Source organism: Ovis canadensis, chromosome 12 (genome assembly GCF_042477335.2).
Source record: "Ovis canadensis isolate MfBH-ARS-UI-01 breed Bighorn chromosome 12, ARS-UI_OviCan_v2, whole genome shotgun sequence".
Classification (NCBI taxonomy): domain Eukaryota; kingdom Metazoa; phylum Chordata; class Mammalia; order Artiodactyla; family Bovidae; genus Ovis; species Ovis canadensis.
In genome coordinates this window covers 39,705,582-39,777,670 of record NC_091256.1, presented here as the reverse complement: position 1 = coordinate 39,777,670, position 72,089 = coordinate 39,705,582, and the positions used below count along the sequence as shown (strand labels likewise).

The 72,089-nt window shown below is 40.7% G+C and overlaps 1 protein-coding gene across 1 annotated transcript; it reads left to right on the top strand.

Moving 5' to 3' along the window:
• The first annotated feature begins 22,484 nt into the window (after positions 1 to 22,484).
• On the top strand, positions 22,485 to 61,093 carry ACBD3 (acyl-CoA binding domain containing 3). Its single transcript, XM_069545482.1, has 8 exons — positions 22,485 to 23,233; positions 42,732 to 42,873; positions 43,590 to 43,730; positions 46,567 to 46,725; positions 48,441 to 48,615; positions 52,966 to 53,152; positions 55,246 to 55,530; positions 59,208 to 61,093. Exons 1-8 carry the CDS (start codon positions 22,948 to 22,950, stop codon positions 59,417 to 59,419), a joined length of 1,587 nt encoding a protein of 528 aa, XP_069401583.1. The 5' UTR covers positions 22,485 to 22,947; the 3' UTR covers positions 59,420 to 61,093.
• Positions 61,094 to 72,089: the final 10,996 nt, after the last annotated feature.

The following is a 72,089-nucleotide window of genomic DNA, read 5'->3' as shown; positions in this document are numbered from 1 at the left end:
ATACTAAAGAAGATCAACCCTGAATATTCATTGGAAGGACTAATGCTGAAGCTGAAGCTCCAATACTTTGGCCACCTGATGCGAAGAGCTGACTTAAAAAAAGAAAAGACCTTGACACTGAGAAAGATTGTGGGCAAGAGGAGAAGCAGGCGACAGAGGATGAGATGGTTGAATGGCATCACTGACTCAATGGACATGAGTTTGAGCAAGCTCTGGGAGACAGTGAAGGACAGGGAAACCTGGCGTGCTGCAGTTAATGGGGTCGTAAAAGGTCCACAGGACTTAGCAACTGAACAACAACAACAAAGATGTTCTGCAAGCCTTTAAATTAGGAGAGCATCAGAAAATTGAGCACACCTCTCCTTCTTCTGTGACCAGAAAGGAATGAGGGTGAGTAGAGAGCGTGGCTGAGTGTGTATCTCTTACTTGGGGTCCATGAGCCACCTTAAGTCTGTGGGCTGAAGGGGTGGAGTCTGCAGGGACTTGGATGAGGAGGGGCTGACTGAACTGTTTGCGGAGCACCATCTTAGACTCTCAAAGGTCACTCCCTGTGTTAGCCCCAGCTTTTCCTCAAAGCAAGAGTCAGTTCGGGAATATTGCTGTCTGTGTTTGAGTGTATTTGACATCCTGGAGCCAGATAGGGATGACACTCTGGCCTGCAGTCCATCTTCATGACTGCTCCCTCCTTCCCACGGAGTCACTAAATTTCCTAATCTGAGCTGGATGGCCTTGGGTTCTGTCCCAGGTAGAAGTGTGGTGTGAACACCCAAAAGGAGAGCTGAGCCCAAGACCAAAGCCCCTGCTCCCAGCCCTCCTGTCTGCATGTTGCCTGGGATGCCTGAGTAAACATCCACCTGCCTTGGGAGACTAGCAGAGCTGAATCTGACTTACTCTCCACTCCCTCAACTCCAGCCTGATATCCAGCACATAGCAGAGACTCAGTGCACTTTTCATTGTGATAAACACCTAGCAGGTCAGGGCACCTTGGGGGCTGGCACACTGCACAAGCGTAGGGGTCCTGCCTGCTCTGGGTCAGGTTACCAAGCCCAGGAAGGGTGCAGATTCTTGCGTTTGTTTTCACTTTAGTCTTGATTAGTCATTGGACCTTGGGCAAGGGCTTTAATGTCTCCAGGCTTTGGTTTTCTCCTCTGCAAAATGTGCCCGCGGAGAGTAGAGGCCCTTCCCTCCCCGCCATCCCCTCCCCACCTCCCAAAAAGGCTCTTCTTTTTTTTTTTTTTAATATTTATTTATTTGGCTGCACCGAGGTCATAGTTGCAGCGTGTGGGATCTAGTTCCCTGACCAGGGATTGAACCTAGGTTCCCTGCACTGGGAGCCTGGAGTCAACCACTGGACTACCAGGGAAGCCCCCTGAGAAGGCTTTTGAAGCTGGGTAGCCCAGGCCTGTGCACGCCTCGGCTGACATGGCAACGAACACTCTAAGACTGCCCATGGAGCCTCTGGCTGGTCCTTAGGACATTACTGGTGGTGGGTGAGGCAGAGGGACCCTGTGCACTCACTTTGGCTCTGCCCACACGCCCTCCCACCACCCATGACCTCCACTGCTGGGTCCCTCACATCTCACATGCTGCTTTGCAGTGTTTCTTCAGGTGTTCTCATCTCGGCTCCCATCTGGCCTATGAGCTCCCGGAGGGCAGGTCCCCTGGTGTCCGCTGAGCTCCGGGGCTAGCTCCAATGTGGCTGCATGGGCAGTGGTTGTACGAGGCTGGGGCCTTCGGCTCCTGAGGGTACAAAAGTAAGGGGGCGCAGCACCCACCCCAGTTGCCGAGACACAAGACGACACAGGAGGCTCTCCAAGCCAAAGCCGCTGTCTGGTCCACTGGCTCTTTCTGGAAGACTCAGTGGGGTTTCTTTCAGCTCCTGCAGGTTTCTGTCAAATGATTTATCTCAAGAGGCACTAGAGAGCTGGGGGACAAGGAGAGGGCGGCAACTGACAGCTTCTTCCAGAGCCTCAGTTTTGCCAGCAGTGAAATGGGGAAAATGGTACCTGCCTCCTACCTTCTTCCTGGGGGTTCTTTGATAGATGCAACTTTTCACTTTTAAAAGGCTCAGATGAAAGGCTCTGATGGGATGAAAGGATCTTGGGGCCATATTAAGTTTCTCCACAGTTTTTGAAGCCTGAGAGAAGCTGCTGGAGGAAGTGGTCAGCTGACAGGTACTTGTGAAGCCGCCCAGAAGGTGATGCTGGGCAGAATTAGCATGCCAATCAGCCACACCTAGGGCGTGAGGGCAGCGGGGAGCGGAGTCCTTATCTGGGGCAAAACCTGTCATTTCCCTGAAGAGGGGGGTTGGGCAATGTTCTGAGGGAGATGGACAAAGCCCAGACAGGCAAAGCCTCAGGCAAGCCCTCCCCTCCCTGGGCCTCAGTTTCCTAAGGTACAAAAGGAGGAAACTGAGGAGAGAAGTTGTCCCCAAACTGGGCCGTACTCACACTGTGATATCATCTCCTGGGGACATCTTTAAAACCCTGTCTCCAGATTGTACTTCAGATGGAATAAACCTGAGCCTCTGGGGTGGGAACCCTGGCATCAGAAGTTTTTAAAGCTACCGGGTGATTCCAGCGTGCAGCCCAGTTCAAGCTCTGGGATAAAGGATTTCCAGGATTCTAAGGTTTGCTGAGCATAACTTTCCCCCCACTCAAGGAGTCTCTGAGGGATTCTGTGAGGGATTTGAAAATTTAACTCACATATCTGAGTCTTTCGGAGCTCTCTCTGTGTGCGGAACTCAGTTATTAATTTATTTCAAACCACTTCGCAAATATAAAATTTTTCTAGTGTTCTTTTTAGTCAGGTTTAGTTTTCTTCCTCCAAATTATTTTTTATTTATTTATTTTTTTTTCTCCAAATTATTTTTTTTGAAAAAGAGGACCTCCCTGGTGGTCCATTGGTTAAGACTCTGTGCTTCCAATGCAAGGGAGCATGGATTTGATCCCTGGTGGGGAGCTAAGATTCCCCATGCCTTGTGGTGTAACCAAAAAATTTTTAATTTAAATTAAAAAAAAAAAGAATAGTTGCAAGGGGGGAGGAGCAATATAGGGGTACAGGAATGAGAAATACAAACAGGTGTAAAATATGCTACAAAGTAGATAACCAATGGGCTTCCCTGGTAGCTTAGCTGGTAAAGAATCTGCCTGAAATGCAGGAGACCCCACTTCAATTCCTGGGTTGAGAAGATCCACTGGTGAAGGTTTAGGCTAGCCACTCCAGTATTCTTGCCTGAAGAATTCCATAGACAAAGGAGCCTGGCAGGCTACAGTCCACGGGGGCGCAAAGAATCAGACATGATTGAGCAACTAAGCACAGCACAGCACAGATCACTAATAAGAACCTACTGTGCGGCCCAGGGAACTCTACTCAGTACTCTGTAGTGACCTATATATATATAGGAATAGAATCTGAAAAAGACTGGATATATGTAAACATATAACCGATTCACTCTGCTGTACAGCAGAAACTAACACAACACTATAAATCGACTATACTGAATAAAAATTAATTTAAAAAATAAAGTGGAGTGACCTACTTTGAACCTTGGAAAAAAATAAACAAGCTACAAGGTTATATTATACAACATGGGGAATAGAGCCAATATTTTATAGTAATTAAATGGAGTATAACCTTTTAAAAATTGTAAATCATTCTATTGTACTTCTTTAAAATATATTATACAACTATACTTCAATTTAAAAGAAAAAGTTTAATCATTAATTAATTTTGAAAACCAGAGTTGCAACCCCACTAGACTATTTGAGTTTTCAATCTCCTGTCATTTTTCCTGACCCTCTTTGGCGGAAACCTCAGTGAGCAGTGAGATGGGCTCCAAACGTCAGCAGCCAGGAGATGGGGCGCAAGAACGACAGGCTCTCCAGGCATCACCAGTAGGAGGGCTTTCCTCCTGATGCCAGCTCCTCTCCCTCTCTCTGCCACAGGGACTCCATCCCCACCCAGCAGAAACTTGCCGTGGCAGGGACTGGTTTCAGGGTCTCACTGAGTCCCTTGGCTCTGGACCTACACCAGGGTCGTAGGTACAGAGAGCGAAACTGTAGTACCTGAAGGTGATGAGGATCCTTTGGCCTAACTTTAGTCAGGTTCCTGAAACTTCTCCTGGGCTCATCTGTGCACTGGAATCGAGTTTTAGCAAGAACCCTGGGCTTCCCTTGTAGCTTAGTCGGTCAAGAATCTGCCTGCAGCCCCGGAGACCCGGGTTTGATCCCTGGGTTGGGAAGATCCCCTGGAAAAGGAAATGGCAACCCACTCCAGTATCCTTGCCTGGAAAAATCTCATGGACACAGGAGTCTGGTGGGCTGCAGTCCATGGGGTCGCAAAGAATCGGGCATGACTGGGCAACACACTTACTTAGCAGGAACCCCCCCACCCTCCATGTCTGATCAGGTTCCTCATCCTTCACTAGCCCCAGGTGATGTCTGGTCACCCTGGCCTGTCTTCAGCAAGAATCTTGTTAGCTTGATTAGCCAGAATACCCTTTCCCCTGATGTAATTTTAGCAATTACCTCTTAGTAATTTTCGGTCCACTGATTCCCATCCTGTTCCTTGCCTAAGCTGTATTTGGAGCTGAGACCAATCTCTCTCCCTCCCTTGCAAAATTCGGTGATTGTGGTCCCTATATCTATCAAGATGTTCCTGAATAGAGTTGACTCTAGCATCTTTAACAAGTAGCATGAATACATTTTTTTTTCTTTAACATACAGGCTGTTCAGAGGGGTAAGGACCTTGGAGAAGTGCCCATGACTGCACACTGTGCAGGGACCTCCAGACTCACAGCAGCCAGCAGGCTGTCACCCCAGACATCACGGGAAACAAACAAAGAGCTAGTGCTGTGTTTGGAGTTGCAGGGACCAGAGGGGACAGACAGAGGTGGCCAAATATCCAGTGGATTTTTCATCTGTACCAAGTTCTCTGGCCCTTGGTCCCTCGTATGCTAGGATCACTGCCTGCCCCCTCTGCTGACCCAGACACTCCCCCACCCCACTGTCTGCAGCTCTGCAGCAGTCCCTGAGTCTCATCCTGATTGTGCATCATGTCCACCACAAGGCCTGGCAGAGAGGCGGCAGCAGCCCTCAGCCCCACCCTTCTTGGGAGATGCAGCCGTGGTTTTATTATACTGCTGAGAACAACCCGTGGGACACAGTATGTTGTTGTTGCTTAGTTGCTAAGTCGTATCCAACTCTTTGCAACCCCATGGACTGTAGTCTGCCAGGCTCCTCTGTCCTTGGATTCTCCAGGCAAGAATACTGGAGTGGGTTGCATGCCCTCCTCCAGAGGATCTTCGCGATCCAGGGACTGAATCCACGTCTCTTACGTACTCCAGGTAGACCCACATTAAACCCTCTTATGAGACTTCGCTCTCATACGTTATCTACTTAGAAACAGAGACTCAGCACAATCCAGTTAGGCCCTCTTCAGCCCCACTGAAAGGAGAAAGGAGTGAGTATCCATGCTAGGCCAGCACCTTTTCTAGCTGCCATGCACCTATTACCTTAATCCATTCCTCAATAATCCATTCTTCTTGTGCCTTTTCTCCCATTTTTTTTTTTCCTGTTGCCTTTTCTCTCATTTTACAAGTGAGGAAACCGAGGCCCCAAGAATGTAGATGACGATCCCAAGATCCCACAGCTTGTATGTGGTGGGGATGGATCTACCTACACCTCCAAGCCCCACGCAGTTCCCACTACCATCCTGCAGCTGGTACTTCCCTGGAGACGATGGGAAAGCCAGCACCTTCTTCCTCAGCTGCCCTGCCCTCTTTCATCCATCCAGGAACAGCTAGGTGTCAAGCAGTTCTCTCTCAGGAACTCGAAACGGACTGAGGCTTGGGATGACAGCCTTGTCTTTTGGACAACCAGTCAGGACAAAACAGATGTTCCCTGACTTTTCTGGAGCCTGTCCTCTGCTCGGTGTGCTCTCGCTCCAGTTCTTTCTCAGCACACTCACCTCAGAAGTTTAGGATTTCTGAACCCCCGACGTCCCTTGTGAACCTCAGATAGTTTCTGGCCCTGGGCCCCCAACCCTGACACAAATTTCAGGGGAGGCATGCTGGCCTTCTGCCCTGACTCATTCAGAAGTGTTCCAGGGGTACCTACCATCAGCCCAGCACTGTCCCAGGCACTGGGACCACAGCAGTGCACCAAACAGCAAAACTCCTGGCCCCCATGGGTTTCTAACTGAGAGAGACAGACAATGAGCAAAAGAAGTGATTGATAAGATATGACTTTGGGATGGTGTAACTACATAGTTTGGTAGAATTGGTATAAAGAGTAGGGAAGGAAAATCAGGTGGGATATCTCTGGTGGTCCAGTGGCTAAGGCTCCATGCTCCCAATGCAGGGGGCCCAGGTTCGATCCGTGGTCAGGGAAATAGATTCCACATGCTGCAACTAAGATCTGCTGCAGCCAAACAAATTTTTTTTTTTTTTAAGAAGGAAGACACTGTGAAGCAGACTAATCAGGGAAGTCTGAAACAAACACTGAAGGTGATGGCTCTAGGTGTCTGGAAGGTAAACGCTAATGCAAAGGCCGCAGGGAGGCAGTGTGGCTGGTGGGTTGCAGGAACCTCAAGTCCAGTGTATGCAGTAGGGGAAGAAGTAGGAAACAGGCCAGGGAGGGGATGGGCCCACATTAGGTCGTAGATGGAGTAATGACTTTGGCTTTTCCTGGGAATCCAAGCCCTGGAAGGCTTTGTTCAAAAGAGGGGCTTTGTAACCATAGCTGACACTGAGTTTTCTGTGCTCAATTCTGCACTCAGTGCTTTCTATTCTTTATCTCACTTCACTTTCACAGCCTCCCTATGTGGTAAGTACAGTTACTGTGACCATTTATTTTAAGCAGTGAAATTCACATAACCTAAAATTAACCACTTCAAAGTATACAGTACAGTGGCATTTAGTATATATACAATATTGTGCAACTATTGCTTCTATTTCCAAGGGATTTCATCACTCCTCGGGGGAGATGTTGTATCCACTAAGCAGTTACTCCTCCTCCTCTCCTCCCCCAGCCTCTGGTAGCCATCAGTCTACTTTCTTTCTCTATGCGTTTGGTTATTCTGGATATTTTATAAAAGCCAAATCATTCAGTATGTGGTCTTTTGAATCTGACTTCTTTCACTTCACTGTAATACTTTAGAGGTTTGTCTAATGTTGTGGCGTGTATCAGCACTACATTCCTTTCTCATGCCTGGAAAATATCCCATTGTATGGTTATCACTAGTTATTTCATAGATGAAGAGACTGAGGTTTGGGCACAGGACCAAATAACTTACTCAAGACCTCCTTACCCAAGCTGCTTAAGTGGCCCGGCCTGACCCAAGCCCAGGTCTGCCCGACACCACAGTCTAACCTCCTCACCATGGCAACGCTCCATCACTCCCTTCTCTCAACTCGGGCACATTTATAACCTCCAGCAAAACGATGCATGGTCTCCGGTCATTCTCCCCACCCCACACACCACCCCTGCCAGCCACACAATGCAGCATTCAGGATCTTAGTTCCCCCACCAGGGATGGAGCCCACGCTCGCAGAGTCTTAACTGCTGGACTGCTGGGGAAGAGCCTCCTCTCATTCTTGATCAGAGTTTGCGGATGTCTGGCTTCCGGAGGACAGGAGCTGTGACCAGCATTCTGCCCTTCCCTCAGCACATGCTGGACTCAGGTGCAGGAAATATGGACTGGGTGATAACTTAACCCCTTTACAGTTGATCTGATTACAAACCAGCACTAGCAGAAGGTTGGCTGGATAAATTATGGTACATTCATAATATAGAACATGATGTAACCATTGAAAACTGTGTTGTGATATAACATTTATTATCATGAGAAAATGATATATAGCCCCCTCCACCACAAAGGGGAAAAGCAAGCTGTGTGACAAAACTTTGGAAAATATATCATTTTCTGAAGATAAAAAGCACACATACACATATAAATTCACAGAAAAATTTCTGGTGGGACAATCTTTGAAAATATTAATGCTGCTTCTTTTAAGATAATGAGATCATAGGTTGTATTCACTTATTAAATATGGGGGGAAATACTCCAATAAATCCATTATTTTAAAAAAACATCAGTCAGATGGATTCACTCCCCAAAGAAGCTACATCAAAAACCGCTTGCTGCCCTGACCCCTAGTTCTTGGTAAGGCACAGAAAGGCCCCTCTCAGCAGTTTGCAAAGCTCTTCCCAGACCGAGAGGAAGAAGAGGCCAGGGTGGTGGAATGTGAGGGCAGGGGGATTGAGTCCATAGGGAGGAGTGGTGAGTCAGCTGCACTGGGGGCCTTTGGGTCAAGTACAGGCTTCCCTGGTAGCTCAGCTGGTAAAGAATCCATATGCATTGCAGGAGACACCAATTTGATTCCTGCGTCGGGAAGATCCGCTGGCTACCCACTTCAGTATTCTTGGGCTTCCCTGGTGGCTCAGCTGGTAAAGAATCTGCCTACAATGCAGAGACCTTGGTTTGATCCCTGGGTTGGGAAGATCCTCTGGAGAAGGAAAAGGCTACTCCCTCCAGTATTCTGGTCTGGAGAATTCCATGGACTATACAGTCCGTGGGGTGGCAAAGAGTCAGACATGACTCAGCAACTTTGCGACTTTCACTTTTACTTCTCAGGCTCCTCCACCAGCTGGTGGTGACCTGGGTCAACACAACCCCTCAAGTTTCTCATCCATATGATCTGTGCACTGGACTCTTTGTTGTTGATGTTTAGTTGCCAAGTCACGTCCAGCTGTTTTGTGACCCCATGGACTGTAGCCCACCAGGCTCCTATGAAATCCCACCAGGGATTTCATATGCAAGAATACTGGAGTGGGTTGCCATTTTCTTCTCCAGGGGAACTGGAGTCTAAGGTCCCTTGCAATTCCAGGACTCGAACCTTTCCCCGGCCTGCAATGGGAGAAGAGATAACGACACACAACAGTCACCTTCTAGAAGGCGGCCCCTCTGCCCCACCCTTCCCCAGGTGTGCCTGAGAGGCTGCAGGGCTGATTGCATCTTGTCAGGTTTGCTGTGCTCTCCACCCCTCAAGTTTTCAGATGGTGCCCATACTCCCTGCTTAAATAAACTGGGGTACATTGGTTCAAAGGCGATCTAGACCCAAGAATAAAGAATTTGTATTGAGTTGGCCAAAAAGGTTGTTCAGGTTTTCCCATAAGATGGTTTGGAAAAACCCAAATGAACTTTTTGGTCAACCCAGTAGCTCTAAATGTACTGTCTGGAAAGAACTGTGAAATGAAAAAAAAGAAATTGCCAAAGAAGACTATATGTGCTGTGTGTGCTGTGCTGAGTTACTCAGTCATGTCCGACTCTTTGAGACCCCATGGACTGTAGCCCACCAGGCTCCTCTGTCCATGAGCATTCTCCAAGCAAGAATGTTGGAGTGAGTTGCCATGTCCTCCTCCGGGGGATCTTCCCAACCCAGGGATCCAACCCAGGTCTCCCACATTGCAGGAGGATTCTTTACCGTTTAAGCCACCAGGGAAGCCCAATGCCGCTTTAAGCACATGTGTGTGTTTCTAAAGAGGTTCTAGACTATATATACGTGAATATATTGCATATGCGTAGAAAAATTTTCAGGGAAGGATACTGGAGAAACTCTAACCTCTAGAAGGTGGGACTGGGGAATTTAGGGGTAGGAGAAGGGAATTTAACTTTTCACTTCATATCCTGCAGTGTTGTGTGAATATATTTTACCACAAATCTGTGTTATTTTGTGATGAATTTAAAAGTAAATATATTAGAAAGAAGTCAAGAGAAATAATATTTCTCTAAGAATTAATTACTATTGGTATTTATATAATTATTTTAATGATGATATTATAGCAATAGGATGTATTTGGGCTTCCCTGGTGGCTCAGTGGTAAAGAATCTGCTTGCAATGCAGGAGATGCAGGAGATGCAGGTTTGATCCCTGGGTCGTGAAGATCCCCTGGAGGAAGGTATAACAACCCACTCCAGTATTCTTGCCTGGGAAATCCCATGGACAGAGGAGCCTGATGGGCTACAGTCCATGGGGTCGCAAAGAGTTGGCCACGACTGAAGTGACTGAATATGCACAAATGCACATGATGTATTTATCTTTTTTTTAAAATGCACCATATATTAAAGTTTATAAATTAGAATTAAGTATTAATACATAAACCTCATAAGAAATAAAAATAATAAAAATATTGCCTGATACCACTGTCTGTTTTTTGACCACTGGAATGTTCTCTAGGGCTCTCAAGAGCTGCCATCATCACTCTGCTTCTCAGGCAACTTAAAAAAGTTTGCTTTTTTAAATAAATAGATGTAGGCTGGCACACAACCCTGTGCCATGGGGGAGGGTGTACGTATACGTAGCTGGCATACTCCTGGTACTTATTTTAAAGCCCTTTGTGGTGGGGGTTTTATTTGATTATCACCTTTACATCTGCCTCAGCCAGAATCCTGCTGTCTGGCACCTGGAAAGCCTACACCGGGTCCTAGCACTGGGGCTTGCACACCACATTTCTCCTGGGTGTCGGGACTTCCTGCAGTTTGAAGATATGCAGTGTGACTGGGCTGGTTCTCTGCACCCTCCTGTGGCAGCCTCTGGACCGGCTGTTTTTAGTGTCTTCCCTCGAGCATTTTTGCTTTTGTCACCCAAGCAGACAATGAACCCGGCAACTGGTGGGCAGGGCGGGGACACTCCATGTCCTTCAACTCTCAGGTCAGGTCACTCAACTCCCATGTCCCACTGGGTGGTCATGGAGACAAAAAGCCAGTCTGCATTTATCCAAGCACAGACCCTGACTTTCACAAAGAAACACCGTGAATTTTTGCACCAAAATTTCCAGGGTAGTATCTATGCATAATTTCTTTTCAAGAGTCGTTCATAATTTCAAAAAGCTTATTGCCAACAGCAACAATGTCATCCATCTGTATTTATAGCAGATTGTTATAGCACCTTGTTTTCAAGGTGTTACTATGTATGCATGCAAGTATCTGACCACTTCATTACTGTTCTGGAAGTCATGCTTAAACAAACAGCAACACTTTTATTATTAATCGCTTTCCCTGCATTTCTCCTTTATATTAAATTTAGGACACAAAAAATGACTTTATAGATACGCCATTTTATCAACGGATTTTCTCCAGATAAGAAGAATGATACTAAAAATGATTTGTTTTAAGAAGAGGCGTGGGGTCTGATAGAGTTGAGATTCATGGCCTTTGACCTCCGGGTCCTTTAGCGCAGAAACCACGTCTGTTTTGCCCCTGCATCTGGAATACATGATAGATCCTCAGTAAATATTTGTTGACTAAATAATAAATTATCAAAGTAACTGGGGGAAACTAATACCAGCCCCTTCCTCTGCCTTGTACATACAATAAGTGACCAATAAATAGTTCCTAAGTGAAGGTGTGAAAATGTACTTTTGGGTAGAACACCAAGGCCGCAAAGGTTACATTTAAGATAACTTGCTCTGGGACTTCCCCAGTGGCCCAGTGGTTAAGACTCCATGCTTCCAATGCAGAGGGTATGGGTTCAATTCCCGGTTGGAAAACTAAGATCCCATTCACTGAGAGAAATGCACTCCCCGCCAAAAAAAATGAATAAAATAAAAAAGATAACCTGCTCTTCAGAGACTATGGGAGAGCTTGAGGGGCTGAGCTCCATAAGTGCAGGAATTTAACCCAGGAAATGTTCTCTGAAGGTAAACAAAAGTCAGAAAGCTATGCCTCCAACCTATTCATGAAAGTATTCATCCAATGAATAGTTTACTCAGCAACTACTATGCGCCAAGCACGAGGAGGGGTGGTAGTCGTGCCAGCAATAATGGCTATCACTTAAAAAATTCCTAAAATAGTCTTTGAATAAATGTTAATTTTTATGAATTTTATTTTATTGAAGTATAGTTGACTTACAATGTTGTGTTAATTTCTGCTGTACAGCAAAGTGATTCAGTCAAACATATATGTATGTAAAAATGTTAATTTTTAATATACAAGAATAGATTATTTGTAAGAGTAGAAGAGCCATGTATTTTAACACAAGAATACACAACAGATAGGTTTTAAAAATAAGCCATTATTTTCCTTCCCAGATAATCCTCAGTGGTATTTTAAAGTAAAGCCCATATAAGATTAGAACATTCAAACAGTATAGAAAGGTAGAAAATGAAAGGTTAAAAACCTCCCTCATATATCCCATATATATCAATTTCTTTAGCCACATAAATATTTTAACCTAAAAGAACCATGCTATAAACATGGCTCTTAACACAGTAATATATTTTTGAGAGCTTTCCATATTGGAACATTTTTTTTAATAGTTACTAGAACTCTACTGAATGGATGTACCCTTATGTATGTTGCTTGTCCCTTATTGCTGGACACTTTGGTTGCTATTAATTTTATTCTACTATAAATGCTGTTGTAATAAACATTCCTGTGCCTGTGATTTGGTACTCTTTCAAGGGACTCTGCACCTCTTGTCAAGAGGCCAGACTCACCCTGTATTCAAACAACCCTAACTGTACCTTATGTCTTCTAATATTGAAAGATAAGGAAGGTTGAACCTGGTTAATACCTGCATGGGAAGCCAGCTTCAAATCTTGTCTCGCTTGGCCTGCCCCAAGCAAAATAAGGGCACTGGGAAGGGGATTTTTGCCCTGGAGGGAGGATGTGCCAAAAAACTTTGCTGATTCCTTTTTTAAAAAATAATTTATTTTTATGGAGGTAGGGCTTTCCCAGTGACTCAGCGGATGTGAGTTCATTCCCCGGATCTGGAAGATCCCCTGGAGGAGGACATGGCAAACCACTCCAGTATTCTTGCCTGGAAAATCCCATGGACAGAGGAGCTTGGAGGGCTACAGTCCGTGGAGTCACAAAGAGTTGGACACAACTAAGCACCTAGCCATCCATAGGTGATTTACAATATTATACTAGTTTAAAGTGTACAACATAGTGATCCAAAATTTGTATAGATTATACTCTATTTAAAATCACTATATTCCCTATGCTGTACAGTATATCCTTGCAGCTTATCTATTTTATACACCGTAGTTTGTATCTCTTAACACCCTACCCCTATCTTGCCCTTCCTTGCTTTCCTCTCCCCTCTCTACTGGTAATAAGCCACTAGTTCATTCTCCGTATCTGTGAGTCTGTTTTGTTATATTCACTCATCTGCTTTATTTTTTAGATTCCACATGTAAGCGACGACATACAGTATTTGTCTTTCCCTATATGGCATTTCACTAAGCCTAATATCCTCTAGATCCATCTGTTTTGTTGCAAAATTTTTTATTCTTTATGTTTGAGTAGTATTCGTGTGTGTGTGCGCGCACGTTTGTATCTTCTTTATCCATTCATCTGGTGATGGACACTTAAATTGCTTCCATATCTTGGCTATTGTAACTAATCCTGCTATGAGCATTGGGGTGCATACATCTTTCTGAATTAGTGTTTTCATTTTTTAAACACATACCTAGCAGTAGAATTGCTGGCTCATATGGCAGTTCTATTTTTAAGTTTTTAAGGACCCTCCACGCTGTTTTCTTTGGTGTTTGCACCAATGTACATGTCCACCAACAGTGCACAAGGATTTCCTTTTCTCCACATCCTCACCAACGTGTTCCTTTTTATTTATTTTTATTTTGGCCATGAGGCTCGGGTGGCAGGATCTCACTTCCCTGACCAGAGACTGAACCCAGGCCAGGATAGTAAAGTGCTCAATCCTAACCACTAGACCACCAGGGAATCCCCAACATTTGTTATTTCTTGACTTTTTGATGATAGTCATTCTTGCAGGTGTGAGGTGGTATCTTGTCGTGGTTTTGATTTGCAAAACCCTGATAGTTAGTGATGTTGAGCACCTTTTCCTGTACCTGTTGGTAGTTGGTAGATCTTACCAGACAGAGCCTCTTCAGGGGAAAGGCTGTGCCTATTCTGCATATGAAATGCAAGAGCCAATGGGCCAGCAAGATGCGGGAGATACTGGCAAACAGGGCCGGAGGAACTGGCAAACCTCCAGGGTGGGGTCGGCTGTGGCTTTGGTGTCAGACAGCTTTGGTGCAAATCAAGGCTCCTCCACTTGCTCTGAACAAGGGTTTGTGACCCTATGCACGTGACTTAACCTCTGTGACTTCGTTTCCTCGTTTTAAAATGAGGACAATGATGCCTATTTCAAACAGCTACTGTAAGGCTTCAATGGGAAATGTACATCAAAAGTTTAGCCTAGTCCACAGCACATACAACATGTTCAGTAGCTATTATTGGTGTTCTTCAGCTGTCAGTTCTAATTTTTAGCAAGTCCTTCCTCTTATTGAGCTGAAATTGGTCTCCTGTAACTTCCTTGCGTTGCCATGAAATCTGTAAGTATGCCCTTTCTTTTTTTTAAAAAATTTATTTATAATGTTTTTTATTGTGGTATGTTCTTTCAGTCACTCAGCAAACATGGTTTGGATGTTTCTTGCCTGCCAGGGACTGGGCCAGGCCTGGGAGCACCAATGAGAAAAAGGACGGGTCCCTGTATGTGGGAGAAGTACCCCTCCTCCAAATGAGAGTCACTGGAATATGTAAGGAGAACCATCACTTTTTCCTTGACATACCTTTTTCCCAGACTCAGCCTCTCTCTCCCACATCTATTTAGCTGTACTTCTTGCCCTTGTTGCTTGCTGATTTCAATCAAGGCTCAAAATCATCCCTTCTCCAGGAAGTCTTCCCAAACCGCACTCAGCGCTCAGCAACCATATCCTCCTGCCCCAGTTATCCTATCAGCACGTGAGGACCCCGTTTCCATTCTCCCTGTTTGTTTGCACTTGCCAATTTTCTGGTGGATTCCCACTTCTTTGGAGAGCAAGCCAAGGCTCGCAGGCACCATGAAAGGAAAGGGAAGACAGCAGTCCCAAGTCACAGCCGGTGCCCCTCAGGAAACCTCAGGTCAGTCTTCAGCTTGGCCACCAGGGAGCTGAAGTGCACGTGCAGGTAAAGTAAGTTTTCGCTGCCCCGAGTGTGTTGTGAAGCTGGACGGAAGCACAGGCTGTATCCGAGATACAGGACAAGTGACCAAACCATCCCGGAAGTTGTGTCTCCAGCTTCAGTTCTATGCTCTTTGGAGAGCAGCCCTGCAGTGCAACCAAGCAAGGGCACATCCTGGCCTGAACCTTATTCAACTTTGGGGGGACAGGGAACTCTTAAAGAAAAAAGATAAACAATTAGGTACAAAAATGAATGCTTAATTAAACTGAGAAATGAAATCACAATGAATCATGAATTTAAAAAGCTGACTAGCAATGACAAAATTCAAAGGACACATCTACAACAACAGTCAACAACAGCTATTACTATTATTACTACTAATACTGTTATTTGATTCCCTGACACATCCTACATTTTTTTGGCTGTCCTCCATTTGATAACAGTTTCATAATTTAATTTTTTACTGAGAGCACAGAAAGATAATTTAGTCTTTTCCTCTAGCATGGCTGATCAAATTTTAGGTTTTACATTCATCATTTTGAAGTGTCATCATCTAGGCAAACCTGCCCAGGGCCCCAGGCTTCATCCTGGCTCTGCAGCTCCCAGGTGGGGCCCTAGCAGCTGCTCCCCTGTGTGTGTTAGTTGCTCAGTTGTGTCTGACTCTTTGTGACCTCATGGTCTGTCCATGGAATTCTCTAGGCAAGAATACTGGAGTGCGTGGCCATTCCCTTTTCCAGGGGATCTTCCTGACACAGGGATTGAACCCGCATCTCCTGCATTGCAGGCAGATTCTTTGCCGTCTGAGGTACAAGGGAAGCCCAGCTCCTCCCCATGGCTGCCCGCATCTCTCTCCCAACCCAGGAGATGGTTACAGGGCGGCGGCTGAGGAGCCAAGCCTGGCAATCCCAAGAACACCAGTGAGCCCTGCTCAGGCAGCGCTACCTCCTCCCGCCAGCAGGTGGGGCTGAGGGGCCCCGAAGCTTAAGCATTAGTCTCGCATTTTTTGAATAGATCCCTTGCAATCAGGGCATCTCTCTTCCTGAAAGTTTCACCTCTTCTTACTATAAGTGGAGAATATTACTTTATAATCATCATTATTATATGAATATTATTATTTGCAAGACAATGAAATAATGTACCCCACATTGCTAATACTGGTTAGATCTCAGTAATGGGATTATGGAAGAGGTATATTTTTTGATACAAATATCTATGTCTTTGACTTTTTTTAAACATAATGAAACAAAAAATACTCTTTTATTAATCTGATGTCCATTGAATATCTTTGCAGCTGTTCATGAACATTAAGTATCTGGCACATAAATATATACACACTTCCACAATTGAAAGATTCGTGCTGTACACCAGTCATCCCTGTCTTTGACTTCTTTTATTAGGCTCACTTTTACTTTTGAATCTGAAGAAATATACATAATTTCATAATGGAAAGTGGCCTTAAAGTGTTTTGGATGTGGAGGCCTGGGAGGAATGGTAACAGCAGCCATGCTAATCATATCTTATCTGTTCAGGAATTTTACAGTTTCTAAAGCACTTTCACAGTATAATTGAGGCCTTTTCACATCTTGATGGATTTTGAAAGGCCAGGGCAGAAACAATTTCTACTTTTTATAGATAAAGAGACGGACATCCAGAAAATGGCCCTAAGTTCACAACACCTAAAAAAGGATTCAGTCCCTTGCCCTTACTGACTCTGGCTGGCTCTGTTGTACATCTCTTTGGAATCTGTCTCTTCCTTGTCATCTCCTTAAGTTGCTCCTCTTCAGGATCGCCTGGTCTTCACCTGGGCTAACAGCAGCTTCTTTCTGAGCTCCCTACAGCCTGCCTCCCCTCCAGGTTCTCCTTCCACCACTGCCTAAGTTATTTGTGAAACTCCCTTGCATAAAATCCTTCAGTGACCCCCCCACCAGCTTCAAGACTGCCTCTGACCTACCCTTCTAGGCTCTGCACATCTGACCCCTCCTATCTGTTCAGGCTTTTCTCCTTCACTTCTCTAAGGCTAACCAAACCTGCCAGCTCTCTTAACCCTCAGGAAGTTAGCAAATGGTATCCCCTCTGCCTAGAAAGTTGTTTCTACTTTCCTTTAATGTAAGCGTGCACAATGATCATACTTATCTCCTCTCTGAGGCCATCTCTAAACCCTCCTGGCAATATGCCATTCTCTTCCTTCTGCATTAGGAAGTTCCAAACACACATGCTTACAATAGCCAGGCAAGTAGCAGTATAGACAGAGTCAATATAAAATGGGCACTAGCCCGAGCTGCAGGCCCACGCTAAACACCAAGAACGGTGTCTGTCCCAGTGGGCTGGGGGGATTGTTGCGAACCTCAGAGCTTGTGTCCCTTCTTAAGAAGGCAGTCTCTACAAAGTTCTAGCTCATGGTTGTCTAGCACCAGTGCCAGGCCAGTGCCGCCAATTTCTTAATTTTTTAGGGTAACTCAGATATCTGAATTTTTAATTTAAAATTCCAGATTTTTAGGGGGAACTCTCTGACAGGCCAATAGTTAGGACTCAGCTCTTTCACTGTCGTGGGCCCAGGCTCGATCCCTGGTTGGGGAACTAAGATCCCATAAGCAGTGCACTGAGGCCAAAAAATAAATAAATAAAGTAAAAATTCTGTCTAAAAAATTCCAAATTTTAAAATGCTGGCAACTGATTCAGATTTAAAGCACTGCAGGGACCAACTTTTGCAAGCCAGGTAGAAGACGTTAGTGGGCAGGCTCCATTTGATGGGCCTCCAGTGTGCAATATTTCTTATACCTTTTTTGTCTGCATGGCCTGTAGCATCTTAGTTCCCCATCAAGGACTGAACCTGTGCCCATGGTAGTGAAAACACAGAGTCCTAACCGGTGGACCACCAGGGAACTCCTCTCTTCTACATTTTAATAAAACATTCTACATAATAGTGGCCAAATTTACTACACGCTTACTAGATGCCTGACAGGTCCTTTTCTAAGTGCTTTACACATATTCATGCATGCAGTCTTCCCAACAGTCTGAGAGGTGGATACTATTATCATCCCGATTTTATAAAAAGCCACCGAATTACTGAGTTCATTCCAGTACTGGCAGCCTGATCGTAATATAAGCACTTCTTTCATGTTCTTAACTACTGGACTGTGATCCTTTTGTTACAGACACCAGAACCTCTCATCTGTGTATTTCCTACAATAGCATATGGGGCACTCCTTAAATGTATGCTGAGCTGAACTGCATGTATCAGATGCAATTATACCTTCATTCATTCACTCAGTAAAACATCTGGAGTGACTGCCATGTTTCCTGTCCTGTGTTACAGGCTATGGGACATAGTTTTTGGTCTCCAGGTGGTTCCAATCAAGGAGAACAAAATAATTATCACTGGTGGCTCAGATGGTAAAGAATCTGCCTGCAATGTGGGAGACTCAGGTTCAATCCTTGGGTCAGGAAGATCCCTTGGAAAAGGGAATAGCAACCCGCTCCAGTATTCTTACCTGGAGAATCCCATGGACAGTGGAGTCTGGTGGGCTATAGTCCATGAGGTTGCAAAGAGCTGGATACAACTGAGTGACTCAGCAGCAGCACAAAAGAATAGTATTGATCATTAACAATTTGTTATTATTTTTATTTTTTTGCACTGGGTCTTTGTTGCTGCTTGCGGGCTCTCTCTAGTTGTGGCGAGCAGGGGCTATTCTTCATTACAATGTGCAAGACTGTCTCTGACCTATGGGAGACAGGATTCTCATTGCAGTGGTTTCTTTTGTTACAGAGCACATGGGCTTCAGCAGGTGCAGCATTGGGCTCAGTAGTTGCAAGCGTGCAGCTCTGAGGCATGCGGCCTTCCATACTTGCAGCTCTTAGTCCCTAGAGCACAGGCTCAGTAGCTGTGGTGCACAGGCTTATTTGCTGTGGTATCTTCCCAGACCAGGGATCAAACCCATGTGCCCTGGATTGGCAGGTGGATTCTTACCCACAGGGCCACCAGGGAAGTCCATAATTATCATTACTAAATAAGACTAACTGCAAAATTTTACCAAGGACCAATAATGAATTCACCAGATGAAGCAGGAAACATACAATTCAACCTAGTCTCTGTCTGGTGATCTAATTGGTCTACAGAGAAGATGAAAATATGTGGAGAGAACAAAGGGAAAGGTTGATTTTAGGGAAGATATTTCAAAAGCATTTGAAATTTTTGGTAAATTTCAAATGGTAATACTTCATCTGACTGTGATGGTGCTTAACTGAAATCCACACAACAAAGTTGTTTGGTTAAAAAGCACTCTTTAGTATAGAAACAGACTTAGGGAAGATATTCGAAAGGTTTCAGAAAATATACCTTTTTGCTAACTCTGTGTCTCCTCACATATAAAAGAAAGGAGTGTGGTAATAGAGGTAGTTTCCTTGAACTTTTTATAGCGATCAGATTCTACTGTGACAAGCACATTCTAACAACTATTTACTGAGATGTCTTGGGGGAGGGAGGCATTAAAGAAAGGGTGATGGACATGTTTGTCATCTTCATTGTGGTAATGGGTCTGACAGGTATTTGCGTATGTTGAAACTCATCAAATTGTGAACTTGGAATATTTGCAGTTTATTTGGTGTTAATTATACCTCAATAAAGCTATGAGAAAAAGTTTCCTAAACACTTGAAATGTAGTCTGTAGACAGCAGCCATCAGCCCAGAAAGCTTAAGAGAAATGCAGACTCTTGGGCCTCCCTCCTAAGTCAGAATCTGCAGTTTAACATGACCCGTGCGTGATTCTCATACACATTAACTTTGACCTCTTATAATGATTGAAAGGAACTCATTTCCCACCATGAGTTGTTAACGGAAAATTATATTCCCTACTCTGTTTTAGTCACTAAGAGCAACTCCCTACTGGGCATTCTTTGATGGTTACATTAGAAAGAGGTTTACATGTTTGCTCTAGAGGATGAGCAGATTTTCAAGAATTTTCAATATGTTAAAGTCCAAACCAATTTTAAAAAGTCAATAATTACTAGTGTATCATATTTTACCTGTCCATCTTTCTAGGTGTGTTCTTTAGGCTTTAATATTTACAGTGCTTTGGAAAAAATTATTTTCTGATTACAAAAGAAATGCTTATTATAGTGAACTTGGGAAACAGAATCTGTAATTCTAGGAAGTAGAGTTATATTTAACCATCTCATTATCACCCTCAAAAGTTACTAAAGGTAGACCACAAAAAGGTAATGTATACATGACTTCTTGGAGGCAGCGCCTTGTATTCTAACATGCATATTTTTTAAATAATTAAAGCTAAATCTGAAGATCCCAGCTAAGTGGAAAAACTCACTGGGCTTGGAATAGCAGAATTCATTTTGAGACATGGGTTTACCATAGATTAATGAAACTTAAGCTTCAGGGTGCCTCACTTTCTCGGGTCACTTCCAAAGCCCTTGGAGAGACCCTGGCAATATATTCACCAGGTCAAATGTTTCCATAAAAGTTTCTAAATTAAGATATTTAAGACCATCGTCACATTGTATTCAAACTTCCATCATTTCTCTTCTGCAGTAAATGGGGCAGGAATAGCTACTGGCTTTTTTGAGACCTGACTAAGGGAACAATGATTGACTTAGGGATACATTTCATTTGGGTTTAGTGGCATGCATTTATGGTTTGCAGTCATTTCCGTCTACTGTTAAATTATTATTCACCGTGGGTGTAGGAATGGCTTTCTGGAATTCACCTACTGCCCATTATGCCAACTCAGCCAGCACCATGTCACAGAGGTACAGGGCTAGAGGCAAAAGAGTTCTGTGATGCCAGGCACAGGAAATACATGGGCGACAGAGAAACAAGGTTTGAAAGAAAAGGAGAAACTAGCCCATTAAAAAATCCTTCCCACTCTCAAAAGTAAAAAACTCTTAAGTGGAGGGATCAATTTTCTCAATGCCTAACCTAAAATGAAGGTTCTCTTTCATCAGGAATCTAAGTGATGTCATATATTCAATTGTAAGTGCACCTTACTTATTTTTGTTTTTGTGTGAAGCATACAAAATGGAATATATTGCATTTCTTATATCTATAGAAAACAAACTTGCAGTTGTTTTACCGAAAGGTATGCGTGGGGAGTCCAGCTGCTTGCCACTCAAAAGCCAGTAAATAGGCCAGGTTGGTAGAAAAGAAAGTTCGCTTTATTTCAGATGCTGGCAATTGGGGGGGGGGGGGGAGGAGGGTGGCAGACATCTGTCCAAAGACTGACTCCCCCGCTGACAAGCAGGGGGTGAGAGCATTATAGACAGAGTAGGGTGGGGTGGGGGCTGGAGGGCTGCATGAAGAAACAGCACAGTCATCTTCAAATTGGTCATCAGTGGTCTGACTAGCATCATCTTGGTTTTAGGTACAGTTAATCTTGAGTTCTGGGGTGCACTTGTTCCCATTTCTTTGGGGTCAATTCTCAGAATTGTGGCAGCTCAAGCCCTAGGCACAGTCTGGTCATCACGTAGTTAACGTCTCCTCCTGGTTTTTTAGTATCTATAAGACAGCTCACAGGCTATGGCTCAGAATATTATCTATAGCCCTTGAGAAAGAACTAAAGGTCCTTGAGTGTGCCTGATGACTGCATTATTAGTCTCCTTATACTGTTTTCCTTTGTTTCAGCATTTCTCACTTCTCAGATTAAACTTACTCTTTGACTAGTTTTCCACAGACAATAACAGGCAGGCATATTGCCCTGCTCCACTGCAGCTGTACTACAGTAAGTCTGTATGTGAAGTCACATGTTTTATTCATCTTGATTAATGAGACCCTGTCTTAACATAGATAAATCTTGCCCTGAAGAGTACTAGAGATCCAAGAAAAACTAAGCAATAAATTGCCATTGAAACAGCCAAACAGTCCTGAAATATTATAGCTCATATGAGAGAAGCTTCATACATGTTTTCCCAAATTTGACAATAATCCTAAAAAAGTGGTAAGTGAAGCTAAAATTTATAAACAATAACAAATTGTGATCAACATGTTAAAAAGATAATACTGATTTTTCTATTCATAGAAAACATTAAAAAATAACTGTCATAGGAAAGTGATCAAAAGTATACAAAAACGGGGGGGGGGGGGGAATGACCGTAAATGGTGCCCCAACAGTCTAGAGACAGAGACAAATAAATATATATAGTTGTCAAAAGCATTATTAATCTTAAAAAAAAATTACGTTTCTGGATTTTTTGACACTCTAGAAGTGCGTCAGGCAGTTACTAAAATTTTTACAGTTTATCTGTGTGACGTTTGTGAATTTTGCTAACCTTTCAAATGTCATTTGTAAATTCTTTCTCATTTTATATATTCACTTCCCTAACTCTCTGCTTCTAACTTTTTGCTTTTTAACTAAATAGGGACCCCACAAATTGTATGCGCTTCAGTTCCCGCAAAACCAGGATGTGCTCTTCTACGAGTCTCAGAAACCGCGGGATTTCTCTGCAGCCTCAGTTTCTTTCTCAGGAAAAAAAAAAAAAGTCATTTGCTCGGCATCTCCTTAAGAGTTACCAACAGTTACTCCAACCACACAACTCTCTACACCTGGGGAGGGCCTGACCAGAAGGGTAGGGCGCCCGCCAGGAGTCACCCTCTCCGCACAGACTGTACGCGGGTCCCGCCCGACCCCGCCCCTGCCGGACACCGAGAGTTGCAGGAAAAAACTGCAGGGCCAGGGCCGCTGGGCTTAGCACCCGCTCCGGGAGGAACGAGGGCCGGAAGGGAACTGGGTGAGGGTGGGGGTGGGGCGTTCGAAAGCCGCCGGGGTGGTGGGCGGGGCGGGTGGTGGAGGGGCGCAGCCCACCGACGACCCCCGGGGTGGGGGCGGGGCACCAGGCCGCAGCCCCTCTCCGGGAACTCTAGCGCCTAGTCAGCGGCGGAAGTTCCGGTGTTGGTGAGCGGAGGTCAGAGGTCAGCAGGAAGTCGATACGTGGCCGCCGCCTGTCCCCGCCGAGGAGGCGCAGCAGGCGGAGATGGCGGCGGTGTTAAGCGCAGAGCGACTCGAGGTCTCTGTCGACGGCCTCACGCTAAGCCCGGACCCGGAAGAACGACCCGGCGCGGAGGGCGCCCCGCTGCTGCCGCCGCCGCTGCCGCCGCCCTCGCCTCCAGGGTCCGTCAGGGGCCCGGGCACCGCAGGGGAGCAGCCGGAGCCTGGGGAGGCGGTGGCTGGGGGCGCGGCGGAGGAGGCGCGGCGGCTGGAGCAGCGGTGGGGCTTCGGCCTGGAGGAGCTATACGGCCTGGCGCTGCGCTTCTTCAAAGGTGAGCCTGACAGGCCCCACCCCCGCCGCCTCTGCCGGGCCTTCCTTGGGGAGACTGGACCCGAGTAGCCCTGACCTACCCGTGCGGGACCGCGGCGACTGGAGCTGGGCTCTGTCCTTGGGGGTACTCGAAGTTTGTCACTATCCGCTTGGTCACTAGGTCACACCCCTAGGGGCCTGGAACCTTGGTTTAGCTTTCCGGGTCCGGCCTCCCGGAGGTTACCAGGCATCTTACCTAGATTTAGCTTCTCGGTTTTCCAGAATCCTGGATGGAAGAATGAGTTCTCTTTCCCAGAGGTTCCCAATCTGGGATTTTTTGTTTTTTAACCGTCGCATTCTTTTTCTTGTTTCTTGTGATTGGCACTTAAGAACCACCGATTTTTGCCCTTCTATAGTGAAAGATTTTCATGGGTTCCATTCTTTACGCTTTCCATTCATTCTGGGGATCCATAAACTCGAATAGGGCTTAATCACCTGATAGTATTGATATGGCAGAGAGAAAGAAGTTAAGTATTAAGCTAATCCCTTCTAGCTTGTCAAACTCTAAATAAGAGAAGGGATAGCTGCTGTGTTCTAGCGACTTCTAGATGGTTAAAATTTTTCCAGTGTCAAAGAGTGGATTCTCAGATAAAGGCCTAAAAGTAGCCTCTGTATTTCTCACAGAATTAGTTGTAGTAAATCTTGTCATAGAGCAAAATTGTGGTCTTGGATTTGTTTTTTTTTTTTTTTTAATTAGGTGATTCACTTAGTCAAATGGTGAGTCACATGACCTTGTCAATGGGAAAAACTGATGAGCTATTTAGATCTCGTGGGGCAGACGAACAGAGAGAGACATCGCAAATGAAACTTTAGAAGTGGTTACTAGGTTCTGTATACATTCCAAAACAGCATATTTATGACCTTTCCCCAGAGGGAGTACCTTTTGGAGTACATATTTTACTAGCTGAAGTTGAGTCGTTGAAACTACTGATACATTCAAAAGTTACTTGTTTTCTCTGAAAATAATTGTGCAAACTGATGATAGCCTTTCTTGTATAAATTTTACAGAAAATTTAGTCATTCTCCATTCATTGCACTAAAAAAACCTTTTTTTTATTGGAGTAAAAGATTGTTTTACGATGTTGTATTAGTTTCTCCTGCACAGCAAAGTGAATCAGCTGTTCATATGCATATGCCCCCTGTTTTTTGGATTTTCTTCCCATTTAGGTCACTACAGAGCATTGAGTAGAATTCCCTGTGCTCTACAGTAGGTTCTCATTAGTTATTTTATATGTGAAAGTGAAGTCGCTCAGTCATGTCCGACTCTTTGTGACCCCATGGACCCTAACCTACCAGGCTCTTCTGCACATGGGATTTTCCAGGCAAGAGTACTGGAGTGGATTGCCATTTCCTTCTCCAGGGGATCTTCCCGACCCAGTGATGGAACCCAGGTCTCCCGCATTGCAGGCAGACGCTTTACCATCTGAGCCACCAGGAAAGCATTTTATATATAGGAGTGTGTATATGTCAGTCCCATTCTCCTAATTCATCCCACCCCCTAGTTCCCCTTCTGGTTGGTATCTCTACTCACTGCATTTTCTATTAAAAGTTTATCCTTGAAATACTCATGGTCATTCCACTATGAGTTAAGCCCTCTGCTAGTTTGGGGAACTGGTAATGGCTAATGAGTTTTGGCGGAGAAGGCAATGGCACCCTACTCCAGTACTCTTGTCTGGGAAATTGCATGGACGGAGGAGCCTGGTGGGCTGTGGTCCATGGGGTCGCACAGAGTCTGACATGACTGAAGCGACTTAGCAGCAGCACCAATGAGTTTTGAAACACTTGACACTTAGATCAGTGGCTTGAATTTAGAGTTTCCTGAGGTGATGATATACTACTGCTTACGTAAAAACCTGGTGGTTTTTGTAAAATTTATATGACTATATTTTACTTTAAATTTTTATTCTTGGAACTTATTTTTCTAGCATATGATAAGATTAAAGTGTATCTTAGCAGAACAATGTGTAAGAATAGAGAAGAATGAACTTCTAGTCCTAACTTTTGCCATATGACTAACAAATAAATGGATAATTTTATCTTCTGAATCTGTATTATTTGAAGATAGTAGTATCTTCTTTGAAAAATTAAAACACTGTTAATGTGCAATAAATTTAGCATTGCTTGGGAGTCAAGAAGCTTTGGACTCTTTTTTTTTTTTTTAAGTCATTCAGTCATGTCAGACTCTTTGTGACCCCATGGACTATACAGCCCATGGAATTCTTCAGGCCAGAATACTAGAGTGGGTAGCTTTTCCCTTCTCCAGAGGACTTTTTTTTTTTTTTTAATATGCTAAGTAGCCTGCGTGATCCCAATTCCCCAGCCAAGAATTGAACCTAGGCCACAACAGTGAAAGTACCAAGTCCTAACCACTGGACTGCCAGGGAAATCCCTCTCGATTCTATTAACCTACTCCTAGCCAGTTAACTTTTCTTTGAGACTCAATTTGTTTATATATATAGATATATATGACTGGATTAAATGAAATTTGACATCTCACATTCACGATTTAGTGCTCTAAACCTCCCATTATTTTAACATGTTTGTCAAATGTAAGACTCTTAGGGGAACCAGTAATTTGGGAACTTAGTTATAGTCACCTTAGAGGGGAGAAGCTACATTGATAGGTATGGTTCAGGAAGTTCCAAAGTTAAGCTCTCAAAGTGGTATCCAAGTACTTAAAAAGAGAAATAACAGTCTGGCAATTAAAAGGTACATTTTTGCATGGGTCATTACATAGTTAGCAGTGAAGAAGCTATTAGTATATGAGGTTCCTGATTTAGGTTGGGGGAAGGGAGGAAGGATCTAAAAGCAGTCAGAAGGGTTATGGAAATGGGGTGAGTGAAGGGTTGCTGCTTTTGAATTAATGTGTGAAAAACCCTTTTTCCTGCATAATACTTGACATTTTAATCAGTCTTGTGGGGACTTTAATAAATCACTATTTTGTGGTTTTATATCTCACATGAATTAGAAATAACATTACATTTTATCTTTTGCTGTGGAATAAATATGAATCTTGAAAACATGAGCATCTTTTTTGATTGAAAATAACGTGAATTAACAATCAGGAACCCTATTTCTTATTCTGTCTATCACAGCGATCATAGGCCAGTGACTGAACCCATTGTGTCAACTGCCTATCCTCTTAGTTTTCGATGGTAAAAGTGAAATAATAGATGAAAATATTGGCAAATGTAAGTTAGCATTTTATCATCTAAGCTGAGTTGTTGAATCCTTATTATGGATAAAGTTTTATATTAGGCTAGCACTGTAAATGAATAGTATATTCCCTTTTGCTTGAAACTTATAGTCCAGGGAGTTAAAGCCTCAGTGGCAACTGCAGCACAGTGTGGAGGATCCAGAGAGCAGGTGCCCTTCCAGAGAAGGGAAAGTTCTGTGTGTCTGGGAAATGGCAAGCAGGGATTAGGTAGTTTGCTGGAGAAAACTGGGAAGCTCAGTTGGTGTCATATCCATGTAAGGACTTGAATGGCATTCTAAATAGCAAGATTAAGCTGATTTTCTTATCTCTTTGGGTTAAGGACTAAATCGGTTGCCTTTACTGGAGCCTTATACTTCTTGGATATAGTTAACCTGGGAAGTTGTGTTTTGGTTTTTAGAGTTCTTAGAAGTGAGGTTTTCCTTCTCTAATAACTTTACTACCTCGCTCCATTAGCTGGTAGGTGGTTGCATTCATTTAAAATTGTAGGCTAATAATTGCCACCAGTTATTGAGCAGATGTTCGCTAAATATCAGGTACTGTTTTGAGAGTTCTTATGATTGATGCTCCAATTGTACCATCTTTAGCAAGTGGTAGGTCTCTTCAGATTGGTTCCTAAGTTCCTTTGACATGACTAGTAGTCTTTCATAGCTTCTTTGCTCTCTGGTATGATGAAATAGTCCAGATTCATCACATGCATTTCCTGCCTCCATTGGAATCAGCCATTTCTCCAAAGAGACTTGATTCCTTTAGTGGAAAGTGGCATTTGAAGAGCCATGATCAGGATGTTAGCAGTGGGCACTCACTGCTACTAGATTGGTCATTATTTCAGTAGACAGATCTAGGGGTGTGTGTGGGTAGTGTGTGTGTGGAGTGATAAGTTTTTGAGAGTATGATATGTAAAAGGAAGCTGTAGTCGAATTTGGAGAGAACTAAAGTTTTAGACTCAGTTTTTCTATGAAATTGTTAATGCATTTCCACTAACATTGCTATCTATTACATGGTGTTATATTGCTGATAACAGAGAGGCAATTATATGGACATACTGAATGGTTCCATTTTCTTCTGTCTTCTTTAAACATATGCACTTCCAAGAACTTTTATGAACGGCTCCATTAATGTTTTAAAATACTGTAAAGCTGTAATTTATTCTTTGGTGACACATATAATTAGTGTGTGCCTCCTGGACTTAAGTGGACTAGCCTCAGATAATTTCAGGTTTAATTGTTACTACTGAATGTCTGTTAAATTTTGAGTTTATTTTCCTCTTCTTTATTGTCTTTAGGTATAAGTGTATAGCATAGAAGGATGTGTAGACCTGAGACAAAGAAAGAAAATTATAACCACCAGGAATATAATGCCTTTTAAACATCTCTTCTTATTTGCTATTTCGTATTAGATTTGAACTGAACTAAAATTTTCCTTTGAATATGGGGTATTCAAGGATATATATACATATATGTGTTTATATTTATGGATGTTTTATTTTGATTTTAATATTTGCCTGAGGCCTCCCCTTTGTTTACTACCCCTGCAGAAAAGTACAAATCATAAGTAATATTTGATGAATTTTTGCAAATGAGTACACTTTGGTAACCAACCCCAACCCCCAGAATGAGATAATGTTTACTTTTATCAGTTAGCTAAAATGAGAGCTTCTCTGCTTCAGTATTTAGGAAGTTGAGCTCTGGAGTGAATATTACCTGGGGTACTACTTCCTAGTTGTCACTCAGTTGTTTAAATTCTGCCTTCCTTTACTCAGATTATTTATAAACTGTTAGCAGAGTACCTAGCAGTTGGTATCCTGTGACTGCCTATGTTGAAGAGGAGAGATTACCAAGAATTTATTATGGAATGTGATCAACTTTTATTAAGCACTTCAAGCAGGCTAGGCAGTTTACAGGGTTGCATATTTATTAACTCAGAAATACTGCATTTATTATACTTTCTTATAAGTAGTATAAGAATAAATCAGATATAGAAAAAACATATCACTTTTTTTCTTAATTGAACGTGGGGAAAATGTGGTTTTAATTTTAATATTTCTAAAAGATGGATTTTATCCGATGTGTATCCTCTGCCAGGCAACAGTGATAGGGCCACAAAAGAACAGATTTGAGCTTTGGCTGCTTTGGTGGAATACGGTATCTGGAACGAGAGAAGAGAGAGATGGTCCTGCTCTCATGTATGCAGTTCAGACAATCTCTGGATCCTGCTTTCAGTTGAGGGGTCATTCATAGAGTTAAAGACAAAATGGAGCTAATTCAGAAGAAAGCAACTTGTGTATTGTGGGAATTTGAATCCCCACCATCATCATAATAGCTGCTGCTTAGTGAATGTCTGCTTTATGCAGGCACTGTGTCAAGACTTTGGAACACATTATTTCTACCCCTCACAAGAAAGAGAAGTTATTTTCTCCATTTTTTGATAGCAAAACTGAGACTCAGAAAGGTTATCTGTATTTTGTACTCAGTAAATAACAGAACTGAGATTTAAACACAAGTCTTTAGAAGGTAAGTATGAGTGAATAAGCTGAAAATATTTTGCCTAAAGAATAGAGAACTCAGGGCAAGTATGATGTGTGGTATTTTGTGGAATTTGTTTTTTTGTTTTTGAGGTCTGATCTGTTAGATGTGTTTTATTTAATGCCGAGGACTAGAAATAGACCCTGTGGCTAAAATTGAGAAGAATCTAATCAGGATAAAGAGCTAAAAATTACAGCTATCCATCCAAACATGGAATAGACTGTTTGAGACAATGAATTCTCATCACCAGGAAGTGTTCAAGCATACGTTAACAATTACTAGGTGGCTATGCTTTTGATTTCTTTATCATAATCTTTTATGTATCTACATCAGATTTTTTTCTTTGCTTTTACTGTGAGGCATATATAAAATATTTTATAGTTACATTGTCTAAGCTGATAACTTCCATAGCATACAGAAACTCTATACTTTCATTTCTCCCTTCCTCACATAAGTTGTATAATGTGTCCAGTAACAAATTATTGTAGACCTAGTGGTTATGTAGAGAGGATTTGAACTTTGATTGTGCAATTCAGTCATCTATCTTTAATATCCTTTCCAACCCATAGATTTTATTAGCTTTCATTTCATAAGATAAAGGCTAGAAGGACCATTGAAATAATTTGTTATATTTCTCTGTCTTTCCCTCCAGAGAGATGATAAAAATATTTCTCAGTAAACATACTCTAACAATTGATGTGTGAGACTAATAACCTTTTGTATAATTAATTTCGGGTGAAAGGGTAATCATTCAGTGCTTTGGGCTTGGTTGCTGTGATTGTAACACTATTATCAAAATTATTTATGCTGTCTTATTAGGGCTGTAAAGTTAAATACTTAAAATTTAATAGGAATGTAATCTAGAAGCCTTTTCATACTGTCATGGGGTTCTTTTGATGAGGGTGAAAAAGCTGGTTTGAAACTCAACATTCAAAAAACTGACGTCATGGCATCTGATCCCATCACTTCATGACAAATAGAAGGGGGGAAGATGAAAGCACATTTTTATTTTATTTTCCTGGGCTCTGAAATCACTGTGGACGGTGACTGCAGCCATGAAATTAGAAGATGTTTGCTCCTTGTAAGAAAAACTATGAGAAACCTAGACAGTGTATTAAAAAGCAAAGAGATCACTTTGCTGACAAAGGTCCATGTAGTTAAAGCTATGATTTCTCCAGTAGTCGTGTGGGTGAGAGGAGGACTGTGAAAGAAGGCTGAGAGCCGAATAATTGATACTTTCAAATTGTGCTGTAGGAGACTCTTGAGAGTCCCTTGGATTGCCGTCAAACCTAAAGGAAATCAACTCTGAATACTTGTTGGAAGAACTGAAGCTCCAGTACTTCGGCCACCTGATGTGAAGAGCCGACTCATTGGAAAAGACCCTGATGCTGGAAAAGATTTTGGGCAGGAGGAGAGGAGGGTGGCAGAGGATGAGATGGTTAGATAGCATCACTGACGCAATTAAAATGAATGAGCAAATTCCAGTAGATAGTGGAGGACAGAGGAGCCTGGCATGCTGCAGTCCATGGGGTCACAAAGAGTCAGAAACAACTTAGCAGCTGAACAACAACAAATCTAGAAGCCATTTCTGTCCTTATTAACTTGGGAAAATGTGTTACCACAAATGTAGTGGCTTGAAACAACACATACTGTTTTATAGTCCTGGAGGGTTAGTAGTTCAGAATGGGTCTCACTGGCTTAGGATCACAGTGTCAGCTGGGCTGTGTTCCTTCTGGAGACTCTAGGGGAGAATCTGTTGCCTTGCCTTTTTCCACCTTCAGGAGACCAGCTCTGTGCTTTCACATGTGACCCCCTTCTTCCATCAGAGCTAGCAGCGTAACACCTTCATACCTCCCTCTGTTCTTTCTCTTCTTCCATTTATAAGGACTCTTGTGATTACTTTATGCCCATATGGGTAGTCTAGGCTAAGGTCAGCTACAACCTTAATTCCCCCTTTTCATGTAACCTAATATATTCACAGGAATATACTATAGATTGTGGGGATTAGGATGTGGATGTCTTTTAAGGGGAGTAGTATTATGCCTGCCACACGTTGTAATTTCTTATGAACTGATTACTGAAATGGAGCAAATGTGTTTATTCATTTTACCTTTCTATCAAAGTGGAAACCAAGGCAATTAGACCAAGTTGTAATATAAAATTTATAATGAAAAATAGCCATCCCCCTGTTTCTTTCCGCATCTCCAAGACCTTCTCCCCTAAGGCAGCCACTTTCCAGTATTTTAACTGTCTCCTGGTATTTGTCTTCACTTTCCTGCTGCTGCTTTATTTTTAAAAAGCAACTTATATATATGTGTCTCTCCCTCCTTCCCAAACTCCCAATTTTATGATACCACATTTGTGATTAACTCACTCAGTTGTTTCGATTTGTGTTATTTGTAGCCGAGACAGATCATGCACTTTGATTATATTTTGGTTCTTATGCAAACTCTTTGTCTTTTGTGTGGTTAGAAGTAATTATCATTTGTTTTCTTTGTTCCCAGGTAAACTGCTTTTTTAAAAAACATCTCTCCTAAATGTTCTTAAATTTTTGATCCAGTCTTAGCTTTCTCCTTTGTTGAGTCTCTGCTTACTGTCATCCTGAAAATTTCTTTCACCTCTCTGTGATGTTGAAATTTCTGGAATTTGTTTTCTTTTAGACTTTTTTTTTTCCTATTGGAAAATTTCTTTTACACTCTCGTTCGCCCCCAACCATGTTGGGAGCTTTCTCAAATGTTGGGTGATTCTTGGGCATTCATTCTTTAAGGGTAAGACATTGGAGAGCCAACTATAACCTTGAGTACAGCTTTTATTGTAGGTGATGAGGCAGAAGTTTCATTGAGGATCTCTAAATATCAGTACCTTTCAAACCAGTATGTACTGGTCTTTTAGGCCAGTTTTTTTCATGAAAATATTTTTCTCCTGCCTGCAGTGTATGAATCTAGCTGCCAGTATTTTGGCACTAAACAGGAGAAGGGAGCATGGGTGGAAGTCATTTACCATTTACTAGGCTAACGTTCATTTCATTTCTCTTTTTAGTCCTGCAGCTTAGTCTTAGGCTGATGTCCTCCCACCTGAGTATATGTGATTTGTGTTCTCGAATATACCCGTCTGTTAATATATACTGCCTCTGCTAAACTAGGGGCAAGGTAGCCATCTGTGTGCTTGGGGTTGGGTGGGTAAGGGTACCTGCTCTTTAGATAGGTTTTAAGCCAAAACCCCTATTTTTATCTAGACTCCAGCTTGTAATGAACCTGATATCTTCAATTCCTGAGCCTTTTCAGTGTTCTCTAGATTAGCTTCCTTATTCCTTTCAGTGGGGTATCATCGAGGATCAGATGTAATTGTGTATATTCAGTTCACCAGGTTTAACGGAAGTTTGTGCTCAGTTGCTAAGTTGTGTCCGACTCTTTGAGACCCCATGGACTGTTGCCCACCAGGCCTAGACTTTGTCTATGGGATTTCCTAGGCAAGAACTGTATGTTTTCTATCCTTTATTTGAATTTTTTAAATTCAGTATTTAAAATATTGAAGTTAGTTTGGCTTTTGAATTTCTTCCTTTAGTCCAGGGTCAGCAAACATTTTCAGTAAGTCAGTTCAGTTTAGTCGCTCAGTTGTGTCCGACTCTTTGCGACCCCACGGACCGCAGCACCTCAGGCCTCCCTGTCCCACCACCAACTCCTGGAGTCCACCCAAACCCATGTCCATCAAGTCGATGATGCCATCCAACCATCTCATCCTCTGTCGTCCCCTTTTCCTCCTGCCCTTAATCATTCCCAGCATCAGGGTCTATTCCAGTGAGTCAGCTCTTTGCATCAGGTGGCCAAAGTATTGGAGTTTCAGCTTTAACATCATTCCTTCCAAAGAACACCCAGGACTGATCTCCTTTAGAATGGACTGGTTGGATCTCCTTGCAGTCCAAGGGACTCTCAAGAGTCTTCTCTAACACCACAGTTCAAAAGCATCAGTTCTTCAGCACTCAGCTTTTTTTATAGTCCAACTCTCACATCCATACATGACCACTGGAAAAACCATAGCCTTGACTAGACAGACCTTTGTTGACAAAGTGATGTCTCTGGTTTTTAATATGCTATCTAGTTTGGTCATAACTTTCCTTCCAAGGAGTAAGCGTCTTTTAATTTCATGGCTGCAGTCACCATCTTCAGTGATTTTGGAGCCCAGAAGAATGAAGTCAGCCATTGATTCCACTGTTTACCCATCTATCTGCCATGAAGTGATGGGACCAGATGCCATGATCTTAGTTTTCTGAATGTTGAGCTTTAAGCCAACTTTTTCACTCTCCATTTTCACTCTCATCAAGAGGCTCTTTAGTTCTTCTTCACTTTCTGCCATAAGGGTGGTGTCATCTGCATATCTGAGGTTATTGATGTTTCTCCTGACACTCTTGATTCCAGCTTATGCTTCCTCCAGCCCAGCGTTTCTCATGATGTACTCTGCATATAAGTTAAATAAGCACAGTGACAATATACAGCCTTGACAGACTCCTTTTCCTATTTGGAACCAGTCTATTGTTCCATGTCCAGTTCTAACTGTTGCTTCTTGATCTGCATACAGGTTTCTCAAGAGGCAGGTCAGGTGGTCTGCTATGCCTGTCTCTTTCATAATTTTCCACAGTTTATTGTGATCCACACAGTCAAAGGCTTTCGCATAGTCAGTAAAGCAGAAATAGATGTTTTTCTGGAACTCTCTTGCTTTTTTGATGATCCATCAGATGTTGGCAATTTGATCTCTGGTTCCTCTGCCTTTTCGAAAACCAGCTTGAGCATCTGGAAGTTCACAGTTAACATATTGCTGAAGCCTGGCTTGGAGAATTTTAAGCATTACTTTATTAGCATGTGAGATGAGTGCAACTGTGTGGTAGTTTGAGCATTCTTTGGCATTGCCTTTCTTTGGGATTGGAATGAAAACTGACCTTTTCCAGTCCTGTGGCCACTGCTGAGTTTTCAATATTTGCTGGCATATTGAGTGCAGGACGTTCACACTGTCATCTTTCAGGATTTGCAACAGCTCAACTGGAATTCCATCACCTCCACTAGCTTTGTTCGTAGTGATGCTTTCTAAGGCCCGCTCAATTTCACATTCCAGGATGTCTGGCTCTAGGTGAGTGAGTGATCATACCATCGTGATTATCTGCGTTGTGAAGATCTTTTTTGTACAGTTCTTCTGTGTATTCTTACCACCTCTTCTTAATATCTTCTGCTTCTGTTAGGTCACTACCATTTCTGTCCTTTATTTAGCCCATCTTTGCATGAAATGTTCCCGTGGTATCTCTTATTTTCTTGAAGCGATCTCTAGTCTTTCCTTTTCTATTGTTTTCCTCTGTTTCTTTGCATTGATTGCTAAAGAAGGCTTTCTTATGTCTTCTTGCTATTCTTTGGAACTCTGCATTCAAATGGGTATATCTTTCCTTTTCTCCTTTGCTTTTTGCTTCCCTTCTTTTCACAGCTATTTGTAAGGCCTCCTCAGACAGCCATTTTGCTTTTTTTGCATTTCTTTTTCTTGGGGATGGTCTTGATTCCTGTCTCTTATATAGTGTCACCAACCTCCATCCATAGTTCATAAGGCACTCTGTTTATCAGATCTAGTCCCTTAAATCTATTTCTCACTTCCACTGTATAGTCATAACGGATTTTCAGTAAAGGGTCAGATATAAATATTTTAGACCTTAAGGACCGTATGTGGTCTGTCTTCATATTCTTTGTTTTTTATTTGTCTGTTCCTGCTTGTTTTTAAAAGATTTCTTTTAAAAGATTAAAAAAAATTCTTAGTTCACAGGTCTTAAAAAAACAGTTGTGCGGGGCGTGGGGGTGCGGGGAGAAGGATGGCTGCGTATGACTAACTGCTAAAGTGGATGTTTCCCAAACCAATGGGAAAAAGTTAAAGATAAATTAATATAAACAACAACTATGGGCAGAGTTGGTCCTGTTTGCCGATCCCTGCTTTAGTCTGAATCCTTTAGGTAAAATAAAATTTTAACCTGACTTTTGGTCTTCAGTTTTATTGAAAATAAACTTTTTTTAATATAATTATCACTGGACAGATGCTAACAGGTGATCCCTTTTAGTCCATTTGATTGAAAATGGCCAGCTTTGTATTCAACTTCTCCAGGTAGTAGAAGTAGTCATTTTCTGCTTTTCATTGGTGTGTTTTCACACTCTTGCATCTGAAAAATAGCTCTGCAGCTTCTTTCCAGCATAATTTATATTTGTTTTTTTGTTTGCCATAGAAGGCGGTTTTCCAAATTGATTGGATTAATTAACTCTATAAATGCAGGGACCAGGGGTAATGGCTGTCTTCCTGAATGGCAGGACTGAAACAGCTTTCCTTTAGGGTTATGGCCCTGGCTAAAGATTGAGTTTCAGCAAGACTTTTTCTATCTATGCAGTTATCGTGGTAACTTCTTTTCTGCTATGTTTAATGCTTTTGGAACCAAAAATAATTTAGGAAAGAGAATTCCCTGGTGGTCCAATGGTTAGGATGTGGCGTTTTCACTGGTCAGGGAACTAAGATCTCACAAGCCTCAGGGCACAGACAAATTTAAAATAAAAGTAATAATATAGTTAAAAAGTAATTCAAGAGAAAATTATTTTCATCTAATGCAGAAAAACTAAATAAACCCTCCTAGTGTGCGAACTTGAGCCATCTGAAGAGTGAAAGAGAAGTAATTTTTTGTAACACTATAATAGTCTGCCCAATGACACTGATCTGGCTGGGGGCGGGGGTTACTTTCTGTTCTCTCTGAGGTTTAGAATGTCAACATGATGTAGGTTGTCCTATACCAAAGGTGGTTGGGATTCTTGGTTTATCCTCCTGGGTTTTGTACAGTTCTCAGGAGAAAATAAATGCTCTGTTACTCTCATCCTAAAGGCTGAAACATTAAGTTCCCTTCACTTTTTAAAAATGTTTGCTATAAAAAGAAAAAAGCATATATGTATTTGATATAAAAGTACATATGCATATTGGAAATCAGAAAATAAAAGTGAGAGAAGAAAAAAAAATCTGTAATCCGATCTCTTAGGAATAAGTATTAACCTTTGGTATGTTTCCCCCGTGGCTGGGCTTCCCTGGGGCTTAGCATTGAAAAAAAAAAAAAAGAATCTGCCTGCAATGCAGAAGCCACAGGATACGCAGGTTTGAGCCCTGGTCAGGAAGGTCCCCTGGAGAAGGGCATGGCAACCTACTCTGCCCAGGAGCATCCCATGGGCAGAGGAGCCTGGCAGGATACAGTCCATAGGGTCTCTAAGAGTTGGACACGACTGAAGCAACTTTGTAAATTTTGGAGACTAATCCCTTATCCGTCATATAGTTGCTTATGGTAGTCTCTTAGGAGCCTTGGTATTTCTGTGGAGGCAGTTGTAACGTCTCCTTTTTCATTTCTAATTTTATTGATTTGAGTTCTCTCCCTTTTTTTCTTGATGAGTCTAGCTAAAGGTTTATCAATTTTGTTTGTCATTTCAGAGAATCAAATAAGAGGGGGAAAAAAAGAAAAATTAGCAAATGTATAAAGATTCTGTGGAAATGCCAGTAAAATACATAAGAATGGATGTACTGTTTTATTCTCACAGAGATTGACCTTTGCAGTCAGTTTCTTCTTTAGAGAGATTTTTTGGGCATGGTTTTGGTGTGGTGAGTGCCTAATTAACAAAGCTTGTGCTTAGCACTGGTGTTCATGGTGGTGAGCAAATTTGAGTGCTTGACCAGAACTTACACTTATAAACATATTCTCTTTTGAAAAATCCTTTATGGATTGGCAGTATATTCTTAATCCTGTCTGGCATATAAAGGGCAGATATTAAAATGACATCTAAATATCCTGAAACCCCCCTCCCTCTGTTGAGTCATCTTTTAGGGTCACGGTTAGACTAACACCCCGCTGAAAAATGGGTACAGTTTCTTTGTTGACTCACCCTATCCTGTGGTCTGCTAATTCTGGTTTGCACTGCCTAATATTTGAAGTAAAGGAGCAGATTTATCACCTGGTAAGAAATCGACCCTCCCTCCATTAAAGTAACTTTAGAGTAGTAATCTTTTTTAAAAATATGTGCTTTTAATTTTGGTTTTATTTTTGGCTGTGCTGGGTCTGCGTTGCTTTTCTCTGTTGACAGAGAGTGAGAGCCACTCTCCAGTTGCTGTGCTCTAGCTTCTCGTCGCAGTGGCTGCTGCTGTTGGCAGAGCAGGGGCCCTAGGGCACAAGGAGGCCTAGGGCACAGGGCTTCAGTAGCTGAGGCTCCTGGGCTCTAGAGCATGGGCTCTTAATAGGGAGGCACATTCACTTAGTTGCTCTTCAGCGTTTGGGATCTTCCCAGATCAGGGGTTGAACCCATGTCTCCTGCATTGGCGGGCAAATTCTTTACCACTGAGCCACCAGAGAAGCCCTAAAATATTTTTTTCATACCTACTAGTCTTACCTGTTAGCTTCAAATCATCTCCCTGAAGCAAATAAGAATTCGTGTGTGTCTGTATTTGAAAATTGCTATATTACATGACTGATGAGAAAAGTGGTCTTCCAGTGAATAAAGTTCCCATTTAATGTTATCTTTATCTTTATTGAAGGGGTCAAAGCAACCACTTTAATAGAATTTAGATGTTTGGTTTTTTTTTTAAAGGAGAAACAAATCCCAGGGATCCTGATGGAACAAAGCAGAGAGTCTACCCTTGAGGGTATGCTGTCTACCCTTATTGTCTCTCAGGCTTACTATATCTTCTTTTTCTTTATCTCAAATCACCAGCAGCATATTTTTCTTTTATAAGGCTCAAGATAACATGAACAGTTAAGTTGGCACCTGTTTGGTTTACCTTTCATCTTATAAGCTAAGATCAAGGTTGGAGCTGTTTTTCAAATCATCACTTTGGGGAATGTGAAAAGAAAGTTGTCTGGGCTATGTTTCTCTGAGACGTAATTACCATAAGAAAACTTTTGGTGACTAATATGTACAAAATTAAGGTAGATGCTAAAAGAAGCTTATGAACATCTTGAAAATTGAAAAAGGCTTTTTGGTAAAAAGTTGCCACTATTTCACATTTTTTAACACTATTATCTTAGAATACAGAGTTCTGGCAGGCTAATTTTGTTAAAAAGAAAGATGTATATGTATAATCACCCATTTTTACATAGTTGTAAACATAAAATTATTTTTTAATATCTTTATTCTGCTTGTTTTCATTAATACATTATAAGTATTCTCTGAAATGATATATAGCCCTTATTTTGTCATTTTAAATAGCTGTATAGTCTAATCAGCAGATTACTGTAATTTAAGTATTGTGTTATTGTTGAATAATTAAATTTCAAATAACACAGCAGTTAACAGGTGTAACACCGTTTTTAAGATAATTTTTCAAGGCAGTATTTAGAAAAGAATTCATTGGGCTTGGTGGTTTTTACATGAGAGACAATGTAAAGATGTATTTTGGTTTTCTAAACTCATCTATTTTGCTCTATTTTTATTATATATTACATTGAAATTAAATGTAACTACTGGTCCAACCTAAACAGTTGGAACAAGTCATGTTATTACCTTTTTGACATATTTTTTCCTAAACTCTAAAATAATTGTTCCTTTATCTCAGTATCAGTTCAGTTGAGTTCAGTCGCTCAGTCGTGTCCGACTCTTTGTGACCCCATGAATCACAGCACGCCAGGCCTCCCTGTCCATCACCAACTCCAGAGATCACTCAAACTCAAGTCCATTGAGTCAGTGATGCCATCCAACCATCTCATCCTCTGTCGTCCCCTTCTCCTGCCCCAATCCCTCCCAGCATCAGAGTCTTTTCCAATGAGTCAACTCTTCGCATGAGGTGGCCAAAGTATTGGAGTTTCAGCTTCAACATCATTCCTTCCAAAGAACACCCAGGGCTGATCTCCTTTAGAATGGACTGGTTGGATCTCTGCAGTCCAAGGGACTCTCAAGAGTCTTCTCCAATACCAGAGTTCAAAAGCATCAATTCTTTGGCGCTCAGCTTTCTTCACAGTCCAACTCTCACATCCATACATGACCACAGGAAAAACCATAGCCTTGACTAGACTGACCTTTGTTGGCAAAGTAATATCTCTGCTTTTCAATATGCTATGTAGGTTGGTCATAACTTTCCTTCCAAGGAGTGAGCATCTTTTAATTTCATGGCTGCAATCACCATCTGCAGTGATTTTAGAGCCCCCCAAAATAAAGTCTGACACTGTTTCCACTCTTTCCCCATCTATTTCCCATGAAGTGCTGGGACCAGGTGCCATGATCTTCGTTTTCTGAATTTTTAATAATTTGTTTGTGGTATATTTATACCTAAAATATATACCTAGACACAATTATATACTGGATTGCCAAGTTACACATTTTTAATTGAGCTCAGTGGTTTGTAAACTCCAAGAGGGTGATGAATCCTGGTGTCTCAGTCAGTTCAGTTGCTCAGTCATGTCCGACTCTTTGTGACCCCATGAATCACAACACGCCAGGCCTCCCTGTCCATACCAACTCCAGAGTTCCCTCAAACTCATGTCCATCGAGTCAGTGATGCCATCCTGCCATCTCATCCTCTGTCGTCCCCTTCTCCTGCCCCAATCCCTCCCAGCATCAGGGTCTTCTCCAGTGAGTCAACTCTTTGCATGAGGAGGCCAGAGTATTGGAGTTTCAGCTTTAGCATCATTCCTTCCAAAGAAATCTCAGGGTTGATCTCCTTCAGAATGGACTGGTTGGATCTCCTTGTAGTCCAAGGGACTCTCAAGAGTCTTCTCCAACACCACAGTTCAAAAGCATCGATTCTTCGGTGCTCAGCCTTCTTCACAGTCCAACTCTCACATCCGTACATGACCACTGGAAAAACCATCGCCTTGACTAGACGGACCTTTGTTGGCAAAGTAATGTCTCTGCTTTTCAATATGCTATCTAGGTTGGTCATAACTTTCCTTCCAAGGAAAGGAATTTTAATTTCATGGCTGCAATCACCATCTGCAGTGATTTTGGAGCCCGCAAAAATAAAGTCTGACACTGTTTCCACCGTTTCCCCATCTATTTCCATTTCCTATGATTTGCACACAAGGGCTCAATAAATATTTACTAAGTTGAATGAATGAATATACAAAAGGTCTTACAGTGTTCATAATCGAAACAGACTTCTAAGAGTTAAATTTTAAAATGGGAACTGCCTTTTAGTTGGTATATATAGACCTATACATAATCATGTTCTAAAAGCTTTAGAGGAAGTTCCTACTTGGTACTAATTGTTTAGTGATACTGTTTGCTCAGTAACAAAGACAGATGGCAGGTCCACAGGTTTCTGAGTTGTTACAATTTTTATTAAATATAAATAAAGTCAGTGCCACAGTTTTGTCTTTTTTCAAGTGTTGAGTTCTTATTGAAAAAAATTCAGATTGAAGTATATGTATATATAATTATATAGAAGTACATAGATATAATTCTTTTCAGTCCCCACTCTCTTTAACAGTTTGGTTTGTTCTTCCAAATATTTGCTTTGAAAGATTAAAATATTTTTAATTTTAAGACCTCTGATTACTACTCCTCATCTTAGCCCTCTCCCACTTTCTCATTCTCATCTTTTTAGTGTGACTCCATCTAGATCTTTTTCTTTGCATTTACATGCATGTAAAGGTACCCATAGAATATATATGTGGGTGTGCTACATGCTGGATTTCATCAATTCTAAGACTTAGTATTATGTACTGTAAAGAAAGAAAAACTGCCAGTTAAAACTATAAAATACAATAGATGTAAAAACTAATCTGATTTTAGAGATGTTAAAGTGTAGGTTGGGGGAGTACTTAGAATTGAAGATACTATATTTTGTGCTGTATGATTGTATATAGTTTTCTGCAGCTTGCTTTTTTCATTTAACTGTATTTCCTTTGTGCTTAATCACTCAACTATCTGACTCTGCGGCCCCCTGGGCTGTAGCCCACCAGACTCCTCTATCCTGGGGTTCTCTAGGCAAGAATACTGGAGTGGGTTGCCATTTCCTACTCTAGATATTTCCTTTACTTACTTCATTTATTCCTTAGACTGACTGTGCCACATTATTTAGCTGTTTCCTTATTGATGAACTTTTAAGTTGTTTACAGTAATAAGAAAAGAGTGCTGCAGTGAAAATATTCCTGTGTCCACCTCCTGTGTGTTTGGGAATGCTTATCAAGAGTAGATGATGAGAATTGGAATTACTGGACCATAATGGCACCCCACTCCAGTACTCTTGCCTGGAAAATCCCATGGACGGAGGAGCCTGGTGGGCTGCAGTCCATGGGGTCGCTAAGAGTCGGGCACATCTGAGCGACTTCACTTTCGCTTTTCACTTTCATGCATCGGAGAAGGAAATAGCAACCCACTCCAGTATTCTTGCCTGGAGAATCCCATAGACAGAGGAGCCTGGTGGGCTGCTATCTACGGGGTCACACAGAGTCGGACACAACTGAAGCGACTTAGCAGCAGCAGCAGCAGCAGGGCATCTATATTTACAATTTTGGAATATATTGCCTGATTTCCCTCTAAGATAACTAACAATTTATACTTTGAACATTAGTGTATTGAGAATGGGTACCTGTTTGTCCTGTTCTTACCAACTCTTGATGACCTAACTTTTTTGACCTATCTGATGGTAGACAGCATCCTTAGTATCTAATGGTTTCGGTTTCCATTTCCTTGACTAGTGAAATTGGATGTCTTGGGATGCTTATTGGCAGCTTGTATTTTTTTCCCCTAAGATTCCTTGAACAGGATATGAACTGTTGTGTAAACCATGTTCTTCTCTTATCATGAGTAATTTTCTTTTGGTGATTGCTCTGTACATGGATAAAATTTGTAGGCAATAGATGCTACTTTTAACCTCCTTTTTTGTTTTAAAATTTGGTAGTCTCTTATCATTAGAACCAACCAGTAACTAACACTTGCATTTATCAAAGAAGTAGGATTCCCTATTTTGTCAGCACCCAGTTTCATGATACTTTTAAGTGTTGCTAGTGGTGGTGAAGTCTCTGTGGGTCATACTGGCTTCACTGTAATTGCCCATTGGCAACCTGCCAGAGCAGAGGAAAGACCCAACAGTTATTACCATTAATACTGTCTTGTTACCTCTGAAGTAGAAAAGACTCTTTATTGATAAACAGACTTAAGAGTTTAAATGGTCCTATAGCTAGGAAGTGTCTGAGATAAGATCTAAATCTAGGATGTCTGATTCCAAAGGCCTTTCCACCGCATCGTACTGTTTCAGTGGGATGGATACATTTTGAATGTAGCCTTTCAAATTATATGTACTCTCCTATGTATATATCTCTTATTTAAAATGCTCAATATAAAAATTTTTGAACTTATTTTAAAAAACGATTGCTGAACATTTTTAATATTTGAAAAAGATGTTAAGTGGTACACTAGTGTGTGTGTGCCTTACTGTTGCTTGACATTGGTTTCTCTTTAGTAGGTTTTTTTTTTTTGATTGATTTACTCTTTGTAGTAATTTTAACATAAATATTAGTATTTAACTTTATTTTAAAAAATTAACTCAGCGTGGTTTTTTTTTCATCTTGGCTATAATTATTAAAATTTAGTAGTTGAAATAAAAATATTCCTACAGTGGTTTTTATAGGCAATATAAATTTCACAGGCAATTTGTGATATCCATTATACCAGAATTTCAGCATATAGTGTTGAAAATGTTGTGTTTTGTCAGTGCTAATTGTTCTGTGTTTATTTTTGTTATAGAAAAAGATGGCAAAGCATTTCATCCAACTTATGAAGAAAAACTGAAACTGGTGGCCCTGCATAAGCAGGTTCTTATGGGCCCATATAATCCAGACACTTGTCCTGAGGTTGGATTCTTTGATGTGTTGGGGAATGACAGGAGGTAACAGTGTTTTATTGTGTGATGAATTTAATGAGTGAGTGCATGCTAAGTTGCTTCAGTTGTGTCCGACTCTTTATGATCCTATAGCCTGCCAAGCTCCTCTGTCTATGGAATTCTCCAGGCAAGAATATTGGAGTGGAGAGAAGGGTACAGAGTAAATCGGTTCAGATGTAAATAGCTGGCTCATTAGCTTTAGAGTAAGAGCTAAGCAAACATTTTTGCTTGCAGCTTCTGGAGTCATCAGATGTTTATCTGTTTTTGGTTTGGAGATGTTTATGGCTAAATATTGTGAAAGATGGTTACTCATTGATTATGAAATAAGACAGCTTCATTTGATTCTTCCAAAATAATATTACAACAGCAATTTGCAGTATAGTAGTTATTCTCTTGTTGGGACACGTACAGAGTTGTGACAGGAAAGAATATATTAAGCATTTTATTCAATTAAGGCTAAACTATAAGAAAAGTAGAACTCTGATACCCTTTTACTAGTATGGAAATTATCAGCAGTGCAGTTAAATTATGGTGTAAGTTTGGTTTGTATGTAGGCTATTTAGTTTAGTAAAGCAGTCCATGCATGTTGAAGTTTTGAATCTGTATAGTCAAGTCATTCTTCATTTTAGTTATAATTGAGACTTGTTTATATTTAGGTTTAAATGAAATCAAAGTTTTACTCTTTTAGGAGTAGCAAGTAACTTTCTTGTTGTTCTTTACAGGAGAGAATGGGCAGCCCTGGGAAACATGTCTAAAGAGGATGCCATGGTAGAGTTCGTCAAGCTCCTGAATAGGTGTTGCCATCTCTTTTCCACATATGTTGCATCCCACAAAATAGAGAAGGAAGAGCAAGAAAAAAAAAGGTGAAGTTTGAGAGCGCAGAATACTAGATCCTTGTGCAGCCTGTCTACTGCGTAGTATCCTGATGCTTCTGCTTTATGGAGTGTCTGTTCTCAGGCAGCTGTCTTAACTTCCACTGGATCCCCACTTCTATGGCAGTTGCTCAAAACTTTCTGGTGTGAGCAGGTGCTTTTATTATGAGTTTTGAAGGGAGAGGGTTTACTGCTTTCGTCTGGCTATACCTTTAAAAGGAACCACCCATTCATCACGGCAGCATTCCTTTTGTGTTACTGCACTAAATTTCTGAGCAAACGCAGTAAGCTCAGCCATCCCTCCTCCTTACCCTCTGGTCTCACACACCCTTCGCTGCTGCCTCTCTTTTTTTTCTAGAATATTCATACTCTATATCATGGTTATCAGCTATGCTACATGGTATGCCTTATGTAGGCATTACATATTGGCTGTGGCTTCCAGGTAGCTCATTAATTACTTCCAGAGGTTGCAGGGGGTGCTATTGAATGCACTGTTTATGCTTATGGGATTTTCTGTCATTATTGTGAATTCAGCAGAATTACAGTTACCACTTTATTTATCTAGAGATTATATTTCCAAGAACAATCTGAAATTTCTAGGTAATGAAAATAATGCTATAAAGGCATCTGAAACAGTTCTTTGCTCAAAAAGAATTTTGAAAAGGTGAAAGTATGAAGTTTCCTGGAAAATGGCAGAAAGTCATAGAATAAAATGGCAAATATGTTGTTCCAGAAATTCGTGATTAAAAGGAAAAAATGAGGTGCCATTTTATAGCAGTCACTGTGAGAATATCCTGAAATGAACATTTTCACATACTGTTGTTTGTAGTGAGTATAAATATTTACAAATAATTACAAACTTTTTAGGAGACAATTTGTAGAATTTATTAAAAGTTCAAAGGCTACCCGGCAATCCCACTTAAACCCATTCTACAGAAATACCAGAATATGTTTGCAGAGACTTACCTTCAAGGGCTTCCCTGGTGGCTCAGACGGTGAAGACTCTGCCTGCAGTGCAGGAAACTTGGGTTCGATCCCTGGGTTGGGAAGAGTCCCCTGAAGAAGGAAATGACAATCCCCTCCAGTAGTCTTGCCTGGAAAATCCCATGGTCAGAGGAGCCTGGCGGACTACAGTCCACGGGGTTGCAGAGAGTCAGACACAACTGAGCAGCTAACAGTTTCACTTCATTTTTGAGGATGTTCCTTGTAATTCTATGGATAACAACAGCAAAAAACAAAAAAATGCTACCAGTTAGCATCTATAGTGACAGAATGGTTAGATAAACTAAGTTACCTTTAAAGAAAAATTCTGTAAAGCTGATTTTCCCTCGAATTATGTTTTACTTACTTTGGAAACAGTCGGTTCCCTGATTTCCCCCCAATCCTGGAAATAACATATTAGAAGGGGAAATAGCCTGACAGTGAAGGAAGACAGAAACCATGAAAAATAATTGTAAGAATTATAAAAACATGGCAGTCAGGGGTCATTTAATGTGAAAGCAAACTATCCTTGTATTATAACATGTACTGTATTTATGTTTGGAGTTACAGCTCCTGAGTTTTCAATAGACAGAGCACTGGGTATAGTTTGTCTTTAAAAGGATAGAACATATCCTAATATATTTCCAGAAAATATTTATCCAAAGGAATATAGTTGTTATCCAAAGAAAAAGTTTTCTTATTAGAATGGAAGGAGATTCCTTTACTGGAGACTTGATCTATGTGCTGCAATCCATTGTGTAGTGATTTTGGATCATTGAGGTGTAGCTGTGTCTTTGAAAGGAGTATCCATTGCTTTTCAAGTTCTTTTGTAATGATAAATTGAATATTTAAGTTACTGCTGAACATATAAAACTGTGTTTTTCCTTTTAAAAATATACTCTTGTCATGAGATGAGGTCCATGTCGAATTCTTTTAAAGCATTTAAGACAAGACTTCCTCTATCCCGAAGCTTACGCTTTGGGTTTTGGAACATCTTGCCCTGTGTACTGTCACATGTTGAAAGTAGGTCATGTTACTGCTGTATTTTGAGTCTTGGTTGGTTGTGACTCAGGTATGTTAATCACTTACAGGAGTTTGGGGAGGTAAGTGGGGCAACCCAGACACTTCTCATGGCAGGACCATGAAACGGTGTCTTGTCTGAGAACCTCAGGAGCCTGCTCTTTCGTCATGTCTTCAGCCTCCCTGTCGTCCTCCTCACTTTGAGACCTGTGTGGCTTTCATTCCTAGTGCATCTTGTCTCTCTTGAGAAAGGGGTTGCAGGAGTGGGCGAGAGCTGGGTAAAAATCTAGCTGTACCCAGATGTCCAACTGTTATTTTATTTTTAAATTTAAAACTTTAATTTTTTTTTTTAATTTCAGAAATTATACATGAACACATAAACCCTGAGACTACAGTTGTGTGAGACAGGCAGTCTCTGCCCTTATGTAGCATGTACTTCAATGAGTAAGGCAGATATATTGCTACATTTATCACATACATTTATTTGCAACGACAGCAGGTAGTGTGAGGGAAAAGCTTGTGATGCTGTGCGCATATCTTAGACGGGAGCCTTCGAGATTCTGTAATGGTTTAAGTGGTACCTTACTGATAGACTCCTTTTTCTGTTGCCGTGTAGCAGTCTCGTTCTTGTTGTGATCTGTATAGTTAGAGATTGATTCCGTATGATAAATTTCTCCTCTTGGAAATGTTCATTTCAAATTGTGATAAAATTATCACATGTTTCTCCCAAGAAACCTGGGTTAGTCTTCACTGGGAAAGAGTCTTAAATTATTTTTAAATAGGATTCTTTGTTTAGGGTTCATTCTCTCTGTCCTTTACTTCTTAGGAAGGAGGAGGAGGAGCGAAGGCGGCGTGAAGAGGAAGAACGGGAACGTCTGCAAAAGGAGGAAGAGAAACGTAGGAGAGAAGAAGAAGAAAGGCTCAGACGGGAGGAAGAGGAGAGGAGGCGGCTAGAAGAAGAGAGACTCCGGCTGGAGCAGCAAAAGTACGCTTGTCGGGTATCGTCTAAGAATGCCAGATGGGCCACCACACTGTTGCGCTGACGGTTCACCTTGTGTGCCTTGGAATATTTCTGTTTTGTTCGACTGGGAGGTAGATCAGCATTAGCTATTGCCATTTGTACCAGTGATGTGTTACCAAGGTGAGAGCCTCATCTTAAGCATCATTTGGTTGCAAAAAGAAGAAAGATGTGGGATTTGCTCCCAGAACCCAGACACTAGAAGAGGAGCTGAGGTGGTTTGCTTGCTGTCTGTCTCTGGGTCCATAATGATCTCCTGTCCTTGCTTCTCTCGGCTGAGTCTCTGATGCGTTCTTCCTCTTCTCTACGAATTGTCTCTGTGCTTTGCCATACGCAAGGCTGTCTCAGCCTGGATTTACGTGGTCTTTCTTTTCATGCATCTGACAGAGACTGGCTAGAGTACAGAAACCCGGTTAAAAATTCCCAGGCCAGAGGATCTCTTGGTTCAGCCTATGTCAGATGTCTGTTCCTAGTCCCCTAGAACAGGACCTGGGGGCTGAACCCATTTCTTATTCAGTAAGGGCTGTGAGAGCCACTGTCTCAGAAGGGATTAGTTCAAGAGGGAGCTGTGGGAATGAGGAAGAAGGGATTAATGGCCATAAAACAAAGAGAAGGCCTGTGGTTCTAGAGGTGGCATATCATGTAGATTAAACCAGACAACATGCAAGTCCTTTGTTTTCTCCCCATTGTTTGTGAATACTTCCTTAGAAAAGCTTCAAACTGACTCAGGGTCTGTGTCTACCTTGGAGAGAAGCTATGAATACTACTCTGTTTTGGGGAGAGGGGTACCCTAGTTGGACCCAGTGTCATGTTCTGTTTAGGACTTTGTGAGATTTAGCTTTGTTATTACCTATTAACAGATGGCTTAGAGGGCGTTTCTGTTGAGCATGTGACTGAGTTAAGCACGTGGTTCCTGTATGTGGGGAAAAAAGGAATAGTAATAGTTCACAGAAATCAGTATCTCTAGACCAAGTGTACCCAGATATTGTCTTCAGTGTTCCTGTTTAAGACTTGCTTTACATTAAATGCCAAGGTGCTCAGATTTCCACTGGCCTTATTTGTACTTACCAGAGCCACCTGTACCATCTTTTAGCTATTATTCAGCCTTTTACTACTTTATATATATTTATGTAGAAAAACCATGGCCAGCAGTTAAATATCTCATCTCTGTAATAAATGACAATCCATTTTTTCTTACAGCAAAAACTGTAGGCTGGAGCCAGACTGCCTAGACTTGAGTCCTGGCTCTGGCGTCTACTCACAGAGTCATCTTGGGCAAGTCACTGAAATCTTCCATTTTCTGCTTTGTGGAAACCCCACCTCACAGGGTAGTTGTGAGAACTAGGTGGGTTAGTACATAGAAGTGCCCTGAAACAACTGCATGGCACATTGTAAGGGCACAATAAATGGTGATGATGATGATGGCAGTGACAGTGATATGCTTATTATTCTCCTTTTGCATCCCAAGTTGGCCTTGAAAAACCTAAGTGAAAAATTAAAAGCCAGGTTTATTTTCTTAAATCTTTCTCTGGACCTTGGATACATGCTGCTTGGTATACATTACTACCTTAATTGTTTTTAAGAGGTATTCGTTATAAAATGAAATAACAAAGAGATTTTATTTGGTCATGAACAATCAATCTCCTGTAGTCAGACTAGTGTCTATTTTTTAATGTTTTTAGGCAGCAGATAATGGCAGCTTTAAACTCCCAGACTGCCGTGCAGTTCCAGCAGTATGCAGCCCAACAGTATCCAGGGAACTACGAACAGCAGCAGATTCTCATCCGCCAGTTGCAGGAGCAACACTATCAGCAGTATATGCAGCAGCTGTATCAAGTCCAGCTTGCACAGCAACAGGTACGATAGCTAACACCCAGATTCAGCCTCAGAAAGGGTTTTTAGTTTCACTGAAACGAAAGTTCTTTTTTTAACAGTTGCTGATGACTTTTACATTAGTTAGCCTCTCAGATATCAAGTAACTTTTAGGTGACCTTTATTAAAAGAGATTTTTAACATTGCAGTGGCAGTTATGAAAGAAAGTATATAATTTCGAAACAACAGATGATGTGGCCTCTATTATATTGTCATAAGTGTATTTGGAATTTGTATGGACCTAGTGTTATCCCAGTGAGTTTGACATAGCTCTAAATGTGGTCCCAGAACCATGGAGACTTGGGTGATCAGTGTTAGTTCAAGGACAGCCTTCAGGCCAACTGCTGCCATAGTCCTGGCCAGCTTCTAATCGGAGGACCTGCAGTCCCTAAGGCAGAACTTGGTTGGGTCTGTCTTGCCCTTTTGTTGGGTGCAGTAGCTGCGCTGCCTGCCTGCAGCACAGTGGCAGTCCTCCTTGGCTTCCTGCCCCCGCAGTCTTGCCTCCACACAGGAGCAGGTGGTTGAGGGGAAGGACACAGCACTGGAGGTCACATACCACCTGGATTCTGCCCTAGCTTTGCCGTTATCTTGTTTGATCTCAGTCTAGTTACCTGCTGCTCTGATATTTCTGCCTTTTCTCCAAACCAGTAAGAATGGGATATGAAATCCTGTTACATAGTCTTATTAACCTCACAGGACTATCAGAGGAATGAAATAAGAAAATAGTTCTGTGAAAGTATTTGATACATAGGGAAGATAGCTGATTAACGTTAATTTTTTTACATCTTGCAGAGGCATAAAATGCCTCCTTAAAGTTAACCTTTAAGTTTTACTTTAAGGTAAGTTTTCTTATTTAATTTTCAGTTACAAAACAGGTACTACTTGTCAAAATATCTGAGTGAAGAAAAGTGTTGTGAGGTAATTCCCTGGTGATCCAGTGGTTAGAACTCGGCGCTTTCACTGCTAGCGGCCTGGGTTCCATCTCTAGTCAGGGAACAGATTCCCGCAAGTTGCCTGCCTTGGCAGCGAGGCCAGAGTAAAAACCAAAACACAAACTGTGTTTCTCTATAAATTTAATAAAATGTCTTAAAATTTAAAAAAAGGAAAAGAGTTGTGTTTTAGTTGCCCCACATTTCTTGTTAGGTGAAGTAATCTTTGTTAATGTTGCCACACTCTTTAAAATTTCTTGAAAATTCATATCCTTACCTAAAATATGTTTTTCCCTGAGTCTTTAGCATTAGTGAAGCAGTTTAAGAGGCACTGCAGATTTTGTATAATCCATGAGAAGAGGAAAAGGATGTCAAACCAGAGTTACAAGATAATAAGTGGTATTTTTGAGGAATTTCTGTCCTCCAGAGACTGTTTATACTTGAGTATATCACTCCCTTTTCCTACTTCTTTGATGGGTATTGAGATAATTTATTAACAGGCTAGCTCATTCACACTGTCCTGCTTACAGGTTGCTATCATTTAGTGAGAACAAAGTCAGTCAAATAGGGTAAAACCAAAAATCTTTGAAATAGAGTTGGAAAGCCATAATTTAGATTGCAGTGATCAGACTCAGTTTATCAGACTGATTGGCTGTCTCTGCCAAGAGAGAATGAGAGGAACCGGGGAAGGAACAGAAGTGAAGTATTAGCTTTTATATAAATACTGAGCAAAATGACGAAAAACGGGGACGCTTGTTTAATTTGGGGTGTGGTGACACGAGTGTTTTATTGTTCCTGTGCCTTTCTGTGCTTTTAAAAACTTCCTGGAGTATAGAAGAGAGATCATATAAATAAATAATTGTGATCTGTTATGTATAATAGATGTATACTCATATTCAGTGGGATCACAGGGTAGGGAGTTGTTCATTCTGCTAGAGAGTTTCAGCAAAAGCCTAAAGTGAAGAGGGACCATTTGAGCTGACCAATTGATCATCAACAGAAATTCCTTTTTATTTTTTGCTTTCCTGTCATGCAGTGAAATGTTGTGAGTGTGCTGACTTGTTTTGGTTGTATGCCTATTTTCTGGAAGCTGGTGCTCTTAGAAAACTGATGGGGAAATGACTGAGAATCTAGGCTTTGGAAGAAGGTGTTTTAAAATCTTAAGTGTTTTGCTAACCAGCACTAGCAGCAGAGAGAGGTGTTGCTGCTTAAGCAACCGATTTGTAAATGATTAGTAATGTAATGATTTCATTAAATGAAATCTATTTTCAGATAGGCCAAAATGTATCATTATCCCTAACCCATGAAATTATGCAGGCTTTTTTTCTGTATTTTCTTTAAACTGTTGTAAAAATATGCTCACTTATTATATAACTTAATATTTTAGTTTAAAGTTACTTAAATGCCCTAATACGCATAACAATACATTGGGTAAATTTCCTATTTTTACAATAGCAATACCAATGCAAACAAAATACAGTTATATACTTGTGATTTTATAGATAAACCTCTCAAACAAATGTTGAATAAAAGAAGCCAGACACAAAAAAGAGCATATAATATACAATTTCATTTATGTTAAAGTTCGAAGACAGGCAGAGCCAAACCTGTAATTTTACAGGTTAGTTTCATCATTACCCTTGAAGGACTTTCTGGAAAGGGGCACCAGGAAGGGTTCTGGGATGCAGATAATGTCTTGATCTGGATGTTGGTTTTATGTGTATGTTCGTCTAACGAAAATTGATCAAGCCGTACATTTGTGATTTGTATACTTTTCTATATGTTTGTTATAGTTAATTTTATTTAAAGTTTCCCCAAAAGTTATGTAATACTTAGGCATTTCTCATAATGTTAATACTAATATTTGTTCATTTTAATATGAGAGGAATGTCCTAAAGTAGTTGTCCTTTGGATTTAAGCTGTTTTTATTTTCCATTTTTCAAAGGACTTTTAAATTTTACGTTTACGAAAATACATACTTTAATCATAATTATGTAAAGTGATGCATTTTTTTTAAAATTTTTTTTATTTTTTTAATTTTAGTTTTTTATTTTTTAAATTTTAAAATCTTTAATTCTTACATGCATTCCCAAACATGAACCCCCCTCCCACCTCCCTCCCCATAACATCTTTCTGGGTCATCCCCATGCACCAGCCCCAAGCATGCTGCATCCTGCATCAGACATAGACTGGCGATTCAATTCACATGATAGTATACATGTTAGAATGTCATTCTCCCAAATCATCCCACCCTCTCCCTCTCCCTCTGAGTCCAAAAGTCCGTTATACACATCTGTGTCTCTTTCCCTGTCTTGCATACAGGGTCGTCATTGCCATCTTCCTAAATTCCATATATATGTGTTAGTATACTGTATTGGTGTTTTTCTTTCTGGCTTACTTCACTCTGTATAATCGGCTCCAGTTTCATCCATCTCATCAGAACTGATTCAAATGAATTCTTTGTAATGGCTGAGTAATACTCCATTGTGTATATGTACCACAGCTTTCTTATCCATTCATCTGCTGATGGACATCTAGGTTGTTTCCATGTCCTGGCTATTATAAACAGTGCTGCGATGAACATTGGGGTACATGTGTCTCTGTCAATTCTGGTTTCCTCGGTGTGTATGCCCAGAAGTGGGATTGCTGGGTCATAAGGTAGTTCTATTTGCAATTTTTTAAGGAATCTCCACACTGTTCTCCATAGTGGCTGTACTAGTTTGCATTCCCACCAACAGTGTAGGAGGGTTCCCTTTTCTCCACACCCTCTCCAGCATTTATTGCTTGCAGATTTTTGGATCGCAGCCATTCTGACTGGTGTGAAGTGGTACCTCATTGTGGTTTTGATTTGCATTTCTCTAATAATGAGTGATGTTGAGCATCTTTTCATGTGTTTGTTAGCCATCCGTATGTCTTCTTTGGAGAAATGTCTATTTAGTTCTTTGGCCCATTTTTTGATTGGGAAGTGATGCATTTTTTAAAAGAAATTATTTTGACCTCAAACTCCATTTTATGAGCCTATTTAATTTTTAGGTCAGTATTTTTTTTTACTTGATGAGCAGTTTTTAGTTTGTGATAATTTTTCTATGTGTAAAGGTATCTATCAGTTTTAAGAACAGATGTTTCCATGTTCAGTTTTTACCTATAATAATTTGGGATGATTTTTTCTACCTACTTTAATTTTTCCTAGTTTTTCTAGTGACCTTTAGGACACAAGAATGTGGTCCTCAGAATATTATTATACTAGTATTCGTTATAGATAGGATAAAAACTGATAAAGTGTATTGAATTTCTTGGAGCTACTTGATGAGGCAAAAATTCTGATGGGATCAGAATGCATCTCAGGGTAAATGTCCCATTTTTAGCCTTCCTGGTCAGTGTGTCTTCACTTTTTCTTGACTTATAGGCAGCATTACAGAAACAACAGGAAGTATCAGTAGCTGGGGCTTCCTCTCCTACATCATCAAAAGTGAATGCAACTACACCAAGTGATATGATGTCAATTAATGGACAGGCCAAAACCCACACTGACAACACTGAAAAAGAGATTGAACCAGAAGCCGCCGAAGAAGCCCTGGAGAATGGACCAAAAGGTATGGTTGTGTATGTGCACTTCCATCCAGATACTATAATTCAGACAAATTCAGCAAAAATCAGAAAGTCAGATTAATTAGCTTTTGAGAGCAATTACATATTTGTGAGAGTTGAATGCTTTTTCATTCTTTTTAATCTGACTCCGATGCTTCTGGTGACTCTTGGAATAGTTTAGAAGAGTAAATCAGATGTCCTTTGGGTTGTCTTATTTTATATACTGGTTATTTGTTGCTGTGTAACACATTGTACCCAAATTTAGCAGCTTAAAATACTAATTAAACATTTATTATCTCTCACAGTTTCTGTGGGTTAGGGATTGCAGAACTGCTTAGCTGAGTGGTGGGCTTCCCTGGTAGCTCAAATGGTAAAGAATCTGTCTACAATGCAGGAGACTTGGCGTTCGATTCCTGGGTCAGGAGGATTCCCTGGAGAAGGAAGTGGCAGCCCACTCCAGTATTCTTGCCTGGAGAATCCCATGGACAGAGGAGCCTGGCAGGCTACAGTCCATGGGGTCGCAAAGAGTCAGACACGACCGAGAGACTCACACACACACACACTAACTGAGTGATGGTGGTTCTGGTCTCTTATGAGGTTATGGTGTTGACCTCTTATGAGGTCAAGCCTCATGTGAAGGCTTGACTGGGACTAGAGACTGCTTCCAAAGTGGTTCCCTCACATGACTGGCAAGTTCATGCTGGCCATTTGCAGGAGGACCTCAATTCCTTGCCCCATGGAGCCTCTCTAAAGGGCTGCTTGAGTGTTCTCAACACAGTGGCTGGCTTCCTCTAGAGAGCATGATGCAGAGGGAAACAGAGCAAGAGTGGCAGTGTCCTTCCTGCCCTGGCTTTGGAAGGAATACGTCAGTACTGTTGCCGTATTCTGTTGGTCCTGGTGAATTTTTAGTGGTGACTTTACAAGTACATGAATACCTATGGTGAGGATCACTGGGTGCCATCTTGTAGGCTCCTTACCATATGTTCACAGTATATTTTTTGAGACAGAAGTACCATGTTACCGGTAAGATAATTTAGATTTTCAAAGGTCTACTTACCTTTTCACGGGCAGCTCATTTATTCATTCAACAATTGGTTCCAGATTTTCTGGGTGTTGGGCGACAGGGGTGAAGCAAAATAACACACATACAATGCAAATTGTGGCTTTGGTAAGTACTGTGTGGAGAGAAAAGTCCATTACAGTGTGAAAGCACATAATATGGAGATACAAGCTAGTTAAGATTACCAGAGGTTTTCCTGGGGAAGGGACACTTAAGCTGAGAGGTCTGAATCAAGAGTACCAGTTCCCAAGTAAGAAGGAATAAGAGACCATTTCAGTGACTGATCAGAGATGATGGTAGTATAGTTCATAAGAAAGTTGGTTTCCTTGTCTTTTTAAAACAAGTAATAGAATAGTTGCAGAAAAGACCTTGAAATACCTTGATTAATTCTTCTCTTCCCTTTTTTTCCTATTAAGAGTTTGCCAGTATTTTCAAATAAATCTTTTGTCAAAGGCTCTGAATAACTCTGGAAAACCTGTTGAGTGCACATAGAGATTTCTCAGTAACAAGACATTACCCATTTTTCCTCAGTTGCTAGCAGTTCCATTCCTATCCAAGGTTTTCTCTGAGTTTCCTTAGAGTAACCCCTCCCTTAGAGCTTTGGTTTACTCCAAGGTCAAGACTTTTTTTTCTGACAGAGTCTGTCAAAGCCCAGCATTTGTTCACATCCAAAAATGAATTTATTTCAAGTCCAGAGCTCTCTCTGTTTGAATGTTTCCCTGTTTCCAGCTAGGAAGTTTCCAAGGTCATTCTTCCATGCCCACATGCAGTTAGAGTACTGGAAAAAAATCCTTGTTAAGAATATGGTTTGCATTTGTTACTTAAAACGGGACGTTGACTTCTGAATACCTGTGGTGTTATTAAATATAGGAATTTGGGGGGAGAATTCCATGGGGAGGCTTTTAAAGTCCTCAATCTAAGGTAGACCAGACTGCACTTGGTGCCTGCACCTGGCTGGGCAGGTGGTCCTATGTAGGTATTGTTGCCTACAAGTGAAGGCTCATCCTTTTTATCCTTTGTAATTCCTGTTGCCTTTAGAATCTCTTCCAGTAATCGCAGCTCCATCCATGTGGACACGACCCCAGATCAAAGACTTTAAAGAGAAGATTCGGCAGGATGCGGATTCCGTGATTACAGTGGGCCGAGGAGAAGTAGTCACTGTTCGAGTACCCACCCATGAAGAGGGATCGTATCTCTTTTGGGAATTTGCTACAGACAATTATGACATTGGGTTTGGGGTATATTTTGAATGGACAGACTCTCCGAACACTGCTGTCAGCGTGCATGTCAGTGAGTCCAGTGATGACGACGAGGAGGAGGAAGGTAGAGCCATTGGTCCATGTTCAGTAGCTGGGTTGTGCATTTGCAGAAATGGTAGCAGTTCTGATGTCAGCCAACCTCATGCTTCCTGATTAACTTCCTGGACAGGGATCAAACGTTTCAGTGGTGGGACCTTGGGCTGAAAAGATTGTGAGAGAAGCTAGCCTCCTGAGTGATTGAGGCCTGAATTGTTATGAATGCCAGGGAAGTCTGTTTGACAGTTTATGTTACTGCTTTCTGAATGCTGTTACACTTTTCAGCCGTGTGTGTTGAAAAGCCAAATATGCAAGGTCATTTTGAAAAATTATAAAAGAGCAAGCAAGAAATTCTCCCAACTCTGGAATTTATATTTCTGATATCAGCTTTTTAGGTTGTTATTCTAAGATGTATTTTCTCTAACTAGACAAAATCAAATGTTTCCAGTGACCGTCTCAGCTGTCTTGATGTTGGGACTTCCCTGGTGATTCAGGCTTCCAAGGCAAGGGGCACAGGTTGAATACTTGGTTGGGGAACTAAGATCCCGCATGTCTTGTGTAAGCAAAAACAACTATCTTGGTCTAGGAAGTAGGTTGTAAAATGTATTGCTTACTGATTGAGAAAGTAGTCTTCTTAATTTTGTTATTATCCAGAAAAGTTAGAACACAGAGCTTTGGTATCCACCTAATAAGTACTTAAATATTTATTGACTTGATTGAGTAATATGGAAGGAGTGCCCTGACTGGGAGAATGGGAAAGCACCTTCAGTTCTTGACCGTAACTAACCTTTCAGGTGACTTATAAATGAACTGCATATTGAAGAGTGTAGGTAATCACAGAGACTACACTGGGATACGTTTAAAGAGGTAGTTGTTGAAGGTACATGGAGGGAGGCTAAAAGTTCAGTCCGCTTTTGATAGACAAGCTGAATCTTGGTGATTCGGTTATATCACCAAGATACTCTGAGCCCCTTCAGGTCGTGTCTGGCAACACACACACATGGGCCAGTGTCATTTAGGAGCTGCTTTCTCTTTTAGCATTTTGTTTTCAGCAGTCTTTATTCTGAGTACCACCAGCAAGGGAGAGCATTGCACGTGAATACTGCTGACTGAACCAGACCAAAAAAATGTCAAAGTAGGGAGAAAAAAGAAACCAGAGAGACCTGAGTGTGCAGGGCAGGCGCTGCTTCTGTTGTCTCAGGTGCCCCTCAGCAGCATCAGGACAGGACTGAGCCCTTTACTAGTCTTTCTGATGCACACGGGGGCTCCTTACAATCAGGTGATTTGCACATGCTTGGGAAGGGGAGCTTTTAGTATATGCAAATTACTGTATTTTTAAAGAGCTTTGTGAATAATAAGAGAATTCTCTATTAAGTGGGTTGAAGTAATCTATTTCTCCTGGTTTGTAAGCTTGAGAGCTTTTAAAGCAGGATACTTCGTAGTCTGACCCCTCAGCTGATTATCATTGTGTTATTGCTGTTGGGAAGAGCATTGATCAAAATGGCTAGGGTTCAGTGCCTCACTCAAGGTGAGAAGCTAGACATCTTTGACCTTTGCACTAATATATGATAGCCTCAAATGGAAAGTGGCATTACCCGTCATGATTACCTGTAACGTGATTTGCAACTAAAACTGACCCATTGAAGCCTCTGCACTCGTAACAACGGTGAGGGGAGTTCCTCAGTGGCCTAGTAGTTAGGAGTCTGGGCTTTCACTGCCATGGTCCAGGTTCAGGCCAGGGAACTGAGAATCCCACAAGCCACATGCCAGGGCCACGTCCCCCTCCCCCCCCCCCAAAAAAAAAGTAACAGCAGTGAAGATTTAACTCAAAATGGTTCTGTTTGCCACGTGCCTCCTTGTGGAGGCTGCTGTGCTGCCAGGTCTTATCCACATCTTGTATTTTGTTTTGTGTGGGGTCCTTTCAGCTTGGTTTAAGGTGGAAGCAAAGTCCAGTTTTTTGTTTGTTGTTTTAGTTTTTCTTCATTAGGTCTTGAAAGATGGAGGAGTTTGTTTTCTCTGAGGAAAACATGATGGATAATCCATCCTTCTGCTATAATTCTCCACTTGATTGTTTCTAGGTCCCAAGTCTTTGCTTAGATTGAAGAAGGATGCATCTTTCATCTGTCCTAATAACCTTTAATTTTGTAGATTTTTGAGCAAAATTTGGATCCTGAATTAATGGGCCCAGTAATCTATTTCATGGATATCCTTATGGGCAATAGTGTGTACTTAGAACGACTTATATCTCTCATTTGCAAATGAAGGACATTTAATTTTAAGTAGTATTGCTATGATAAAATAGCAATTGGGCCTATTTGTCATCTACTATTGTTGAATAAACTTTTTATTTTAGAATAGCTTTAAATTTACAGAAATATTGCAAGAGATGGTACAAAGAGTTCTGAAACCCAGTTTTTCCCTATTGTTAACATCTTACCTTGTCCCATGCTATATTCATCTTAGCTAATGAACCAGTGTTGATATGTTATTAACTAAAGTCCATATTTCTTCAGATTTCCTTAGTTTTTCTGAATGTTCCAGGATCCCGTCCAGGATGCCGCATTGTAGTAACAAGTCTCCTTAAGCTCCTCTAGGCTGAGAGTTTCTTAGACCTTCCTGGTTTAAATTCCTAATAGTGACCATTGACAGTCATCATATAATTGACTCATGTGCCTGTAATTCATTCTGCCATATTGCAAACCTGAAAGTCTTTAAAAATCTATGCTAAATATTCCCTTGATATGTTTTCCTTGAGGGGCTTCCCTGGTGGCTCAGTAGTAACAAATCTGCCTGTCAATACAGGAGATGCAGGCTCAACACTGGGTCAGGAAGATCCCCTGGAGGAGAAAATGGCAACCCACTCCAGTAGTCCGGCCTGGGAAATCCTATGGACAGAGGAGTGTGGCAGGCTATAGTCCATGGGGTCTCAAAAGAGACTAAAAACAACAGTTTTCCTTGAGGCTGTTTATATGACTATGTTAAACTAAGACTTTCAGCTGGTTCATAAGTTCTCATTCCTACGGGTTTCTGCAGGTCTTTTTTTCCTAACCTCATATCATTACAGTTCAAAAAACTGTTAACCTGGGGCAAACCTAGAATCAAAGCCTATTTTGGGTTAGACAGGCCTAGTGAAAGTGATTGAATTTTCTCTGAATGTCTACCTCTTTTCTGTCTTTCTCATTTTATTTAAGAAAATAGCATCCTCTCTCTTTGTATTTAAGATCAGTAGAAAATAATAGTCCTCATAAGCTCCCTTCTCCCCATTCCCAAAACAAGAGAGGACGTCCATATTGTTGGGAAGAAGAGGGTCACAGCAGCATTTTCCGTGGTCTTACTCAGAGGAATGATGCCCTACCTGTTGGGAGGAGTTAGGAACTGAGTGGATGTGGAAGGGGAACAGTGAGGGGGATGTGGAAGGGGAACAGTGGTTCAAGTACAGAGGGAGGGAGGCTGCTGACTGCTGCCGCCACCAGATGCTTGCCACTGGGCTCCCAGGGCCCAGAAAGTGCTGTGCTTGGTACATAGCAGCTGCTCAGATACAAGAAGGAATCAGTACACATTCACATGCCCATAAGTTGTAGAATAGATTGAGAAAATTCCTAATGAGCAATTTCTCAAAGAAAGGATGGAGCTGAAAATGCCTGAGGCAGACGTGTGCTTTTCCTGAGTCTCTTCACTCTGACGTGTCTCTGTTTTCTTTCACAGAGAACATCAGTCCTGAAGAGAAGGCCAAAAAGAATGCCAACAAGCCCGTGCTGGATGAGATTGTGCCTGTGTACCGGCGGGACTGTCATGAGGAGGTGTACGCCGGCAGCCACCAGTATCCAGGGAGAGGAGTCTACCTCCTCAAGTTTGACAACTCCTACTCTTTGTGGAGGTCAAAGTCAGTCTACTACAGAGTCTATTATACTAGATAAAGTTGTTACAGAGTCTGGAGTCTAGGGTTGAGCAGAAGATGGCATTTAATTTGGAAATTTCTTTGACTTTTGTGGAGCATTGCAGTCAGTGTTTACCCTGTTGATTTTGGTCTCATGGGTTGGGACTCTTGCTGGGAATCAGGATTTCCTTGAAACTCTTGAGCGTTAGTACTTTGGGGTTAAAGGGACTCCTCAGACTCATCCAGCCCTTCGGTGCTGACCAGCAGAGTCACGAGTGGATGCTGATGTTACACGAGCTACGTGTTAAATCTTTCAAAGTCTCCAAAATAAAACAGCTCAACATTGACCCCACCTGGCTGATGGCTAGTCCATTGCTGCCTGCTCTATGTGTTTTCTGAGAGCCCATAGTTCTTTACAGTGCCCTCTGATTTGAAGTCCTGTAATAGTCTACATGAGGTACATCTCACTTTCATCCAAAGTCACCATTTTTGAAACTTAAGGTGTCACAGATGGTAATAGAAAAGAAATTGCCTCAATTTGATCTTAGTCTGAGTGACCCAGATTGTTTTGCTTTGGGTACTGCTGTTTAGTTCAGAGCTATGTTACAGATAATTATTTTCTGAATAATCTTAATATAGAATGTTCAAACCTAATTGATAATTGAAGTATCAAGACACATAGAACACTGAAAACATCCATCTTAGCAAATTAGCAAGCCTCCACAAACCCTTGGCCCTTTTCTCCTCATCTGGTATGTATGCTACCAGTAGCAAAGCAAAAAAAGGAATTCATTTTTGTCTTGATTTACCTTTATTTAGCTTTTTTTTGAGCATCTCAAGTTGAAACTGTTTTCTACACAAGCATATAGTTAGGGATTTTGTAAACAAATTGACACCTACTGAATTAAAATATATAAGCTCATTTAAATATAATTCAGTGTATGGTGAATAACACTGCACTAATATGGAAATCACTGCCAGAGATAGTCCATTTTCTTTTGATTTGATACTACTTAGGCACATATCCTACATGATCCCAGTTGGGAATTACTTAATAGAAAGAATTGGAAATGCATATGGCCATGCTTAAATTTTTTTTATAGCTTTAATCTGTATTATGTCTTCACTGATGGAAGGAGGTACATCTTTGTTTTCCTTACTAGAAACAAATATGGATTAATTGCCTCAAATTTGTGTAAGTGATTGACTAGTCTAGAGATTCTTGTTTTCAGAAGGATGGTATAGATAGAAAATTACAAAGATGGCAATATACACATAATGTTGTTATTATATGTTGTTACTGAAATACTTAGACTTTAAAAATTTTTGATCGTAAATCACTTCTTGTAGGAGGGTTTCCTTGCTGCGGTATACACAGTTCACTACATAAGGGGCTGTTTGTTTTTTGTGTGTGCTGCATTTTTTTTTGTTGTTTTTTAATACCTGGTTTTGTACATATCTAACTCTGTTCTCTTTTGGTTGTTCGGAAACTGGATTATTTTCTCCTAAGCAGTGCTTAATTTGTGTTTTTTAATTTGAATTCAGTAGTCCCAGTTTATAGGTGTTCATTTTGTTACACTCAGAAGGTTTGTCCCATTGTCCATCAGCTCTTGTGTATATGGTATAGAAACCATGGGGTTAGGCACCTCCTGGCTTTTTTTTTTAAAATGAGAAAATACTGTATTTAAAATGTAAAATAAACTTTTAAAAAGCAGGCACTAATATATATTTCTTCCAGCCTTTGATTACAGATTTGTCCTTGCACATGTTAAGATGAATTATTCTCTAAAAATATTGTTCCTGGGAGCAGTGTATGTTACTTCACATAGCAGCAATTCCTGTCACATGTTCATGTCAGAACATTTTTGGTTTTAAACTTTTTTTATTGCCTTTGGCTGTCGAATAGAATATTACAAGTGCGATTTCCAAAAGACCTTAAAAATAATATATTTAATCAATTAAAATGTTTATCTGTAACTTGTTGATGTTTCATTAATATAGTTATTCTTTGAAGCTTCAGTTCTGTATTTCATCATTTGGGTAGGAGGAAAAGAAATGTTTTAAATGGTCTGTTTTAAAAAGTTAAACAATAACAAACTATTGTTGGCTGATTATTTTGTTTCTGCTGTGGATTACCCTAGTTTGTTAAAATGGGTTAACAGTTTTTCAGACTTTTGTTTCGAAAGTGTCCTGTAGCTTGTGAAAGTGTTAGTTGCTTAGTCGTATCGGACTCTTTGTGACTCCATGGACTGTAACCCATGAGGCTTCTCTGTCCATGGTTTTCTCCAGGCAAGAACACTGGAGCAAGTGGCATCCCATCCCAGGATCGAACCCAGGTCTCCTGCACTGCCTGCAGAATGCTCACCATCTGAACCACTAGGGAATCCCTAGATTTCTTGATGGAAGGGAAGACAACCGACTTGTAATTTAAATGACTTACTATATTTCCCCTGTCAAACTGTTGGTATAGCATACTCCTTGAAGACGGAACATGCTACTTTAAAGTGTCTCCTTAGGTGCAGCGCCTGGGGAAGCCAGCAGTGCGAGGCATGCCACAGTCAGTGTGATGTGAAATGCCACAGGCTGTTCTTAAAATGACCCCACTGAAATGTCAGGAGACTTGGACATTAAGGTTTTTTTCCGCTTTGGAAATTCGGAGACGCTCACTGAGGTGGTTACCACCTTTTTTTTTCCCCCTGTGTAGTTTGTTGCTACCATGAAGGCAGATCATGGAACAATTAAAGAGAGTTGTTGATACGTGAGCACATCTTGGAAACCATGCTGCAGAGAGCCTTGACCGTAAAAACGTCTATGAGCCCATATTGGACTGGCTTCTCCATACATTTGCCTAGGGTTCTTCAGCTTTCTTACTGAGAGTCTTTTAAGACCAAGTTAATCATTACTTCAACACCTTTGAGTAGGTTACACTTTTCAGATGCTTACTATGTTACCTGATTTGTTTTATAATTAAAGATGGAGGCACTGACTCTATTTTTGTTAGTTGACATGCCACTTGTAAGGTGTGAATTGATTAGGGTACTTAATTTTGTACCAGAAAACTAAGTGGATGGCATTTCCAGAACTGACATTGGCATTTGGACTCAGGCAGTCCAAACGTAGGTAAAGTATAAACAGCAGTTACTCATCTGTGCTGAAAGCTTGTGTGTGGTGGCTCAGGTCAGCCCTGCAGTGAACTGGTGACTTACCTGTTTCTGAAAAGAGCAAGTACAAATTCGGTCACAGTTGCTGATTTTTTTTAAACCTTTCTGGCATATCTGTACAATTATAGCAATTTTTACCCTTTTCTAAGATCATTAATATGACAGATAACATGACTTTTTTGAAAGGGGAGCATGGCAAAATACAGAAATGTAAACATGTTTCCAAAAGGTCTACACTTTGCAGCTTATTTTTTCAGGTTGTGTTTGGAGAATGTTTCCTGTAGTTTAGTATGGGTCTCCTGTGTTCTCTCAGCCTGCTGTGTGTGCTCTGGAGTGACTCTGGCTGTTTTTTGTTAGTGAACGTTTTTCAGTTACTTCCAACTTTTTATTATAAATGATGTTCCAGTGAACACTCTTTTATATGTCTCTGCAAATGTGCATCACTTTTTCAAGAGTAGATACCAAGTAGTGGTATTGCTGGATAAATTTTGTGCATTTTTAATTTTAATAGACCCTACCAATGGTGCTTCCAAGTGGTTGACTACTTTCCCCTCTAATACACTAAGGTTGGTAATGTATGAGAATACTGCTTTTTTCTCTTTTATCAGACTTAATTTTGGTTAATCTGATGGGGAAAAATGAAATTTTGTGTATTTCCCAGTTAACTAGTAAGATTAAGCATCTATTTTTATTGCTTATATGTATTTCCTCTTCTATAAATTGCCTGTTTATATCCTTTACCCATTTTCAACTGGGTAATTTTATATTGATTTATTAGCATTTAAAAATACAGTTTATATACTGATCATACATTATATCTAAGTGTTTTCTCTCAGTTTATTGCTGGTTTGTTAATTTTGTTTATGGTGGGTTTTTTTGTGTGTATGTGTCTGTTTGGTCGTAGATGTTATAAACTATGTTGTCAGTTTTATTGAGTTTTTTCCTTTATGTTTTGGTTATTTCCATATATATATGAGTTTGTTTCTGAATTCTGTTCCATTTATCTATTTGGCCATTTGTGTGCTAATACTATACTTTACTATAGTTTTAAAATACATTTTGATACATGGTAAATCTCCTCTGTTCTTTTGATACTTTTTCTTGGCTATTTTTGCACCTTTCTTCCATATGAATTTAATCTTTAGGTGGTTGTATTTCATGAAAAAGTCTTATTGGGGATTTACATTGGAATACTTCATTAATTTCTAGATTAATTGGTAGAGATTCAGCCACTGATTTGTTAATATAGTTTTTAGATGGCCTTTCTAAAAGACAGTTCTTTGTTCTTAAATGGTAACTTAAAGAGAAGAAATGGAAGGTACAACCTTTAAGTTGTCTTTCCTGCCATTATTAATTAGAATACTGGCTAATCTGGGGCAACAGAGACTCAAAAATAAAGTAGTTCAAGAAAGATAGTTTGCTATCTCAAACAGGCCAGAGAAGGCAGATGTTGCCAGGCAGGTGGGCTCCAGCATTCCCAGAGCCCCAGATTCTTAATGTTAGTGCTCCGTTGTCCTGAGGGACGGTCTTGTTTCTGTGTGCATGGCTGACTCAGGCTTGCAGGGATCACATTCCTGATTCAGCCGGGGGAGGGGGATGGGACTCATGCCTAATTTGAAGGGCAAAACCTTTATTTCCTGGATCATTTTCCATTAGCAAGTACTTAGTTACATGGCCTCCTCTAGCTGCAATGTCTCTTGCTGGGCACTCTTGTCTGTGGTTATTAGGAAAAAGAAATGGATTCTAGTGGACAGTTAGCAGTCTTGAATTTACCAGGTGAGTTTAAAAGTATATAACTTTCGTTGATTTTTTTTTTCCATTATAAATGCCATACTCATTTATTATAGAAGATTTAGATAGTATGCATAGGGGAAAAGAATAAAACTATAAACCTACAACCAGGAAATAATAGTTATCATTTGGGAATCTTCCTTCTGATCTTTTTTTCTCATTTTCAGTTATGATACAATTCTAGTGTACATTAAAATATAGAACATAATGTGAGTACTCATGTAGCTACAACCCCCTTTGGTCACATGTGCCCTTTTACCTTATTTGCTTCAGATCTTGCCAAAGTAATAAAACATGAATGAAGGAGTTGAGCCCTGTGTACCTTGCGTGATTACCATTCCTCTTTCTTGCTCCCAGAGATAATTATAATTCTAATTTTGGTGTTTATCATTCCATATGACTTTTATAATTATTGTGTGTTGCCGGAAAGGTTTGGTTGCCAAAATAGTTTGCTTTTGCAGAATGCTTTTGATTTTATATAAAATGATATCATTGGATAGTTTATTTTTTCTGATCTGCATTTTATTTTAGTGATTAGCTTCATATAGCTCTATGCTGAGAGAAATTCGTCATGTGGATACTATATAACACCATGGAGTCATTCTCCTGCTTTTGGATATTTAGGGTTGTTCTCAGGTTTCCACCACTATAAACATTCTTGTATGTGTCTGTTTATACTCATATACAACAGTTTCTTGTGTATATATCAAGAAATAGAATTAAGTCTTAAGCTGCATGAATCTGCAACTATTCTGCAACTATTCTAGATGACGTGAAATTATTCTTCAAATGATTGTGTCAATTTAAATTCCCAAAAGCAATATAAAAAGGTGTCTTTGTTCCACATCTTTAGTGACAATTGTCAGATTTTGGTATTTTACCAATTGGATGGAGGTAAAACTAAAACCTTATGTGTGGTTTAACTGCATGTCCTTAATAACCAGTGAGGATAAGCATCTCTTTATGTTACTGGCCATTTATGAAGTGCATATTTATATCCTTTATCTTGTGCTTTTACTATTTAGAAATTTTTACTTTAAATTTATTAAACTTTCATGGTTTGTGTTTTCTGTATCCACTTTAAGACGTTTTCCTTAGCCCAGAGGCTATAAAGATTCTCTTTAAAATGTGTTTTGTGTCTCAAGTACACATGAAATTTATTTTTGGTGTGAGGCAGGAGTTACTCGGAGAAGGCAATGGCACCCCACTCCAGTACTCTTGCCTGGCAAATCCCAGGATGGAGGAGCCTGATGGGCTGCAGTCCATGGGGTCGCTAGGAGTCGGACACGACTGAGTGACTTCGCTTTCACTCTCATGCATTGGAGAAGGAAATGGCAACCCACTCCAGTGTTCTTGCCTGGAGAATCCCAGGGTCGGGGGAGTCTGGTGGGCTGCCGTCTCTGGGGTCTCAGAGTCGGCCACAACTGAAGCGACTTAGCAGCAGCAGCAGCAGCAGGAATTACTGCTTTATTTTACTATAGGGATAACTAAGATTATTCTACTATCTTTCATAGACTAGTTACCCTGTGTGAATTTTTATATTTATTTGTTTATATAAGTCTGATACATAGAGACAAAACATATGTATGTATTCATACTGTGAGTGTATTTGTCTGTTTGGGGACCTTTCTCTATTTGTTTTTTGGTCTAGTCTTACACAGTCTAAATATTTGAGAGAGTGAAGGTCCCATCTCCCCTTAATTTTCAAAATTGTTTTGATTAGCTTTGTGCTTCGCTTTTCCATGTTAATTTTATTTTTCTTAGTTTTTTTTTAATATTAATGCATTTACATGGTTCAAAATACAAAAGGTACACCAATATATAGGTACAAGCTTATATAAAAAATACTTCTACCTTGTCGCCAGCCACTCACCTTGCTCTCTGATGGCAAGCAATATTACAAGTTTCATTTGTGTTCTGTAAAACCAAGTAAATAAGTACATATTTATAAATTCTCCCCTACTGTATATACTCGACAGCTTTTTCAACTTAAAAATTTACTTTCATAATCTATCAATACATAATAGCCTGGCTGCTTCACGCTTCTTAGTCTCCACTGAGCCATAGGCAGAGCTCAGAATGCTGTTTTAAAATGTAATTAAAAGCACTGGTTGTCAACAACAAAAAAATACACAATAGCTTTACTCTTTTTTATAAATATATATGTCGTTGTAAAGTATACAATTCAGTGACATGTAATCATTTTAAAATGTGTGATTCAGTGATGCTTAGAGTGTGCAGCCAGTGCCTCTAAAATTTTTCCATCTGCCCAGAAGAACACACATAGCTGTTAAAAAATGAGCCCATTCTCTGCTCCTCCCATCCCTTTAGCTTGACAACCACTAATCCATTCTGTCTCTATGGATTTGCCTGGTAGATATTTCATATATAAGGAATCATACAATATGTGATGCTTTGTGTCTTTCACAAAGCGTGTTTTCAATGTTCATCCGAGTTATATATGGGATATATCAAGTACTTCAGTGTTTTTTATGGCTGAATGCTAATCCATTGTATGGATATACCACCGTTTATCTCTTCACTTGTTGATGGACCTTTTGGCTGTTGTGAATAATGTTGTTATGAACATTTGTGAACGAGTATCTATTTGAATATTTTTGGTTCTTTTGGGTATATAGGAGGAGAATGGCTGCATCACACGAGAATTTTAACTTCTTAAGGAACTGCCACATTTGTTTCCTGCAGTGGCAGTACCATTTTACATTCCCGCCAACAACACGTGAGAGTTCCTGTTTCTCCACAACCTCTCTTTTCTTTTTTCTTTAAGGCCATCGTAGTGGATGTGAAGTAGTATTTCACGGTGGTTTTGAAATTTGTATTCTATTAATGACCAGTGATGTTGGTTATCTCTTTTAAGTACTTGTTAGCCATTTCTGTATCTTCTTTGGAGAAAGGTGTATTCAGGTCCATTGCCCTCTTTTTTTTTTTTTAAGTCTTTATTGAATTTGTTACAGTATTGCTTCTACTTTCTGTTTTTGGTTTTTGGCCGTGAGGCATGTGTGATCTTAGCTCCCTGACTGGGGATGGAGCCCACAGCCCCTGCATTGGAAGGCGAAATCTTAACCACTGGACCACCAGGAAAGTCCCTCCATTGCCCATTTTTAAACTGAGTTGTTTGTCTTTTGTGTCTGAGTTTTAAGAGTTTGTTCTGAATCCTGGATATTAAACCCTTATCCGATTTTTAAATATTTTCCCCTATTCTCGAAGTTGTCTTTTCACATTCTTGTTAATGTCCCTTGGACACACAAACTTTTGTCACTTTTTATGAAGTCTGGCTTATCTTATTCTTTTGTTGCTTGTGCTTTTGGTATCAAATACAGGGATCTACTTCCAAATCCAAGGTCATGAAATTTATCTATAGTTTGCTTCTGATGTGCTGTGCTTAGTCACTCAGTCGTGTCTGACTCTTTGTGACCCCATAGACTGTAGCCCACCAGGCTCCTCTGTCCATGGGATTTTCCAGGCAAGAATACTGGAGTGGGTTACCATGCCCTCCTCCAGGGGATCTTCCCAACCCAGGGATCGAACCCAGGTCTCCCACACTGCAGGTGGGTTTTTTACTGTCTGAGCCACCAGGGAAGCCCTTGCTTCTAATAGTTTGATAGTTTTATATTTAAGACCTGTTTGTTTAAGTTACGTGCCTGTATCAAGTCTCGGTTGCGACACACGGTGTCTTCGTTGCAGTGTGCTGGCTAGTTGCAGGCTTAGTAGACTTAGTTCCCCGACCAGGGATTGAACCTCCGTCCCCTGCATTGGAACTACTGGACAGACCACCAGGGGAGCCCCTTGAGTTAATTTTTACATATGAAGTTAGATAAGGGGGTGTCCAGCTTCGTTCTTTAGTATGTGGCTGTCCCAGTACCATTTCTTGAAGAGACTGTGCTTTCTCCATTGAATAGCTTTGGAATCCTTGTTGAAGTCATAGATGTTTCAGTTTATTTTTGGCCTCTCCATGAATGGGTTGTATTACTTCACCAGTATAAGATATTTAGGTTTCTAGTCTTTGCCATTAGAATTTGTCGGTTTTAACAAAACTGCTGACTTTGAAAAGCCAGACTGCTTTTCAAAGTAGCTTTACCATTTTGCATTCCCACCGACACTGAGATTTCTAGTAGCTTCACATCCTCACCAGCACTTTGTCAGTTTAAAACACTTTGGCCATTTAATAGGTAGTATCTCATTGTGGTTTTCATCTGCAGTTAAGTGTATGTTGAGCATCTGTTCATATGCTTATTTGCCATCCATGGCCATCATTTGATGAAGTATTAGTTCACACTTTTTGCCCCTTTTCTGGCTTTTTTCTTAGTTTTACTTGTAAGAGTTCCTTATATTTCAGGATGCAACCCTTTTACAGGAATGCCTTGTCTTTTCATTTTCTTAACAGTGCCTTTTGATGAGCAGGCATTTTAATGTAATGAAGTTCAGTTATCAACTTTTTTCATTTATGGTTTCTGGCCTAACTCAAGGTTTTCCTGTTATATTTTCTTCAGAAGTTTTATAGTTTAGGTTTTACATTTTAACTTTATGATCAGTTTCAAGTTGGCTTTTGTACATAATGGAGGTTATTGGTTTTGTTTTGTTTTTAACATAAATGTCCACTTATTGTTTCCTCTTTTGAATTATTTTGGAATCTTTGTCAAAAATCAGTTGCCCCCCCCCAAAAAAAAAAATTAGTTGACCATATCCAGGTTTCTTCACTGAAGGTAGAGCATTCCTCTGAGACATTTCATAAGCTGAAGTGCATAAAAGTAAAGAAGCAGTTACATTGGGACATACCTTGCTAACAGCTGTACAAAATAAATCAAGATAAAGCTGAGATGCTCAGCTATGATAGCTTGATGCTGAGATGCTGAGTGTAGTTCCCAAGGAAGAGGTCAGCAGTTCCACCCTGACTGCTCGGGGTGCACACTGTCTAAACAGCTCAACATCCTGCAAAACACTCCTTTTGAAAGGAGCGGTAAGAGTGAGACATCTTTCTTGACTCCGTCTTAGAAGACATTTAGTCTTTAACCATTTAAGATTATGATAGCCATAGGTTTTTCTTTATCAAGTTGAGAAAGTCCTCTTCTGTTGGTTTGCTGAGAGCTTATATGTTGAATATTGCCACATGTGTTTCTTCATCTATGGAGATGAGCTGTACATGACTTTTCTTTATTGGCCTGTTGATACAGTGAATTATATTGATTGCTTTTTGAATATTGAACCAACTCTGCTGCATTTTCAAGATAAACTCCACTTGGTAATGATCTTTTTAATATGTTGCTGGATTCAATTTGCTAAAATTATTTCTATGTTTATGAGGAATATTGAAAAGTAGCTTTGTTTTCTGATGATGCTGTTGTCTGGTTTTGGTATCAAGAGTAATGGAGGTCTCCTAAAATGAGTTGGGAAGTATACGCTCATCTGTTTTCTGGAAGAGTGTGTGAGGGTTGTTATTTCTTCCTTAAATGTTAGTGGAATTCTCCAGAGAAGCTATCCTGGCCTTGAATTTTCTTTTTTCATTTTTTCATCTGTGAACTTACTTCCTTTGATTATGAGAGCTATTCAGGTTCTCTTTCTTTTTGAGTGAGCTTTAGCTTTCAGGCTTCCCTAGTGGCTCCTTCCAAGCAGGAGATGTGGGTTTGATCCCTGGTTCAAGAAGATCCTCTAGAGAAGAAAACGGCAGCCCACTCCAGTATTCCTGCCTATTAAATCCCATGGGCAGAGGAGCATGGCGGATTACAGTCTATGGGATCTCAAAAGTCTGACACGACATAGCAACTAAACAACAGCAGCGAGTTTTAGTAGTTTGATACTTTCAAGGAATTTGCCCCATTTTACCAAACTGTCATTGATTGCCCATAAGTTTATACATAATATTTCCTACTGTTCACTTAATGTCTCAGGATCTATCTTTTCAAAGAATCAGCAATTGGTTTCTTGATTTTGTTTGTTTACTGTAATTGATTTTAACTCTTATTATTATTTCTTTCCTTTGGCTTGTTTTGGGTTTAATTTGTTTCCACACACAATCCCTCAGTTTCTTAAGGTAGCTTAGTTTTGTTTTTTAAAAGCTTAGGTTTTTCAATTGGAGACCTTCTTTATCTAATCATTTGAAGCTATGAGCTTTCCTCTAAATGTTGCTTTATCTATTCTATAAATTCGATATATTGAAAGAATTTTTTGCATTTACTTAAAATATTTTCTCATTTCCTTTGTGATGTCTTCTTTGATACATATGTTATTAATATATATTTTAAAGTGCTTTGTTTAATTTCCTGATATTTGGGAATTTCCCAGATGTTTTCTATTGCTGATTTCTAATTTAATTCCATGTAGCCAAAGAACGTATTTTGTATATTTCAGTCCTTTTTATTGAGACTTGTTTTAGAACCCAGAATAATCTCTCTGGGTAGATGTTCCGTGTTCACTTACATAGAATGTGTCGTCTACTGTTGTCAGGTAGAATGTTTCGTAAATGTCAAGCAGGTTAAGTAGCTTGGTAGTGGTGGCAAAGTTTAGTCGCTAAGTCGTATCTGACTCTTTTGCGACCCCATGGACTAGCCCTCCAGGCTCCTCCATCCATGGGATTTCCCAGGCAAGAATACTGGAGTGGGTTGACATTTCCTTCTCCTTGATAGTGGTGTTAAGGTCTTCTTTATCCTGACTGATTTTATGTACGCTTGATCTATCAATTACCAACAAAGGAGTGTTGAAGCCTTTAACTAAATTCTGAGTTTGTCTATTTTGAATTCTTTTTTTTTTAATCAATTTTTAGATTATGTATTTTGAAGCTCTATTTTAAGATATCCACATTTATAATTGTTATGTCTGAATAGGTTTAGGTTGATTGACCTCTTTTTAAATTATGCATGTCTTCATGCCTAAGTTACATTCCTTGTCCTAAAGTCTGTTTCATCTGGTATTGGTACTACCACTTAATGCTCTCTTTTAATGTGTACAGGATATATCTTACTCCATGTTTTTACTTTCAGTCTGTCCATGTCTTTATATTTAAAGTGGGTTTCTTGTTGATAGCATATAGATGGACTTTTTTTAATCTAGTCTGATCATTTGCTCTTAATGGGAGTGTTTAGGCAATTTACGTTTAATTGTTGTTGGTAGAGTTGTATTTACATCTATAATCTTGCTGTTTTGTCTTTGTTGGGTCTGTTCTTTGGATGATTTTCCCTCTCTTTTACTGCCTTTTTGGGAATTCTCATGTTGACTCACTCATTCATATTTAGCTTTTTTGGTTTGTTTAGTGTTTGTGCTAGGGTTCATATCATGTGTCTTTAATATATCACAGTCTACTTTCAGATATATTATACACTGCATGTACAGTGTGAAAACATTAGAGCAGTATACTTCAGGTCCTCCCTAGTGGCTTTGGAATAGCTTTCTGCCTGGGCTGTGGAGGAAAGGTTTCCTTCGAAGGAGGTGTGTTTCCACATCTGTTCGCCCCAGAGCTGTTGATCCTTAATGGCGTGCATGTGCCGCCAGGGGTGGCTCTCTCTTGCTCTGTACTTTTGGAGACCCAGCCTAGAAAAGAGTTTGCACGTGAGTGTGAGTTCTTTTCTGGTCCTCCCTGCTGTCGTAATTGATAATCTCGCCCACACTTGGCTTTTAAAATCTTGTTAAATTTTAGTTTTTCTTCCTTTTCTCCAGTGGCATCACCTTTTTCTCCCATGCTCAGCATAACATGGCATGCTCAGTACAGCCCTTCTCTGCTTGGATGGGTTTCTTACCCCTTCGAAT

Coding starts and splice junctions, on each gene's coding strand:
- ACBD3 (XM_069545482.1), top strand. CDS start 22,948: ATGGCGGCGGTGTTAAGCGCAGAGCGACTCGAGGTCTCTGTCGACGGC. Junction 53,153..55,245: donor CCTGGAGAATGGACCAAAAG/GTATGGTTGTGT, acceptor TGTTGCCTTTAG/AATCTCTTCCAGTAATCGCA. Junction 55,531..59,207: donor TGACGACGAGGAGGAGGAAG/GTAGAGCCATTG, acceptor TTTCTTTCACAG/AGAACATCAGTCCTGAAGAG.